The sequence below is a fragment of the Bubalus bubalis genome, chromosome 2, assembly GCF_019923935.1.
Source record: "Bubalus bubalis isolate 160015118507 breed Murrah chromosome 2, NDDB_SH_1, whole genome shotgun sequence".
Taxonomy (NCBI): domain Eukaryota; kingdom Metazoa; phylum Chordata; class Mammalia; order Artiodactyla; family Bovidae; genus Bubalus; species Bubalus bubalis.
The window spans coordinates 111,339,159-111,411,247 of NC_059158.1; the positions used below are offsets into that span (position 1 = coordinate 111,339,159).

At 38.9% G+C, this 72,089-nt stretch overlaps 1 protein-coding gene and 1 pseudogene across 1 annotated transcript; one reads left to right on the forward strand and one right to left on the reverse strand.

Annotated features, from left to right (window-relative positions):
* Positions 1-7,713: 7,713 nt before the first annotated feature.
* On the reverse strand, positions 7,714-52,907 carry HNMT (histamine N-methyltransferase). Its single transcript, XM_006047229.4, has 6 exons — positions 52,584-52,907; positions 43,110-43,162; positions 24,895-25,002; positions 23,340-23,470; positions 17,033-17,126; positions 7,714-8,956 (listed from the first exon to the last, which is right to left on the reverse strand). The coding sequence occupies exons 1-6, from the start codon at positions 52,718-52,720 to the stop codon at positions 8,601-8,603; spliced, it is 879 nt and encodes a 292-aa protein (XP_006047291.1). The 5' UTR covers positions 52,721-52,907; the 3' UTR covers positions 7,714-8,600.
* A 6,706-nt stretch (positions 52,908-59,613) lies between these two features.
* Positions 59,614-60,603, forward strand: LOC102395148 (annotated as a pseudogene).
* Positions 60,604-72,089: the final 11,486 nt, after the last annotated feature.

A 72,089-nucleotide genomic window follows, 5' to 3' on the forward strand; every position in this document is an offset into this window, starting at 1 on the left:
AGATAGTGACTTGCAGATAGTGACTGCAGCCATGAAATTGAAAGACACTTGCTTCTTGGAAGAAAAACTATGACAAACCTAGATAGTGGGTTAAAAAGCAGAGACATTACTTTGCTGACAAAGGTCCATTTAGTGAAACCTGTGGTTTTTTCAGTAGTCATGTATGGATGAGAGAGTTGCACCATAAAGAAAGCTGAGCACTGAAGAACTGATGCTTTTAAACTTTTGCTTTGGAGAAGACTTTTGAGAGTCCTTTGGACTGGAAGGAGATCAAACAAGTCAATCCTAAAGGAAATCAGTGCTGAATATCCACTGGAAGGACTGATGCTAAAGCTGAAGCTTCAATACTTTGGCAACCTGATGGGAAGAACTGACTCATTGGAAAAGACCCTGATGCTGGGAAAGATTGAAGGCAGAACGAGAAGGGGATGACAGAGGACAAAATGTTTGCATGACATCACCGACTCAAGGGACTTGAGTTTGAGCAAGCTCTTGGAGTTGGTGATGGACAGGGAAGCCTGGCATTCTGCAGTCCATCCAGTTGTAAAGAGTCGGACATGACTGAGTGACTGAACTGAAGTGAGATCTTACATGCTCTTCTAACTAGGACATTTGGTGGGCAAGAGTCAGACACCCATATGGATACCTTGGAGAAAGGGGTGCTTGTTTTCAGGCTGAACTCAGACAGGAATTGGAAATGGTAAGGAGCATGACTCAAAACAGCCAATGTGCATCTCCTGTTCAAAGGCTATGGGGTCTTCTTAACTCTGTGGGTCTGCTCTGTTTCTCCCTCTCTAACTGTGGCATCCTAGTGAGGTCCTCCCACATATGGCCACACCAGTGGCTACTCTGGACTTGAATCGATCTCATGACTTTTCAGCTCACTTATTGTAGAAACTCACCTAGCCTTCTGACTGTCTTTAAGATGTGTCAAGCTCATTTCCACATCAGGGACTCTGTACTTTACATCCTTCTTCCTGAAATGCTCATCTCTGAAGTCTGCATAGCCGCTCCTTCAATTCATTTAAATCTCTGTTCAAATCTTACCTTTAAAAACAAATAAGCCTTCCTTGACCATTCCAAGTAGTATTATCCCCACCAGTATGCTTTTCTGTTTATCTAGTTTTGTTTTCTTAATAGTGACTGTCATTATCTGACGAATATTTACATTTCAGTTCATCCTCCTGCTAGAAATCAGTTCACTGACGTTGGGAACTTTCTTTACTGCATTAACACCTTTGCCTAGAACAGAGTCTCATACAATTAGTATTGGTGGAATGTATATTTCATGAATGAGTGAAAGAAGGAATGCTTAATTTCCCTAGATTTGGAATTCTAAAGTTCTAAGAGAATTAGAAGGATCACTTTTGTGTTTTTCAAGAGAAGCTACTGCAGTCAATTTCTGGCCAGCCTGTGAAGCGCCATCCTTGGGGCAGCTGGCCACCCTTGGTCTTCTCAGGATTGAGATGGGCCCCTTTTCATAGTACAGAGCACTGGTGCTTATAGCATCAGGAGGGCAGATGCCCTCAGGTGGGGCTTGAGTGGCCCAGCTCTGGTGGCACTTGGGCTTTGTGAAGCACCAGCTCAGCTCTAACAGAGAGGCCATCTACCTTTGGCTAGAAATGTCATGGTCAGGGACTAGATTGATTCTGCCAGGTCCTTGCTCTCTCTCTGGCCTCAGTCATAATTTTCCTTATTTTTAATTTTAAAAAATTCATTCTTCATTTTATGTTGAATTTTTATGAGCTGTTAATAATAATCATAGTCAATACTTTTGAATTCCCTATAAGCCTGCCACTTTAGGAACATATTTATGCAGCTTAACTCCTGGATCCTCATGACTGCCCTCTGAGGTGGCTATTAGGATTATGATCTTCATTTTGAAGATGAAGAAATGTAAGAATACAGAGAAAATGAATTGCCTGAGATCTCTCAGTGCATAATTAACAGAGCCAGGAGTTAAACCCAGGAAATCTGGTTCTACCTTACCATCTAACAAGACTGTTTTATTCAATCCCCTGTGGGGCTTAGCAAGAAGTCCTTATTTTCTTAGAAATAACATTCTGATGGGTTAAATACATGCAAATGTGCTTTTAAAATGAAAAAAAATATTATATGTAAGCTATTTTTATTAAAGAAATATTATAAAGACATTAAATATTCACTTGGGACTGCCCTATTTCACAGATGTAAGATCGAGTGTTTTCTATGACCTTTGCATCTGTTTTTATAGATACACACCAGAAATTTAAAGGTTTTCTTTTGTCCAAATAGGCAGTTTTCTTCTTTTGTTTTGTTTTTTGGGCTTTAAAAAAATATTTTATTCAAGTATAGTTGATTTACAGTGCTATAGTTATTTCCAGTATACAGGAAAGTGATTCAATTATATATATTATTTTTCTTTTTCATAGTCATCTCCATTATGGTTATGACAGGGTATTGAATATAGTTCCCTGTGATATACAGTAGGACCTTGTTGTTTCTCTATTATGTGTGTGTGTGTGTATATATATATATAGTAATTTGTATCTGCTACTTCCAAACACCCAACCTATCTCTCCCCCACCTCTCTCTCCCTTGGCAACCACAAGTCTGTTGTTTATGTCTGTGAGTCTATTTCATAGATAAACTCATTTGTGTCATACTATGGTCCCACATGTAAGTGATGCGTGGTATTTGTCTTTCTTTTCCTGATTACTTCACTTAGTGTGATCATCTCTAAGTCCATCTGTGTTGCTGCAAATATCAAATGGCATTATTTCATTCTCTTTTATGGCTGAGCAACATTCCATTGTATATGTATCACATCTTTATCCATTCACCTGGCAATGGACATTGAGATTGTTCCCTGTATTGGCTATTGTAAATACTGCTGCTATGAACATTGGGGTTCATATATCTTTTCAAATTAGTTTTCTCCAGATATATGCTAGGAGTGGGATTGCTAGTCCACATGGTAACTCTATTTTTCATTTTTTAAGGAACCTCCATGCTGTATTCCATAGTGGCTGCACCAATTAACATTCCCACTAACAGTATAGGAGGGTTCCTTTTTCTCCACACCTTCTTCAGCACTTGATATTTGTAGAGCTTTTAATGATGACCATTTTGATTGGTGCGAGGTGATGCCTCATTGTATTTTTGATTTGCATCTCTAAAAATTAGTGATGTTGAGCATCTTTTCATGTAATTGTTGGGCATCTGTTTGTCATCTTGGGAGAAATGTCTCTTTAGGTACTGGACCAATTTTTTATTGTCTTGTTCAGTTGTATCAGTTGTATATTTTGGAAGTTAAACCTTTGTTGGTTGCAGAATTTGTAAATATTTTCTACTAGTCTGTAGGTTGTCCTCTCATTTTGTTTATGGTTTCTTTCGCTATACAAAGCTTATAAGCTGTATTAGGTAATTCAACATTCAAAAAACTAACATCATGGCGTCTGATTCCATTACTTCATGGCAAATGGAGAAATGATCAAAACAGTGACAGACTTTATTTTCTTGGGCTCCAAAATTACTGCATATGGTGACTGCAGCCATGAAATTAAAAGATGCATGCTCCTTGGTGATAAACCTAGACAGCGTATTAAAAAGCTGAGGCATTACTTTGCTGAAAAAGGTCCATCTAGTTAAAGCTATGGTTTTTCCAGTAGTCAGGCATGGATGTGAGAGTTGCACCATAAAGAAGACTGAATGCCAAAGAACTAATGCCTTTGAACTGTGATGTTGGAGAAGACTCTCGAGAGTCCCTTGGACTGAAAGGAGATCAAACCAGTCAATCCTAAAGGAAATCAATAGAATATTCATTGAAAGGACTGATGCTAAAGCTGAAGCTCCAATACTTTGGCCACCTGATGCAAAGAACTGACTCATTGGAAAATACCATGATTCTGGGAAAGATTGAAGGCAAGAGGAGAAGAGGATGACAGAGGACAAGATGGTTGAATGGCATCACTGACTAAAGGGACATGTGTTTGAGCAAGCTCTGGGAGGTGGTGAAGGACAGGGAAGCCTGGCATGTTGCAGTCCATGCGTTGCAAAGAGGTGGACATGACTGAGTGACTAAAGAACATTTGTTTTTGACTTTTTTTATATTGCCTTGGGAGACTGACATAAGAAAACTTTGGTATCTATTACTTATGTCAGAAAATGTTTTGCCTATGTTCTCTTCTAAGAGTTTTATAGTGCTGTGTTTTAAATTTAAGTCTTCAAGCCATTTTGAGTTTATTTTTGTGTAGGGTGTGAGATAATGTTCTAACTTCGATGATTTACATGTGGCTCCCCAGTTTTACCAAAATGACTTGCTGAAGAGACTATCTTTTCTCCATTGTATATTTTTGGCAGAGTTTTCAATTAGGAAATGTGCCAATTTTCATAGTAAACAAAGTCAAGGTCCTAAAACATTTTTCTCCATTTAATATCTCCTCTTTGGATTTGGCAGTACTCTCTAGCAAATACAGAAAGGTTTCAGAAATGCTATAAAAAAGTTAAGGTTTATACTGAGACAGACAACTTTGTTGGTTTTCTCAAGCTCTGGTTATAATAAAAGTATAAACATATAGGTATAAGATAAATGCTTGAAAAAGAATTCACTGAGTGTTCTTTTACTTAGCATTTTCCATATGCATGACTGTGAAAGTCCCTTAGTCGTGTCTGACTCTTTGCAACCCCATGGACTCTAGCTCACCAGGCTCCTCTGTCCGTGGGATTTTCCAGGCAAGAATACTGGAGTAGGTAGCCATTCCCTTCTTCAGGGGATCTTTCCAACCCAGGGATTGAACCTGGGTCTCCTGCATTGCAGGCAGAGTCTTTACCATCTGAGCCACGAGGTAAGTCCCCATATTAAACACTGGGAGATGTACAGTGATATATAAAACAACATTCCAAATTCATCTTGTAGGCTTCTTTTTCTGAAGCCCAACAACAGACTAGAAAATTAAATATGTGACTGTCTCGAGCCCTTTGTAATATGCAATAGAAGCAGAAGCCAAGAGTTCCATCCCTTTGCCTCTCTTGTACCCTTGTATCTTTCCATCACTGACTGGCACTGAACTCTTGAGGATTTTCTCTTTATAAAAAGACTTGGTTATTCCCATTGCATTAGATTGAAGCAGATGAGAATGTATTTTTCCTTGTATTTTATAGTAAGGACTATATGAGGAAAAAAGACTATATTTGCAAACATCCATCTATATACTGCTATTGTTTTTCATCTTGAAACAGCATATTAGTTCTATTCTTGCTTTGCACTTGTGCTTTTTAGAAAAAGCCATCATTTGCTCTGCAGTTTTGATTTCTATCTTTTTGGTGAAGTTGTTCAAGGTCGTCATGGTCTATATCCATCAATCATGCCCGCTTCACAGATTTCCTTTGTCAGTAGTACATATCAGTATGATTAATGGTTCAGGGTTCATATTCAGGAATGTGATTGGATAACTGTCGTTTCATCTGTTGGAACTGGCAATTCAAAAAACATTGATGAAGTTGTCCAAGAATAGAGCCTGTAAGTCAATTTTACTTATTATGAATAATAAAGCTTGGTACTTTGCTGGTGTAAATAGACTCTGAACTCCAGTGTACTCTCTGGGCCTGAAGGAAGGGCATTAACTCTTTTAAGTGGCTATACTGCAGCATTAAATGGTAGCTCTGTGATGTGAAAGAGTGACTATCATACCATGTTGAAGGCTTCATCACTGGAGAATTAGGGTCTATGAGCTCTTTAGTAAAACCTTACTTTTATTCTGTTTTTAACAGAGATAATTATTTCAGTTCAGTTCAGTTCAGTTCAGTCGCTCAGTTGTGTCCAACTCTTCGCAACCCCATGAATCGCAGCACACCAGGCCTCCCTGTCCATCACCAACTCCTGGAGTTCACTCAGACTCAGGTCCATCGAGTCAGTGATGCCATCCAGCCATCTCATCCTTTGTCGTCCCCTTCTCCTCCTGCCCCCAAGCCCTCCCAGCATCAGAGTCTTTTCCAATGAGTCAACTCTTCTCATGAGGTGGCCAAAGTACTGGAGTTTCAGCTTTAGCATCATTCCTTCCAAAGAAATCCCAGGGCTGATCTCCTTCAGAATGGACTGGTTGGATCTCCTTGCAGTCCAAGGGACTCTCAAGAGTCTTCTCCAACACCACAGTTCAAAGGCATCAATTCTTCGGTGCTCAGCCTTCTTCACAGTCCAACTCTCACATCCATACATGATCACAGGAAAAACCATAGCCTTGACTAGATGGACCTTTGTTGGCAAAGTAATGTCTCTGCTTTTGAATATGCTATCTAGTTTGGTCATAACTTTCCTTCCAAGGAGTAAGCATCTTTTAATTTCATGGCTGCAGTCACCATCTGCAGTGATTTTGGAGCCCCCTAAAATAAAATCTGACACTGTTTCTACTGTTTCCCCATCTATTTCCCATGAAGTGATGGGACCGGATGCCATGATCTTTGTTTTCTGAATGTTGAGCTTTAAGCCAACTTTTTCACTCTCCACTTTCACTTTCATCAAGAGGATTTTTAGTTCCTCTTCACTTTCTGCCATAAGGGTGGTGTCATCTGCATATCTGAGGTTATTGATATTTCTCCTGGCAATCTTGATTCCAGCTTGTGTTTCTTCCAGTCCAGTGTTTCTCATGATGTACTCTGCATATAAGTTAGATAAGCAGGGTGATAATATACAGCCTTGACATACTCCTTTTCCTATTTGGAACCAGTCTGTTGTTCCATGTCCAGTTCTAACTGTTGCTTCCTGACCTGCATACAGATTTCTCAAGAGGCAGGTCAGGTGGTCTGGTATTCCCATCTCTTTCAGAATTTTCCACAGTTTATTGTGATCCACACAGTCAAAGGCTTTGGCATAGTCAATAAAGCAGAAATAGATGTTTTTCTGGAACTCTCTTGCTTTTTCCATGATCCAGCGGATGTTGGCAATTTGGTCTCTGCTTCCTCTGCCTTTTCTAAAACCAGCTTGAACATCAGGAAGTTCAGGGTTCACATATTGCTGAAGCCTGGCTTGGAGAATTTTGAGCATTACTTTACTAGCATGTGAGATGAGTGCAATTGTGTGGTAGTTTGAGCATTCTTTGAAACTTACTTTAAAAATGTAAGTATTTATTAATTATAAAATTACTCAATTACTTAAGAGGTATGCTTTTTTAAAAAATAATGACAGATGTTTATTATTAAATATGTTGTTGCTGTTCAGTCACTAAGTTGTATCCAAATCTTTTGCAATCCCATGGACTATAGCCTGCCAGGCTCTTCTGTCCATGGGATTCTCCCATCAAGAATACTGATGTGGGTTGCCATTCCCTTCTCCAGGGAATCTTCCTGACCCAAGGATCAGGTGTCTCCTACATTTCAGGCAGATTCTTTACCACTGAGCCACGATATGCAATATTCAGGCTACTGCTGATCTTCAATAATATAATTAATCTTTAGACTAAATTTTCATATAAAAGTAAAGAATCTATTTTATACCATGAAACCACATCGAACTACCAAGGTTTTAATTTTCTCTGGGAGCTGGTAACATTCAGCTACTTTAGGAATCCTTTCAAAGTTAAATTCTGATAGCACTGGATTAACCAACTAAAGGTTATCAAAAACTTTTCAAAAATTCTCTGAAATCTTACTGTTAAAGATGATTCTTGCTCTTAGAGGAGATCTTTGTCATAGAAGGAACTATGGAGTATTGAAATAGACTCAAATATTTTCTAGGAATTTAGTAAATGATAAAAGATTTATTTTAAGTAAGTGGGTTATTTTTTGTCAACCGTGTTGATATAGATGGTTTTATTTTTGTGAAAAATCACTTTGTTCTCAGCTCTTTATGTAAATTTCAAACAGATCAAAGACTTTTATACAGTGAAATTATACAATCATTTTGATAAAATATGTTACTATATTAAAACCTTGGATTTAGAAGGCCTTTTAAAATGTTTCAGAAATCCAGAAATTAAAAAAAAAACAACTAAATTTGAATGAATAAAGAAAACTTCAGTATATCTAAAAACAAAATACTACAACACCATAAACAAAGTTAAAAGAGAAACCAAAATCGAAGGAAATGACAGCACATGACAGAGTTAGTTTTGTAACATCCTAAGCGCTTACTTTTAGTAATCACTAAAGATAAGGATAGAAACTATAGCAAAGAAATGTATATAGACAAATACTTCTTTACAAAAGGGGAAAGTCAATAAACATATGCTTTTTTAATGTCTAATGTATCAGTAGGCATATACTTTACTGCTGCTGCTAAGTCACTTCAGTTGAATAGCACATATTTTATTAGTATTCTAGAAAATTCTATCACAGTTAATAAATGGAGTCAATTTTATTGTCAGTAAGCCCCCTGAAACTTAGTTGTCTCATTTTTCAGATTACGTGGTATGTAGCCCATGTCATCTCTTTACTTATAGGAGAGATAAGACCAGGAGTGTCATATATGATTCTATATGGAAATCCAAGAATGTCTTAAAACTTTCTAGGTTTTACGTATAAGAGAAGATGCTTCTGTTTATGTTATGAGATATATTTATAATTTTAATACATGAATGATCAACATTGTTCAAATTATAGTTTTTTAACATTCTCATGATGTGTATTTATGCCTCAACCACTATGAAACTCAAACTGTTATTGAAAAGAACCTTTCCCTCTTTCTTTATACTGAATTCAGGCTTTTGCAGATCTTTCATAATTTCTGCTTTGAGATCAGGTGGTGCTGTTGTATTAAAGTTGCAGGTTTCTGTCAAAAAATCCCAAAGCAGGTCTCCATTTTCATTGCCATCAATAAAACAGTCAGATATGTCCATGGTGGACAGAAGGTCATAATACTCATACTTAATCCCCAACTTGTCCAGCATCTGAGTGAGGTCAGACGATGTGACATACTGGCAGAGGTCATTCCGGGGTAAGCGAGATCCATACTTTTCCCATAGCTTTTGCCAGCTGCTGGCTCCTGTGCAACGGAAAAACATTCATGCTTTCAGTTATTCTTCTTTTCACTTACCTACTCTGCAAGCAGTACATTAGATGCTTGGAATAGAGCAGTCCATTTAAAAAGTAGGAATGTTTGACTTTTGTAGCTCAGTTCAAGAGGTTGGAGAGAAAGTTAAATAAATAAGTTATTATACATCAGATGGTGCAAAGTGCTAATGAAAAACAAATCTAAGCAAGAGATAAGGGAGATCAAAGAGCTGGGTGGATTGCTGCTTTATACAGGATTGTCACAGACATTCTCTCTAATAATGTAACATTTGAGCAGGGACATGACAGCAAGGCACATAGATATGTAGTAATCTATCAGGGGGAAGGTTACTCCAGGTAGAGAGAAGAGCAACTGCAGAGGACCTGAAGCAGCAACATGCTTGGCACGTTAAGAACTAGCCAGGAAGCCCGTGAGATTGGAATTGAACCAAGGGGAGAATGGAAAGAGATGAGGTTGGGTGATGGTGAGGAGTGGATTGGGTGCTTAATCATATAGGAAAAGATAAGAAGTCATTGTAGTGCTGTCTAATAGACTGTTATGGACTCTTGGACATGTTCCAAATTGGTAGCATTGTTCAATATGGTAGCCACTAACCATCACTTCATGGGAAATAGATGGGGAAACAGTGGAAACAGTGTCAGATTTTATTTTGGGGGGCTCCAAAATCACTGCAGATGGTGACTGCAGCCATGAAATTAAAAGACACTTACTCCTTGGAAGGAAAGTTATGACCAACCTAGATAGCATATTCAAAAGCAGAGACATTACTTTGCCAACAAAGGTCCGTCTAGTCAAGGCTATGGTTTTTCAGTGGTCATGTATGGATGTGAGAGTTGGACTGTGAAGAAGGCTAAGCACCGAAGAATTGATGCCTTTGAACTGTGGTGTTGGAGAAGACTCTTGAGAGTCCCTTGGACTGCAAGGAGATCCAACCAGTCCATTCTGAAGGAGATCAGCCCTGGGATTTCTTTGGAAGGAATGATGCTAAAGCTGAAACTCCAGTATTTTGGCCACCTCATGAGAAGAGTTGACTCATTGGAAAAGACTCTGATACTGGGAGGGCTTGGGGGCAGGAGGAGAAGGGGACGACAGAGGATGAGATGGCTGGATGGCATCACCGACTCGATGGACGTGAGTTTGAGTGAACTCCAGGAGTTGCTGATGGACATGGAGGCCTAGCGTGCTGCGATTCATGGGGTCGCAAAGAGTTGGACAGGACTGAGAGACTGAACTGAACTGAACTGAACCACTTTATGGTTCTGGAACATGTGAACTATGGCTAGTCTGACTAAGGAAATGAATTTTAAGTGCTATTTCATTTTAATTCACTTCACTTTCAATAGCCAACTGTGACTTACATATCAGATGACACAGCATTAGAGTGACTTGACCTGATTTACATTTTCTTAAGGTCACTCTGGCCACACAAATGAGAACAGGGGCATAAGGACAGAAGCAGGAAGAACAGTAAAAAAGCCACTGCAAAAATTGGGGTGATAGATGATGGTAAGTTCAAACAGCAAGATTGGAAATAATGAGAAATGGTTGCTATATATATATACACACACACACACACACACACACACACACACACACACTATATATTACACTCCTAGAGCCAATGCCATTTGCTAGTGACTTGTATATTGTTAGCAATAACAATTTGGATAGTGAAAGAAAGAAAAGAATCAGTGATGACCCCAGTGATTTTGGCCCAAGCATCTGAAAAGAGAGAACTGCCATTAGAAATGGGAAGAATGAGGGAGGAACATTTTTCAATGTGTTAGCAGGCATGTTGTTTTGGAAGTATAAGAGTTGAGCTATCTCTTGGACATTCAGGTTGTGATAAGAGGAAGGCAATTGTTTACGTTCGTCTGGTTCAGAGGAGAGGGTCTGAGTAAAAACTGAAATGGAAGAAAGAGCATAGCAAATGCAGTGATAGTTGACTCAAACCAAAGATGAGATATCCTCTCAGGTCTGTACACTTACAAGATGCTGCCTTGGACTGCAACACTTCAGTTGAGTTTAAAAATTTTGTCCCCAGCTTTAGAAGGTATATTAGCAGTGTATGATGTATTTAATTGAAAACCTGGGCCAGTGTAGCAGCTAAAAGATACAGAATCTGAGGGAGAGAGAGGTTGGATTGTTCCTCTGACTCTTCATGAATGACATGAGGTTTGTTATTCAGTCTTTCAGAACCTCTGGTTTCTTATCTATAAGACAGAGATAACTATACTTGTTGCAACTGCAAATATTAAATAATATAATTGAAGTAAATCATTGCACAATGGTAAGCGCATAGCAGATGTGTAATATGTACTTAGAAAATAAATGAACATTAAATGGAATTAATTTGATATTTCCACTGGTTGTATTCTTGAGACTGTGAAAAAAACAAACTTGCTATTCAAAAATCTATAATAATAATAATTAAAACAAAAGAGAATTTTATGGACCTTCTAATATAAGCATGTAATACTGGGATGTTACATATACAGTGGATACAGGGCATTAAGAGTGGTCTGATGTTCCACTAATATTCCAGAAGAGAGTGATAACTTCAGGGTAAGCTTTAGGAGAAGGTAGAATTGGAATGAAGCAGAAAAATTAAAAAATAAGAAACCTCAGTTCAATGAAAAAAAATCAGGGTCATGAGTATGTATTAAAAAAATTTTTCATTCCAAAGACAGTGATTGTCTGCCCAAATAAGAATTTGCCTACAAATAAGACTTTATAAGAAAATAAATATTTCAGTGGTTGAGGAGAGGCTCTGTTAGCATTATCATTATTATTTTTTAAACCTGGTAGAGAGAAAAGAACCAAACACTAATTGCAGAGCATTTGTTGGTGTCAGTGTTTGGTGACTCAGTGCCATTTCTAAGCTGAGCAATTAGACACTTTCTGACTGATAAATTATCATAATGGCTCTCAGTGGGCACAACATATGGTGTTACTTTTGTATTCAACATGATATAAACCAGGTCCTTCCCCCCCACACACACTGTATTAAAAATAACACACTACGATTTGCCTCCTTCCTTAGTCAAATAAGGAGAGGTCAGGAAAGAAAACGTTACTGATCTCCCTTAACCAGATAAGTTGCATTTTAATTATTAATAACAACTCTCTCAACTAATATCTGGCTACTATATTTGCAGAAAAACGTGCCACTGACTTTATTTTAGTGTGGGATACTCATTTTAAAAGTCTACCTCTTCTTATTTCTCTTCTTTTTCATCCCTAAATCAGATCTTTAGTCTCTATAATCAGAAACTTCTGTTATAAATAAATGACTGTTTTCTCATATGGGCTAATTCTTCAATGGATTCTTTGGAACCAGAGGAAAGCTTCTATTCCCTTAAGCACCATATATTCAAATAGGCTGACCAGTAAAACACTGTCATTTAATTCTGAATATAATTTCTCTTCCTTTTCCTAATTAGTTTCACTTGCCTACTCTTCTGTGCTTTTGTATGCCTGTTTCATCATGCACTGTTTGTGTGTGAATATGTGTATCTTCTTTATTGAGCCTTTTATTCCTTTTTATTAAGTCCATCTTCAAATCTCCAGCACTCTCTATATTCCCTGATTCCATGTCTATCATAATAGTAAATTTTAGCTAAAAACATGGTCTCTCTCTCTCTCTTTTTTTTTTTGGATGGACATTCAGAATCAGTTGTAGTTAGGATATTATAAAGAAGAAATAATAAATAATTATTCATTTTGACCGCTCGGTTGAGAAGATCCCCTGGAGAAGGGAATGGCTACCCACTCCAGTATTCTTGCCTGGAAAATCCCATGGACAGAGGAGCCTGGTGGGCTACAGTCCATGGAGTCACAAATGAGTCAGACACTACTTAGCTACTAACACTTTCGTTTTTCAATTTAAATACATTTACTGGGTGTGTTCTTCTAGGTGCCAAGGGTTTTGCAAAAATCTGGGACTAGAGAGCTGAGAAGGCAATGGCACCCCACTCCAGTACTCTTGCCTGGAGAATCCCATGGACGGAGGAGCCTGGTAGGCTGCAGTCCATGGGGTCGCTAAGAGTCGGACTCGACTGAGCGACTTCACTTTCACTTTTCACTTTCATGCATTGGAGAAGGAAATGGCAACCCACTCCAGTGTTCTTGCCTGGAGAATCCCAGGGACTGGGGAGCCTGGTGGGCTTCCGCCTATGGGGTCGCACAGAGTCGGACATGACTGAAGCGACTTAGCAGCAGCAGCAGAGAGCAGAACTCCTGCTCTTCAGGAACTCTCCTTAAAAACTCCCCATTTGCCTCTGGTAGGAAATTAGCACACTGCTGAAAGTGTTTACCCCTTTCAGTCCTCCATTGGATTAGGGGTCTATCAAAGGCAGAGGAGGAGTAATAGTCATCTTTGCAACCTCAGAGCCTAGCAGTGATGAACTGTTATTGTTCAGTCATTAAGTCATGGACAACTCTTATGTGACCTCATGGACTGTAGCATGCCAGGCTCCTCTGTCCTCCACTATCTCCTGGAGTTTGCTCAAATTTATGTCTATCTAATGATGGATTAGAGGAGCTCAATAAAAGCTGAATGAACCAAATCTCCACAATAGCTATGACAGCCTGAGACCAAGACTACAAGCTATATTTTGAATATGCTGAATGCACCTATCACCTTAACCAAGCTAGGTGCCCTGCATAATTAAATCTCGAAACAGATTCCATATTTCATTATCTTACAATCGAATAAATTGCAAAAATGGGTTTCCATATGGTACTCAAATAACTGAGTAATTCAGTTTACTCAGAGAGACAACACAGTTCAGTCACAGGTCACTGTCTAACTGGGATGGACAGGCAGAAACCTTAGCTATGGAGCATGTTTAAGATGACCTTTAGAGCAACATGTTAATCCAGACATACCATTATGTGCCTTGCTGAGATACTAGCTCGCTGAGCACTCGTGGAAATTTAATTGAGTAACTAGGGCTAGGCTTCTCTGAGTCTGTTTGCAAGGAGCACGCAGTTGCTATATTGCCATGAGGCTATGGATGACAATATTGCTGAAACAAAGGAAATATGCAAACAAGCTTCTTCACTTCTAGGCTGTTGTTGTTTAGTCACTAAGCCATGTATGACTCTTTTGCCACCCCATGAACTGTAGCCCTCAGGCTCCTCTTGTCCATAGGATTTCCCTGGCAAGAATACTGGAGTGGGTTGTCATTTCCTTTTCCAAGGGATCTCCTCAACCCAGTATTGAACCTGGGTCTCCTGCATTGGCAGGCAGATTCTTTAGCACCAAGCCAGAGCCACTTCTAGGTAATAATGACCAAATTCCATTTATAAAGTGACCTCAACAACCTGAGTAAAAACAGAGCCTTGTGTGAACCATTTTGGTGTAGGCCTTCCAAGTTTTAAGGTAATAGTCAAGTTTAAGGCATGTTTTCATTGGGCAAGTATGGAGAATGGGGTTTCAAGATTTATAGTTTGGGCTGAGAAGGCAGTTTAGGATAATGGGTTTTATTAAATAGGAGTGAGATAGGAAGCTGACCAGGCACCTCAGATGACCTGGGGAGTTTCATTACACCTGTCTACTATCCACAGGTTAGCAGACTGGTCTGGCTCATAGGGATTTGTAGTGATACTGTGAAATGAAAAAGTTACTAATGACAATGTGGATCAATTCTATACATGTTAATTGACAATGATATAAGACAAATCTTGTGACCAAATTTGTTTTCACTGTTGGAAATTGACCATAATTTATTTTTCTAAAAGCTGACCCATACATACCTGTATCAGCTTTTTTAATGCAACAAGGCAATTACTGCTCTTTTTTAAAAGGGAAACTTCAGCTACTTCCTTACACCAAGGGGCTGATACAATTTTTCTCAGAGAAATACATTATTGTTAAGATAGGTTTATAGGTGAACAGGTTTATTTAGGTCAGAGAGGAAGAGCAAAGTGGAGTTAATCTGCTCTATGTAACGAGTAAGAAGGGGTGAAAGGGGAAAGTGAAGAGTTGGTATCTTAGGAAAAGCACTGAGCTAAAAGGATTATCTGTTAACAATGTTTTCCTCTCTACGACACCTGCCTCCCACACTGTGTGCAGTCATGAAGAACTGTAAACTCTATACTGAAAAAGTTAGTAAAATATTTCTACCATCAAATACAGAGTGAATAATTTTTGACTCAGAATACTTTTTTGATGAAAGCTAAATGGTCTAGTCAAGGCTATGGTTTTTCCTGTGGTCATGTATGGATGTGAGAGTTGGGCTGTGAAGAAGTCTGAGCGCCGAAGAATTACTCTTGAGAGTCCCTTGGACTGCAAGGAGATCCAACCAGTCCATTCTGAAGGAGATCAGCCCTGGGATTTCTTTGGAAGGAATGATGCTAAAGCTGAAACTCCAGTACTTTGGCCACCTCATGAGAAGAGTTGACTCATTGGAAAAGACTCTGATACTGGGAGGGATTGGGGGCAGGAGGAGAAGGGGACAACAGAAGATGAGATGGCTGGATGGCATCACTGACTCGATGGACCTGAGTCTGAGTGAACTCCGGGAGTTGGTGATGGACAGGGAGGCCTGGCGTGCTGCGATTCATGGGGTCGCAAAGAGTCGGACAGGACTGAGCAACTGAACTGAACTGAAATGGTTTTCGTTTCTAGTAACTGTATTCATGATGTAGCCAGCAAAATACTGTATCCATTAGAGCACTAAGTCAATTCTCAGTTGCTTGTAGACTACTCGTGCTACTTTGTAAACCTTAAGCTGGTTTTTTCTTATTGGTAGGTATATATTCACAAGAGAGCTGCCTTCTGACACTCAAATACATAACTTCTGAAAATATTTAAGGATAAACTAAATATAAATAAAGTGGATCTTCATTTGATGTGGAATATATTCTAAAATCAGACATATATGACTGCTGGATGAACTCTTATTTCTGTCTGCAACACTTTCTGTATTATTGATACAGATTATCAAGAATAGACTGAGTTATCAACTCAGTGTTGATAACTAAATTTACTTTTGTATTCCTAAATGTTCAAAGTGCTTTATCCAAGTGTCCTCATTTGGAGAGAGGTTAGTGGGAAAAATCCAGTTTACATAAGCCCTCCTAAATGGGAAGATAGAACTTTCTCACATAAATGAGTATTTTTAACAAACCTGAGATAAAAATAGTATATCAAATGTTCCCTTGCAGAAGAGGTTGTGTACAGGAACTTTCATTTGCCAAAATCCCACATAAATTCAAAGCTAGGATTATAGGCAACAACTGTGTTTGCGATCCTTAAAGCCATTCCTCATATTTAGGAATAAATGAATTTTATGACGTGGTTTTTGATTATAGGGTCTGATATAAATTTAGGAAGATAGAAGCTGCTGTATGTCTAGAGTCAACCTGAACAGCACTGTGTGAACAATCCATAAAGACTGCTGAATGAAGGAGTGAATTAATGAATTCAACAGTGTCAGTGTTTTATTTGCCAATCTGTTTATTTAGGTTCTCTGTGTGATAATTGTATCACTGGAAACAAAGTGTGATCAAATGCCGTCTTTGGAAAATAACACAACAACACAAAACCAAACAAGAGAATCACTAGCTATTTTTGATAGTTATTTGAGAAAACCTATAATGAACAACATGGACAGTGGCTCTAGAAATGCAAATTAATCAAATATGACAGTGTCACAAATATTTCAACCTTTATTTAAACATCACAGAAGGGAAAGAGGCATTTAAGGGACAAAAAGGAGGTAAATAGAAATATTTTCTATTTTTAGCCTCCTCAAAAGAATTCCTATCAGTTGTATTTGCTGTATGTTATATAAAAAATAATTTATATATGGACAACAAAGATATACTTTCTCAAGAGGAAGAAGAAACAGATATTTATTTCCACTGGAAATCCTAAATTGAAAGTTTGAAGGACTTTCCTAATACTGTGTTAATTAATTGACTATGACCATAATAAGCCAGGTCAAGAATTTCATAATGAAGATGAAATATACCATCAGCCTTCACACACATGAACTATTGGTTTTTTAAAATTTAGGTGGAAGGAAAATAACTTACCTGACACAATAATAATGAGAATCTTAGCATTGGTAGCTAAGAGACTATGGAAGAATTTCAGGGTAGCTGGGATGTCTTTAACATAATACAGCATCTAGAAATGAAGGAAAAGAGAAATGAGGCACTTTTCTCTTGTCAATGTCTTTGTTGCTCAGACTAGATACTCACTAGAAGATTTGATTTTCAAGTTGAGTGGGTTTTTACTCAACAAAACACATAAGAAATTTAGAAGTTAAAGATATTATATGGAGAGATAGAATTATAATGAGAGAAAATATTTGGGGATAGGGGAAACTATGGTATTTACTCAACAAGAATCAAATAGTTTGAAATTTGCTCTTTCTGGCTTCAGTAACACAAACATTTATAGCTTCAGACAGTCTCTACTCCACATGGGGGCATTGATTCTGTGCTTTCTCTATATTTTGTGAATTGTAGTTCTTCTGGGAGAAAATGGTGCTGGCACCATAAAAACATTCCATTTCATGGAACGTTGCTTCAAAATTAAGCCCTTTGCACTAGCTTTACCATATGCTCACCAATGCTTTTTTTAAATCACAGAAAATGCAACAAGCTTTGATGTTGACAGATTCTCTAGGAAACTGGACTGGATAAAGCCTAAGGTTGCAGCATCATCACAAGGGGATAGGTGTCAGTCCACTCATTTTAAATAACTCTGAACGATCTCTGGTGAATTGCAGGGAGAGGTCTTTCCACCTAACACAGATAGAGCCGGAATTAGACATGGGCAATGGAAATTTTCCCCTGAGGGCTTATAGCCCTGGAATCTACCCCACATAGACACTTACTTTTTATGTCTCATCTTCTACTCTTTTAGACAAGAATTCAATATTTTATTGTTTTTTTTTATGGGCTTCCCAGGTGGCACAGTGGTAAAGAATCCACCTGCCAGTGCAAGAGATGCAAGAGACATGGGTTCAATCCTTGGGTTGGGAAGATACCCTAGAGTAGGAAATGACAACCCTCTCCAGTATTTTTGCCTGGAAAATTCCATGGACAGAGGAGCATGGCAGGCTCTATGGGATCACAAATAGTTGAGCATGACTGAGCATGTACACACGCATGATAGAATTTATTGCATAAAGCAAAAATAACCTGAGCTATGCCTCCCTCACATGAATTAATGAAATACAAGGGACCTGCACATGGTCTGTGTGGTCTCAGAGGCCATATTTAGTATCATGTCACGCCATGCTGTTCACCACAGGGACCACATAGACAGGCACCCAGATGCAGCTAGTCCACAAGATCGCTAATAATCCTTGACATGACCTAGCTCAAAAAGAGGAGGCCGATCATAGCAGATGCTCTGAAAATTGATCTAATAGACACAGATTCTCTGCAGTTGACTATGAATATTAAGTTGAAAGATGCCATGAGAATGTTAGGACTGTAAGGAAAAATGAGGAGACAGAGACATAACAAAAATGCAGAGTAGACTGAGAGGAAGACAGTAGTAGTGCAGAGGAAGCAGAGATAAGAAAGAAAGAACAAATGTGGAGGTTTGGAGAGACACTGGAGAATGATCTCTGAAGCTGCAACATTTTATAACAAGTGAGGAATGGGATTCAGCGCATATGTGAAGGGATTGGCTTTTGATAAAGGGAGGCTTTTGTTGTTTTTTAAATTAACTTTTTTGGAGTATAGCTGCTTTACAGTGTTGTGTTAGTTTCTACTGTACAGCAAAATCAATCAGACATACATATACATATATGCCCTCCCTTTCAGATTTCCTTCCTATTCAGGTCACCACAGTGTATTAAGTAGAGTTCCCTGTGCTATACAGTAGGTTTTCATTAGTTAGTTTTTATACATAGTATCAGTAGTGTGTCTGTGTCAATCCCAGTCTCTAATTCATCCCACCCATCCCTTTTTCCCTTGGTGTCCATATATTTGTTCTCAACACCTCTGTCTCTATAGTGGTGCTATGAACCCTGGGGTGCATGTATCTTTTTGAATTATGGTTTTTCTCTGGGTATATGCTTAGTAGTGCGATTGCTGAGTCATATGGTAGTTCTGGGCTTCCCTGGTAGCTCAGTTGGTAAAGAATTCACATGCAATGCAGGAAATCCCAGTTTGATTCTTGGGTTGGGGAGATCCCCTAGAGAAGGGATAGGCTACCCATCCCAGTATTCTCAGTCTTCCCTGGTGTCTCAGATGGTAAAGAATCCATCTGTAACACGGGAGACCTGAGTTCAATCCCTGGGTTGGGAAGATCCCCTGCAGGAGGGCATGGCAACCTGCCCCAGTATTCTTGCCTGGAGAACACTGGAGTGGGTTGAGTATTCTCAACCCACATGGGGAGAATACTTGGAGTATTCTCCCCATGGACAGAGGAGCCTGGCTGGCTACAGTCTACAGGGTTGCAGAGTTGGATGTGACTGGGCAACTAAGCACAGCATGGTAGTTCTATTTTTAGTTGTTTTGATGAACCTCCATACTGTTCTCCATAGTGGCTATATCAGTTTACATTCCCACCGACAGTACAAGAGGATTCCTGGGAGGCTTTTGTAAGAAGAAAAAAAGAAATGGTGGGTACAGGTGCATCTCTATAAATGTGGTGGGTAAAAGATGATTTTCCACCTGATCATTTCTCTTTTCACTGTAGAGTAGAAAGGGAGATCATCAGTTGGAAACCAGTGGCAAAGAAGGGATTACAGGGGTTGTAAGGAGAGAGATGAAGGTATGAAATAGTTATACAGTTGAGCCTTCGACAAGGCGGGGATTAGGGTACCAACTTTCTGTGTAGTCAAAAATTCACATATAACACATGTATTTTCTCTGTTTCTGGAGTTCCACATCCAGTCATGCAGCATTTACTGCTGGAAAAATCCAGGGAATTCCCTGGAGGTCCAGTGGTTTGGACTTGGTGCTTCCATTACAGGGAGCATGGATTCAATCCCTGGTTGGGCAACTAAGCTCTCACAAGCCCTGTGATGTGGTCAAAAGAAAAAAAAAAAGATTTAAAAAGAAAAAATTAGCATACAAATGCACCCACATAATTCAAATCTGTGTTGTGCAAGGGCCAACCATATGAGAAGATAGAAAAGTAAGTCTAGTAGAGAAATGTCTTAGGTTTGCTGGGCAATGTTAAAAGCACTCCCTTATATTTAAAGGATTTTTGTCTGCTAAGAAAACAAAGATGTAGAATTGCCTAGATATGCCAACCCTGAAGTCATTTCTTCCTGTAATTTTTAGAAGTCTATTCCTTTTGGCTTAACCTCTAAAATATACAAACAATTCATACAACTCAAAAACAGAAAACACAACCCAATCAAAAACTGGACAGAATATTTTAACAGATATTTCTCCAAAGAAGACATACAGATGACCACTAGGTACATGAAAAGATGCTCAGCATCACTAATTATTCAGATCAGATCAGTCGCTCGGTCGTGTCCGACTCTTTGCGACCCCATGAATCCCAGCATGCCAGGCCTCCCTGTCCATCACCAACTCCCGGAGTTCACTCAAACTCACGTCCATCGAGTCAGTGATGCCATCCAGCCATCTAATCCTCTGTCGTTCCCTTCTCCTCTTGCCCCCAATCCCTCCCAGCATCAGAGTCTTTTCCAATGAGTCAACTCTTCGCATGAGGTGGCCAAAGTACTGGAGTTTCAGCTTTAGCATCATTCCTTCCAAAGAAATCCCAGGGCTGATCTCCTTCAGAATGGGCTGGTTGGATCTCCTTGCAGTCCAAGGACCCTCAAGAGTCTTCTCCAACACCACAGTTCAAAAGCATCAATTCTTCAGCTCTCAGCCTTCTTCATGGTCCAACCCTCAAATCCATACATGACCACAGGAAAAACCATAGCCTTGACTAGATGAACCTTTGTTGGCAAAGTAATGTCTCTGCTTTTGAATATGCTATCTAGGTTGGTCATAACTTTCCTTCCAAAGAGTAAGCGTCTCTTAATTTCATGGCTGCAGTCACCATCTGCAGTGATTTTGGAGCCCAGAAAAATAAAGTCTGACACTGTTTCCACTGTTTCCCCATCTATTTCCCATGAAGTGATGGGACCAGATGCCATGATCTTCGTTTTCTGAATGTTGAGCTTTAGAGGGCAAACACACTGAAACCATACTCACAGAAAACTAGTCAATCTAATCACACTAGGACCACAGCCTTGTCTAACTCAATGAAACTAAGCCATGCCCATGGGGCAACCCAAGATGGGCGGGTCATGGTGGAGAGATCTGACAGAATGTGGTCCACTGGAGAAGGGAATGGCAAACCACTTCAGTATTCTTGCCTTGAGAATCCCATGAACAGTATGAAAAGGCAAAATGATAGGATACTGAAAGAGAAACTCCCCAGGTCAGTAGGTGCCCAATATGCTACTGGAGATCAGTGGAGAAATAACTCCAGAAAGAATGAAGGGATGGAGCCAAAGCAAAAAGAATACCCAGCTGTGGATGTGACTGGTGATAGAAGCAAGGTCCGATGCTGTAAAGAGCAATATTGCATAGGAACGTGGAATGTCAGGTCCATGAATCAAGGCAAATTGGAAGTGGTCAAACAGCAGATGGCAAGGGTGAATGTCGACATTCTAGGAATCAGCGAACTGAAATGGACTGGAATGGGTGAATTTAACTCAGATGACCATTATATCTACTACTGCGGGCAGGAATCCCTCAGAAGAAATGGAGTAGCCATCATGGTCAACAAAAGAGTCCGAAATGCAGTATTTGGATGCAATCTCAAAAATGACAGAATGATCTCTGTTCGTTTCCAAGGCAAACCATTCAATATCACAGTAATCCAAGCCTATGCTCCAACCAGTAATGCTGAAGAAGCTGAAGTTAAACGGTTCTAAGAAGACCTACAAGACCTTTTAGAACTAACACCCAAAAAAGACGTCCTTTTCATCATAGGGGACTGGAATGCAAAAGTAGGAAGTCAAGAAACACTAATTATTAGAGAAATGCAAATCAAAACTACAATGAGTTACCACTTCACACTAGTCAAAATGACCATCATTAAAAATTCTACAAAAAGAAGTATGGAGAGGGTGTGGAGAAAAGGGATCCCCCTACACTGTTGATACAACCACTATGGAAAATATTGAGGTTCCTTAGAAAACTAAAAATAGAGTTACCATATGATCCAACAGTCCCATTCCTGGGAATATACCTGGACAAAACTATAATTCAAAAAGATACATGCACCCCTACATTCACAGTAGCACTTTTTACAACAGCAAAAACATGGAAATAACCTAAATGTCTATCAACAAACAAATGGATAAAGAAGATGTGGTACATATATACAATGGAATGCTGCTCAGCCATACAAAGGAATGAAATAATGCCATTTACTAGCAACATGGATGGACCTAGAGATTATCATACTAACTGAAGTAGGTCAGAAAGAGAAAGACAAATACCATATAACATCACTTACATGTGGAATCTAAAATATGGCACAAATAAACCTGTTTACAAAACAGAAAGAAACTCATAGACATAGACACCATACTTGTGGTTGCCAAGGGGGAGGTGGGGAGGGACAGGGATGGACTGGGAGTTTGGGGTTGGTAGATACAGGCTATTATTAATACATTTAGAACTGATAATCAACAAGGTCCAAATATATAGCACAGAGCTATATTCAATATCCTGTGATAAACCACAGTGGAAAAGAATATAAAAATAAGAATGTCTATAGGTGTATAATACAGCAGAGATTGGCACAGCACTGTAAATCAGTTATATTTCAATTTTTAAAACATCTACAAAAAAGTTTATTCCTTTGGGATGACTGTATTTGTAGACTATAGAAAGCAAAAAGTGTCTTGTTCATCACGTTTTTTCTAAAACATGTGCATCTTCTAATGGTAGCCAACACCCAAAGCCTATACACCTATATGCTATTCAGATACATCAGTGACCTCTGGAAATATGTCCCCATATCATCTACTGAAGAGGCACTCCCTTTACAAGAAATACACTATTGTATTTCTAAGAAATACACTATTAGTGCTGGACCACGGAAATAAATTCTGGCAGAAAGACTGATGTCAGTAATACTTTGTTGACCTGAGGAATCATCCAGCCTGCCCCTTTGTCACATAAACACTAGCCAGGTCATGAACAGAAGGCAAAAGCAAGTGGATTCAGAAAAACTCTGGGATGTTGGTCCATTCTCAGTTGGACAGATAATGTTCACTTATAAAATCAGAAATCAGATTTTCATTTTTCTTTTAAAAGTTAGAATATTAAGTACTCTGAAATATTTCTGAAGAATCATTTTTTCTGAGAGTATATAACAATAAATATTTCTTACCTGAATCATATGAATAAAGTCCCACCTCTGAAGTTCTTTTTTCTCCATCATTCTGTTTTGATATTCAGATGATGTCTCCTTATGCCAAGCAAACTTTATGTTCTCAAGGTTTGATGTCTTGGCTACAAGCTCTAAAATATGGAGAAAAGGTAGCTCACCATCAATTTTAATTGCAAATTTGGAACCCATTTCCATTTAGAATTTTAATGCAATCAATATTATATATACAACAGATATAAAGCACATTTTTCTTTTTTATGCAGCTCCAGAAGACCAGAGAGTTCATCCTAGTTTTTCCTCTAGCATTAAATGAAATTAGAGATAACTAAAGAGCCAATAAAAAATAATTATGAGAATACTGATCAGACACAGGCAATATTGTTGTTTAGTTGCTAAGTCACATCCGACTCTTATGCGATACCATGGACTGTAGCCCACCAGGCTCCTCTGTCCATGGGGTTTCCCAGGCAAGAATACTGGAGCAGGTTGCCATTCCCTTCTCCAGGGGATCTTCCTGACCCAGGGATTGAATCTGCTTCTCCTGCACTGCAGGAGGATACTTTACCACTGAGTCACCAGGGAAGCTGTGTATAGGCACATTATCTCAAGTGTTAATGGAAAAAAAACTGGTGGATTTTATCAATGGAGAATTTACATAAAACAGGTGATATGATTCTATAACTCAGAAATCAGTAAACTGTGGCATGGACCATATCTGTCTTACTACCTATTTTTAAATAGACTGCAAGCTAAAAATATACATTACTCTTCTTCCCGACTTCATGCTCCTATCCTTCATATTTTGTGCCATTAAATTGTTAAATGGTTGAACAAAATCAAAAGAAGAATAATACTTCATGATAGGTAAAAATGATATAAAATTCAAATTGAATGTTTACAAGTAAAATTTTATTGTGACATAGCCACACATGTTAGTTTATGGATTGTCTCTGGCTGCCTTTGGTGTTCAGTGGCAGAGCTAATTAGTTGTGACAGGGATCGTGTGGATTAGATGGTTAGATAGCATCACCAACTCAGTGGACATGAATTTGAGCAAACTCGGGGAGACAGTGGAGGACAGAGGAGCCTGGTGTGCTGCAGTCCATGGGATCACAGAGTCAGACACGACTTAGTGACTGAATAGGTGGCCTAAGTCTAAAATACTTACTATTTGGCCCTTTTCAGAGAAAAGTTTGCTGATTCTTGCTGTTACCAATTACACATAGCTTTTAGGGTAAGGTTTCTGTTTAAATACCTCTGAATGAATTAATGACTGTCTCTAAAATAAACATCAAAAATAATGGTTGATGACCAGGGGATGGATGGAGAGACAGTATTCTAGTTACTATTTATATTCTGAGGTGTTTAAGTCATGCCTGCCAAGAAAGTAATTAGGTTCTTCTCTCAATAAGCTTACAAAGAATGTATCACAGTAACCATGTTGTTAGTGACTGAAGGGATGCATGTGGGATGACAAGCCTTTCAGAATAGGATTTGATATACAGCACCATAAGCAACTGAACGCGCACACACACACATCGTGGGTTACAAGTACCTTTGTACTTGGTGATTTGTTCAGCACTTGGCTCAACAACTTCATTGATGATATGAACTCCTGGGTACTGAGCTTGCACTTTGGAGAGAATTTGAAGATCAATTTCACCTAGAAGAAAAGCATATAGAACAGTTCACCTTGGGCCAGAAAGAAAAGAATTCATTTTGATATTTGGCAAAACTAATACAGTTATGTAAAGTTTAAAAATAAAATAAAATTAAAAAAAAAAAGTGAACAGCAAAGTGAAAAAAAAAAAAAAAAGAATAGAATAGAATAGAAAAGAACAATTTCAACTACTTTACTATCTCTAGGAAAGTCCAGCATAAATAAAGAAGAATACTCAGCTGTTGCCCTGACACAGTGTCTATGATGAAGAACAACTAGGTTAAAAATGTGTTTTGAGGAGGGTTATGATTGCCTTTCATTCATTCATGTTGTTGTTGTTCAGTCACTCAGTCATGTCCAACTCTTGGTGAACCCATGGTCGGCAGCACACCAGGCTTCCCTGTCCTTCACCATCTCCTGGAGCTTGATCAAACTCATATCCATTGAGTCCGTGATGCCATCCAACCATCTCATCCTCTGTTGTCCCCTTCTCCTCCCACCGTCAATCTTTCTCAGCATCAGGGTCTTTTTAAATGAGTCAGGGCAAAGTACTGGAATTTCACCTTCAGCATCAGTCCTTCCAAAGAATATTCAGGGCTGATTTCCTTCAGTAATGGACTGGTTGGATCTCCTTGCAGTGCAAAGGACTCTCAAGAGCCTTCTCCAACACCACAGTTCAAAACCATCAATTCTTCAGCACTCAGCTTTCTTTATGGTGCAACTCTCACATCCATACATGACTACTGGAGGGGAAAAAAAAATAGCTTTAACTATATGGACATTTTCTGGCAAAGTAATGTCTCTGTTTTTAATATGCTGTCTAGGTTGGTCATAGCTTTTCTTCCAAGGAGCAAGTGTCTTTTAATTTCATGACTGCAATCACCATCTGCAGTGATTTTGGAGCCCAGAAAAATAAAGTCTGACACTGTTTCATTGTTTCTCCATCTATTTGCCATGAAGTGATGGGACCAGATGTCATGATCTTAGTCTTTTGAATGTCATGTTTTAAGCCAGCTTGTTCACTCTCCTCTTTCATTTTCATCAAGAGGCTCTTTAGTTCCTCTTTGTTTCTGCCATTAGGGTTGTGTCATCTGCATATCTGAGGTGACTGATATTTCTCTTCACAATCTTGATTCCAGCTTGTGCTTCATCCAGTCCTGCATTTTACATGATGTACTCTGCATATAAGTTAAATAAGCAGGATGACAATATACAGCCTTGATGTACTCCTTTTCCTATTTGAAACCAGTCTGTTGTTCCATGTCCAGTTCTAACTGTTGCTTCCTGACCTGCATACAGATTTCTCAAGAGGCAGATCAGGGGGTCTGGTATTCCCATATCCTTAAGACTTTTCCACAGTTTGTTGTGATCCACACAGTCAAAGGCTTTAGTGTCGTCATTGAAATGGAAGTGGTAAACTGTATTTAATACCTTTTATTGTACTACACAATTGCACTCATCTCACACACTAGTAAAGTAGTGCTCAAAATTCTCCAAGTCAGGCTTCAGCAATAGATGAACCATGAACTTCCAGATACTTAAGCTGGTTTTAGAAAAGGCAGAGGAACCAGAGATCAAATTGCCAACATCTGCTGGATCATGGAAAAAGCAAGAGAGTTCCAGAAAAACATCTATTTCTGCTTTATTGACTATGCCAAAGCCTTTGACTGTGTGGATTGCAATAAACTGTGGAAAATTCTGAAAGAGATGGGAATCCCAGACCACCTGACCTGCCTCTTGAGAAACCTATATGCAGGTCAGGAAGCAACAGTTAGAACTGGACATGGAACAACAGACTGGTTCCAAATAGGAAAAGGAGTACATCAAGGCTGTATATTGTCACCCTGCTAATTTAATTTATATGCAGAGTACATCATGAAAAACGCTGGGCTGGAGGAAGCACAAGCTGGAATCAAGATTGCCAGGAGAAATATCAATAACCTCAGATATGCAGATGATGCCACCCTTATGGCAGAAAGCAAAGAAGAACTAAAGGGCCTCTTGATGAAGGTGAAAGAGGAGAGTGAAAAAATTGGCTTAAAATTCAACATTCAGAAAACTAAGATGATGGCATCTGGTCCCATCAGTTCATTGCAAATAGATGGGGAAATAATGGAAACAGTCAGAGACTTTATTTTTTTGGGCTTCAAAATCACTGCAGATGGTGATTGCAGGCATGAAATTAAAAGACGCTTACTCCTTGGAAGGAAAGTTATGACCAACCTAGAGAGCATATTAAAATGCAGATACATTACTTTGTCAATAAATGTCCATCTAGTCAAGGCTATGGTTTTTCCAGTAGTCATGTATGGATGTGAGAGTTGGACTATAAAGAAAGCTAAGCACCAAAGAATTGATGCTTTTGAACTGTGGTGTTGGAGAAGACTCTTGAGAGTCCCTTGGACAGCAAGGAGATCCAACCAGTCCTTGCTAAAGGAGATCAGTCCTGGGTGTTCATTGGAAGGACTGATGCTGAAGCTGAAACTCCAATACTTTGGCCACCTGATGCAAAGAGCTGACTCATTTGAAAAGACGCTGATGCTGGGAAAGATTGAGGGCAGGAGGAGAAGGGATGACAGAGGATGAGATGGTTGGATGGCATCACCAAATCAATGGACATGGGTTTGGATGGACTTGGGAGCTGGTGATGGACAGGGAGGCCTGGCAAGCTGCGGTTCATGGGGTCCCAAGGAGACAGACACGATTGAGTGACTGGACTGACTGACTGTATTACAGTAAAATCTAAGATGCTATTGATTATAGGATAAAAATAACCCTTCTTTTATATCACTAAGTCATAAAGTAAAAACAACTCTGTCAATTATAATTGTAAGAGTTCACCAACTGGAAGATATATACCAATCTGTGATATTAAAATATGAAAAAATATGCTGTAGAATTGATAAATTAGGCTAGATCAGAATTATATAAAATATATCAGGTATAAAAGAAGGATAAAAAGTTGTATGAGACATGTGCCCTCAAAAACAACATGTTCTCGTAGAAGAGACAGACACGGAAAGAACCCTGGCTTGGTTTGGGCCATGGAGGGAAGAAGGAAGGAAATGGTGATGGAGAGGATAAGACAAGAGGCCAGAGAGATGGAAAGCTGTATGGCAGACCACTCTTGAGCTCTGTGTTACAGGGTAAGTAACACAGTTAGCCTGGGGACTTTTGGGGAAATGGGAATTACAGGCAGAGGACAGGAAGTGGAATTGTATATGGGGGACTTCTGGCAATTTAGTGTTTTAGAATGTGTAGGTAAGGCAGGGCCTCCAAGAAAGAGGTGATTCCAGAGAAGTAAATGGAAAGGAGGTTATGGCAAAATAGGTATTTATTTATTCATTCACTCATGTACCAGTGATTCATTGATTATTTTACTATGTGCCAGGCACTACACTAGGCAAATGATAAGAGGAGCAAATAAACACCTGCCCTGATGAAAGTTTAGCCTATAGGTGACGATGTGAGAGAGACTGTGGTAAATTGGATAGACTTGAATTCCTCCTCTGTCTGATCCACTGACTTGATATTACGACCTTCAGCCATTTACTTTCTCTCTCCAAACTGTATTTTCCTCATCGGAAAAACAGCAATAATGATAGTACATAATTTATTGGGTGTGAGGATTAAATGAGGCAATGCACATAAAGCACACTGCGAAAGAGAGTTGGCACCTAATAAATGTTAGCTGTTCATTATTTTTATTGTTATCATTGAGTCCCTCTCTTTAAAAATCTCTCTTCTTTCCCTATTACTAATGCCTCCAAATTAAGTTTTGCACTTTTATTCTCTTAGTTATGATGTTGACCTTCACTAAAATACTTATGTGCTGGCAAGACTAGCATATGAAAATGACACTGGTCTTTAACATTTTGGCATAAATGGCATTAACAGAACCTTTCCAAGGTTAGATATGGCAGGTGAAAAAAAAGCATAGGTCATAAGACTGAGCAGGCTGGAAGAAGGAGATGAGGAAGATAAATCAGGAACAAAAGATGCCTGACTAGGAAAAGAGAGTTGTCTAATGGTATAATGAATGTCCCAGGTACTGGTGATGGGAGTGGGTGGGGATGAGGGTAGGGAGGAAGTAGGGGAAGGAAACTAAAGTGGAGAATGAAGAAATCTATGTGACAATTTTCTCCAAAGCTGGCTCGATCGATCTGAAACCTTTTAATTCTTCCTTAAATTCCACTGCCAGAGGTTTCAATTATATGTCCCTCTTCAAATATAGGTATGATGTGTTTAAAATATGGCCCATATGAAAGCAAGATATAATCACAAAAAATATCTTACTGTAAAATTAAGTAAAACAAGCAAAGGCTTGATTCCAATGAGTTTGCTAAAGGGTATCAAGGACTCAAATGCTAGTTTGAGCAACCGAGCAACTTTGATCATCAATCACTGAAAAGCATGTGAAGGGTTAACAGACTATAGTACCATGAAAGTGAAAGTGAAAATCACTCAGCTGTGTCTGATTGTTTGTGACCCCATGGACTATACCGTCCATGGGATTCTCCAGGCCAGAATACTGGAGTAGGTAGCCTTTCCTTTCTCCAGGGGATCTTCCCAACTCGGGAATTGAACCCAGGTCTCCCTGATTGCAGGCAGATTTTTACCAGCTGAGCCACAAGGGAAGCCCAAGAATACTGAGTGGGTAGCCTATTCCTCCTCAAGCAGATCTTCCCAACAGGGATCAAACCGGGATCTCCTGCATTGCAGGCGGATTATTTTACCAACTGAGCTATCAGGGAAGTACCATTAGCCAGCAGTAAGAGATTCAAACAATGGGGGAAAAAAAGGAAGAAGATCATTTGTTCTTTCTCAACTGAATCCTTCTGAGTAGGGGCCATAATAATATGAATGTGTTCCAATATTAGATATTAAGCACCCTATAAATGCTTTTAAAGAGCACACAACACACTGGACTTGCCTGGTGGTCCAGTGGTTACAAATATGTCTTCCAATGCAGGGGACATGGGTTTGATCCCTGGTTCAAGAACTAAGATTCCACATGTCCTGGGGCAGCTGAGCCCTCATGCTGTAACTACAGAAACCTATATGCTCTGGAGCCCAAGTTCCGCAACAAGAGAAGCCACCATAATGAAAAGCCCATACACCACAACTAGAGGGAAACCTCCACACAATGCAGTTAGAGAAAGCCCGTGTACCACAATGAAGACCCAGTGCAGCAAAAATAAATTTTTAAAAAAGAGCACACAGCTAGAACAAATAATTTCACAATTTGTATGGAAATACAAAAAACCTCGAATAGCCAAAGCTATCTTGAGAAAGAAGAATGGAACTGGAGGAATCAACCTGCCTGACTTCAGGCTCTACTACAAAGCCACAGTCATCAAGACAGTATGGTACTGGCACAAAGACAGAAATATAGATCAATGGAACAAAATAGAAAGCCCAGAGATAAATCCACGCACATATGGACACCTTATCTTTGACAAAGGAGGCAAGAATATACAATGGATTAAAGACAATCTCTTTAACAAGTGGTGCTGGGAAAACTGGTCAACCACTTGTAAAAGAATGAAACTAGAGCACTTTCTAACACCATACACAAAAATAAACTCAAAATGGATTAAAGATCTAAATGTAAGACCAGAAACTATAAAACTCCTAGAGGAGAACATAGGCAAAACACTCTCTGACATACATCACAGCAGGATCCTCTATGACCCACCTCCCAGTACATTGGAAATAAAAGCAAAAATAAACAAATGGGACCTAATTAAACTTAAAAGCTTCTGCACATCAAAGGAAACTATTAGCAAGGTGAAAAGGCAGCCTTCAGAATGGGAGAAAATAGCAAATGAAGCAACTGACAAACAACTAATCTCGAGAATATACAAGCAACTCCTACAGCTCAACTCCAGAAAAATAAATGACCCAATCAAAAAATGGGCCAAAGAACTAAATAGACATTTCTCCAAAGAAGACATACAGATGGCTAACAAACACATGAAAAGATGCTCAACATCACTCATTATCAGAGAAATGCAAATCAAAACCACTATGAGGTACCATCTCACGCCAGTCAGAATGGCTGCAATCCAAAAGTCTACAAGCAATAAATGCTGGAGAGGGTGTGGAGAAAAGGGAACCCTCTTACACTGTTGGTGGGAATGCAAACTAGTACAGCCACTATGGAGAACAGTGTGGAGATTCCTTAAAAAACTGGAAATAGAACTGCCTGATGATCCAGCAATCCCACTGCTGGGCATACACACTGAGGAAACCAGAAGGGAAAGAGACACGTGTACCCCAATGTTCATCGCAGCACTGTTTATAATAGCCAGGACATGGAAGCAACCTAGATGTCCATCAGCAGATGAATGGATAAGAAAGCAGTGGTACATATACACAATGGAGTATTACTCAGCCATTAAAAAGAATACATTTGAATCCGTTCTAATGAGGTGGATGAAACTGGAGCCTATTATACAGAGTGAAGTAAGCCAGAAAGAAAAACACCAATACAGTATACTAACGCATATATATGGAATTTAGAAAGATGGTAACAATAACCCTGTATACAAGACAGCAAAAGAGACACTGATGTATAGATCAGTCTTTTGGATTCTGTGGGAAAGGGAGAGAGTGGGATGATTTGGGAGAATGGCATTGAAATATGTATAATATCATATATGAAACGAGTCGCCAGTCCAGGTTTGATGCACGATACTGGATGCTTGGGGCTGGTGCACTGGGATGACCCAGAGGGACGGTATGGGGAGGGAGGAGGGAAGAGGGTTCAGGATGGGGAACACATGTATACCTGTGGCAGATTCATTTTGATATATGGCAAAACCAATACAATATTGTAAAGTTAAATAAAATAAAATTTAAAATAATAATAATAAATAAATAAAACTCACACACACACAAAAAATAAATAAAAAGGGGCACACAAGCCAAATTAACATGCTGAAAGATTGGGGGAAGGTAACTAGAAGTGACTCAATCAAATAATTCAGAAATTCTCAGCAAATTCAGGGCTAAACAGAAGAAATGTAGACGCCAGCCGCCTGCGGCTTTTATTGTGTATAACAAAGCCTTCTGGGAATCTTAACTGTCAGGTCCAGAAGACCACGTTTAAGGGGGATAAAGCAATACTTTATTCATTTTATTGTTGATGAACAATAAAATAATGAACATTTAATTGTTCATTTTATGGTCAGTCTCTGTTCTAATATGATCTCTTATTGCTTAATGATGATTCTGACAATTGTAGACTACTTATTGTTGACGTCCTAAGCTTTTAGGCCAGTAGCTGTTTCAGTTAGTTAGCTAAAACCTTACTGTGTGTTTCTAGTTTTGGAACAAAACCTGCAAAGTTTCCTGTGACAAATGGAAAATTATAGTTATTAAGCAACTTTATTCCCATATTCAATCTTCCTTTGTTTTCTTTTTCTTTCTCCATCACCCTCACCTCCTTTTGTGTCTACCAAAACAAATCAATGGTTTTGGAGTCTCGGCATTTTATGATGATGTAACTGATTTTCTCAGTTTATCAATAAGTGAAGCTTGAGCAAAGTTAGGAAATCCTAACATGTGTTAGCATGAATCAAAAATTATTTTCTATTAGCCTGGTTTGTGGTTTTTGTTTCTCGTTTTTTCTCTTCTGTTCACTCCTGTGTTACTTTCTATCAAATAGAATACGCTTTTTGATTTGGAAAGTTAAATGAAAACTAAAATTTTTAAATTGTCTTTTGCAAATCTCTTTCCTTTGTATTACCCTGTCCATCAAATCAGCCACAACTTTAGAATGACTTCACATGTCTCCTTTCTGACCTACGTTGAGTGTTTCACTTAATTTTACAGTCAGATATTTTTGTGATTATACCTTGCTTTCATATGGGCTATATTTTAAACACATCATGCCTATATTTGAAGAGGGATATATACTTGAAACCTCTGATAGTGGAACTAAAAGAAAAAGTTCAAAAATACTGAGGCAGAAATTGTTAGACAGTCTAGGACTTTGAGACCTCAGTTCCCTTTCTTTAATTTCAATTTTTGTCTTCTCAAGTAAGCATCTCACTTCTTTAACCTAAAGCTAAACTCTTTTTTCCAGTTTCTGGGCATTCAGAAGAATGCTTCCCTGGTCTGGAGGGTCATAATACATTCAGACCCAGGACAAGACAATCATTAACTGCTGTTCAGTTTATCAAGGAAAAAAAACCTCCAGGTGGACCACTAACTCATAAACATACATCTGGTCCCTAAATGATGGTCTGGAGTCTTGAGAACAGGTCGAGGGATGGCAACACAATGTCTGGGGAAACTGAGAAACTGAAACCAAAAGAAAGCCATAAAAATGACAAACTAGATACTGCGACATTTAAACTGACTGGTCAGAAATTACATGCATCTGGCCCCGAACCAACCAAAAACAAACAGGTCAATTCTGCTGCTGCTGCTAAGTCACTTCAGTTGTGTCCGACTCTGTGCGACCCCATAGATGGAAGCCCACCAGGCTCCCCCGTCCCTGGGATTCTCCAGGCAAGAACACTGGAGTGGGTTGCCATTTCCTTCTCCAATGCATGAAAGTGAAAAGTGAAAGTGAAGTCGCTCAGTGGTGTCCGACTCTTAGCGACCCCATGGACTGCAGCCTACCAGGCTCCCCCATCCCTGGGATTCTCCAGGCAAGAACACTGGAGTGGGTTGCCATTTCCTTCTCCAATGCATGAAAGTGAAAAGTGAAAGTGAAGTCGCTCAGTGGTGTCTGACTCTTAGCGACCCCATGTACTGCAGCCTACCAGGCTCCCCCATCCCTGGGATTCTCCAGGCAAGAGTACTGGAGTGGGGTGCCATTGCCTTCTCCAGGGTCAATTCTAATAGGTATAAACTACTATTATCTGCACCTTTTGGGGTGCTTCACCCCTTCTCAGTGTCTGTGCTTAGAGTTTTGTATCTCTATCCTTTAAAATTAACTTTGCCTATATGTTTGCAAGTTTTTAGAATTCATTCTTCAGCTCCAGGTCCATGAACAGAACTTGGTTTCCCATTTCAATAGGGAAAGGGTGGAGTCCATATTGTCCAGACAACTTTTCTTCATTTCCTGAATTTCAAGGATATACTTAATGAGATAGCAGAGGAATGTTGCCTTTTTGCTTAAAATCCAAGGTCATTGGATTAAAAAGAAAAAAAAAAGGAAAAGTTAGAGGCTATAAAGAGACAAAATTGGACTCAAATTTAGTATTCAATGGAAATATGCAAATTTGTTAATATCTCTGCCCTTTACGTATCTCTAAATTAGGGATAATATGGTCTATGCTGCAGGGTTATTGTAAATGTTAAAGGCATTATATGGGTATAATTTACCACAGTTCATGATATATAGTAATAATTCAATTAGTTGAAGCTACCATACATTAATTCAACAAATACTTTTAAGCACCTACTAAATGCTAGGTTCTAATCACTGGAGATACAGCAATGAATAAAATAGACCAAAACATTCAACATTTACGGATGGCGGTAAGTCCTAAAACCAAGGGAAAAAAGAGCAAGGTGAAGCCATGATGGGAGGGTTCGTGATTTTCAATTGGGTGGTCATGTAAGCTTCCTGGAAAAGTTGATATTTAAGAGAAGTCTGAAGGAGGCTGGGAAAGAAGGAAATGAAGATGTGCCTTTATAAATGGGCAGCTCCATAATAAAAAGACAGTTTGAAAGAGCACTCATCATGTATTCGTGATGGCTTGTCTTTCTGACTGAGCTACATTAAATGAAACACAAAGCCCAGCTGGAGAACCCTGAGGCTATGCCCCAAATAAAAACATCCCCCAGGTCAAGAAAATGGAGGATTAAAGGCTAGTCACAGTATCTCCAGCCATTTGAGTTCCATCTGCTCTAGCTTCATTTCTCACATCAAAATATATACGAGTTCTTTAGATTATCAGCAGGAAAAAATTTATTCTATTACATGTTGCATTAAGATTACGATCTTCCTTGTTCCCTCTACCAGAATATCAGGCACACACACACACACAAAATTGTCTCTAGGGAGAAAAATTGCCCAGATAACTCTCTGCTTAGTGATGAAAAATAATTTCAGCTATGAGTTTGCAACCAGAGCAAAATCAGACTTGATTTTGAGCTGCAGTGCAAAAGATAAAAGATTATTGATGAGATCCTTTTTCTTGTCTTTTTCTTTTCCCTCTTCCTTTCTGTGTCTCTCTCTCTGGTGCACTGCCCCCCCACACAACTCTCTCCCTCCCCCATACTCTCTCTCTCTCTCTTTCCTCCACCCACCTCTACACTGGGAGCCTCAGTATGGAGGCAGTTCTGTTCATATGGAAAGATGAGAGTAGAATATTAAAATAGCTGGAGAGTCTCAGGAAGGGGATTATAAATATAAATTCTGAGCGGAAAAGGGCATTGCCATTTGCTTTCGTGTCTTCTGGCTGTTGGCCCAGGAAGAATACCACCTGAATGCTTTGCAACTGCAGAAGAAAAGCCTTATTACCAAAATATTCTCTGAGACACAAACTTAAAGAAAATGTCCCAAAGTGTTCTGAATATTGAGGTGTAGTTATATTCAACAAACACCTCAAAAAAAGACTAAGTTTTGCCTTACCTTTCAATTTACACTTTTTAAATACAAAGATATTTGCTACTTCAGAACATTACATAGAGAGGTAAACTCTATACTTAGAATATTGTGATGTTTAAAAGGTATAGAGTAAGTTACACTTAGTTGCAAACTTTTTGCTATTATGAGGCATCTGACAATGAACCATGAATTATTGTGCAAAATCTTTTTGCATATTCATACCAAGAACCAGAATTAATGGTTAAAAGGAGAACCTTGATCTTTGGTGATATTAAAACAAAACCCAAAACAACAGGTCTCAGATGCCAGCTCTTTCAAAGGATACAGGCTGAAGAACTACAGCAGATTCTCAGAAGACCCCTGGGCAGGCAAGACCAGTCCCATTGCTGGGTACCTTAGAGGTCGGGGGCTGAGATACATAGAATGGGGAGGATGTACAGACTCTACAAGGAGGGACTGAAGAGCAGCAGGGCCTTGCTGGGACCGCAGGGATTGGCTGTTTACGAAGTATGAGAACTGTTCTACTGTTCTTGATACATAATGCCCTGCTACTTTCAGGAAAATTTCATTTCCTACTCTTAGCTTTTGTACATGAAAGCTTTCATGCCACTGTAACCTCATTATGGCATATTTGCTTTTTAAATCTTGTCAACTTGTTCTCAGTAAAAATTTTCTTCAAAATAGGTTTCTTATATTTTGTATGTTAGTAGCTTACTCATCCAATATTTTTCCCCATTTCTATCAGTTTGCTATTGTTAATAGAGACAAAGCCTCAGAAGACCCTGGGGTTTTGACCCCCAGTCTCTAGGACTGCTCTGCACCACCCCCTCCTTGTGGCATATATGATTAGGATGGAAATGAGGGTGGAAATAACCACCTATACCAGGGTTATATGACTGTGTGTATTAAATCACAAAATTTTATTCAATAGTGCATGTCAGGTAGAAGCACATTCACCCACTAAGAGAATGGGTCCTAAACTGGCGTAAGAACTGGGAAGATACAAATCTGTCCCTCAGCAAAATTACAGATAGCCACATGCCATGAACTTTCTAAGTACATTGTAAATAGCCAACCTGTAAATGAAAAACATTAAAATGCTGGCAGAAAGAAATGCGGATCTGCCATATTGCTTTCTTCCTATTTTACCTGTATCAGGCCATTACTACATTCTTATTGTGCATTCTTATTAATTGTAAGGCTGCACAACTGAGTTTATTTGCTTTTCCAAGTATACAGTCATTTAATCTGCAGATAATGATACTTTTATCTTCACTCTGCTCATTAATCCCTGTTTTCCTGCTTTAGGCCTTATTGAATTAGCCAAACAATCTTGTTTGCTTTGGTTTTAATGACAGTGGTACCAATACTATAGTATTATGCTCAGGCCTCTCAATTCTGCAGTATACCTGTCTTTAACAATACTTCACTCAAAGTTTTAAATACAATACAATGAGGTAGACCTTTTTGGTAAATTTACATATGGAGAATAGTTTATTTTAAAATAGCACAGTTATGAATACCTTTAAGAATACTTTACATCTGAGGCCCCAAATTATCTGAAGTAGATAGCCCTAAATCCTGCATGTTAATGATTAACTCGAGCCCAGGTCCATATCCTTCTGTTTGTGAAGGAAGTGCTGTACATAAGTGAACCAGTTTTACTCAGGTCAAGTTATAAAGCAGTTCAAATCCAGACTAAAAATAATCTGCATGTCTAGAAGTTCTATTTGAATTTCACTTCTTTAGAAGGCAATGGCACCCCACTCAAGTACTCTTGCCTGGAAAATCCCATGGATGGAGGAGCCTGGTAGGCTGCAGTCCATGGGGTCACGAAGAGTCGGACATCACTGAACAACTTCACTTTCACTTTTCACTTTCATGCATTGGAGAAGGAAATGGCAACCCACTCCAGTGTTCTTGCCTGAAGAAACCCAGGGACAGTGGTGCCACACCACTCTTTCTAGAAGGTTACTCATAAGATCATGGGTTTACTGGACTGAAAGCCCAAATACCCAAGATGTCAGTGCCTGAGTCCCTTGAATAGCATATGTGAAAAGTATTTTTCCAGTCTAAACTAATACTCCTAACATGACAGGTAGCTCTTTATGTCCAAAGATACATGCTTTCAGAAGTGAAAGCACATATCTTGATCATTTATAAACTCTAATACTGAACAACAACAAAAGACTTTCTCTTTCAACCCCTGGCTGTTTAGGGCCAAATATTCTGTGGTTTGCTTAATAGGAAATATCTGAAGATGGCAATAAGCATATTCAAATTCTTTTTTTTTTTTCAGGCAAAAAAAATCCTCCATTTCCTTGTATTTCCTCAGTCATTCCTTAGTTGCTGATGTAGACTGGCGGCTTACCTGAGGACACTGGAAACATTAACCTTTGCTTCCTACCAGCTTCTGCTTCTAAACTGGATAGACCGACTTTCCCAGTTCTTGCCTTAATTACATTCATTTCTACTTCTATTCACCTCACTTAGAAAATTAAACTTCAGGGTCACCTTAACATGTCATTTATGAAAGAAAACAAGATAAAAAATCTGATAACATTAGATTTCCAAAAGGCTGGTCCTTACTAAATACCCAGTCTCCCTTTTGCCAAGTCAATAATTAACTTTTATATCTGTTTAGTACAGTTTGTTGGACTGTTTTTTTAGTTAAGAGACCTAGGTTTTATTCTTTCTTGATTGTTCTCAGGTTTTTAGTTTGTAGAATGAGGGTGTTGATGATCTCTAAATTCTCCTCTATATTTTAATCTCTGTCTTAATGTTGATGTTTATATGTCATAGAAGAAAACCATCTAACCCCTCTCAACATGTCAGCATAATTATTATCGGAAAAATTATATAAGAGGGTCCATACCAGCTATATTTCATATGTGAGTTGCTTCAGTGGATTGAACAATTTTGTATAAATATAAACACTATTATATAAGGTATGACAGCTGATTTGGTACATAATAGGTTAATAAAAAGAAGTAGAAAGCTGGATACAATGAGATTATTTAAGTTATAGTCCTGTTTAAACCTAATAAAATTTTCTGGCATTTGAACATAAGAATGGAACAATGAAACAGATAAAATGATTCTCCTTTTAGCAGAGCCCAGAGCAAGGAGAACACATTGCCCATTACTGCTTTCTGGAACATTTTTCCAGGCATAAGTGTGTGTACTGCAAATTAATAGCACTCTCCCTTACCACAAAGAATACGGGTTTCTTTTTCTCTATGTACCATCAAACGTAAAGACAATACTCATTAAAAGTTGAATAGTAGAGAAGCTCCATCGGGTAGTTTGATTTTAGGAAGCATCAATGTTGACAATGGACCAAAAAGCATATTCTGTAAGGTTTAGAATACAATGTGGTTGCTCTCAATATCTAAAAACAGTTGCTGAAATCAGCATGATATAAATGCTCTGATACCTCAAATAAAGCATTCCCATTGCTCACTTTATTTCATTAAAGCACACAAATTCATGCACATATACAACTTTACACTTCCTTATTTTGCCTCTGGGCTTCCCTCATAGCTCAATTAGTAAGAATATGCCTGCAATGCGGGAGACCCAGGTTCTATTCCTGGGTTGGGAAGATCCCCTTGAACAGAAAATGGCAACCGACTCCAGTATTCTTGCCTGGAGAATCCCATGGACAGAGGAGCCTGGCAGGCTACAGTCCATGGGATCACCAGAGTCAGGCACGACTTAGTGACTAAACCACCACCCCCACCATTTGACCTCTGTAAAAACTACATGGTCTGTATTTCTGTACATGATTTTTTTCTCCTGATTTCCTCTCTTTCTTTCTTTGAATACCCATTTATTTATTTCAAACATTCTCCTAACAGTAAACATGTAATCTATGAATAATAATCTTGCTTATTAATTGTATTTTATTGATGTGGTAGATCAGTTAAGGGCACCATCGGAATATTTTCCATCAATTTCCTTTCTTTTGAACTGCACAAAGCCTTAATAGTTGGTTGGTTTCTGAACTGAATTGCCAAATACCATTTTCAAAATTCTTACATTCTCCCTCAGATTATGAAATCCCTCTCCACCCAAATACCAATCGAGTTAGTGGTAAAGAATTTGCTTGCCAATGCAGAAGATGTAAGAGACGTGAGTTTAATCCCTGAGTCAGGAAGATACCCTGCAGAAGGGCATGGCAACCCAATCCAGTATTCTTGCCTGGAGAATCCTATGGACAGAGGAGCCTGGTGGGCTACAGTCCATAGGGTCACAAAGAATCAGACACAACTGAAGCAACTCAGCAACAACAAATAGAAGAGACAGAAGACAGAAAGGGTGCATAGCAGCCCTACTCATGGTTCTGAGAAGAAAATCAAATAGGTCCCCAAAGAGCATGAACATTAAGCAATATAAATGCCGAATCTGATTTAGGGAAGTTTTTAGTTTGTTTCTTTTGGTAGATTTTTTTTCATTGTGATGGTAAGAAGTGGTAGCACCATTATGAATGCAGAGAGAATATTTGCATTAAATATATGCAGAATATGACCTAGAGGTGCCTAGGCATCCAAGAAGAAAACATCTAGGAAGTGAAAACAGAGAGGCTCATAAGCTAAGACTGGAGCAGAACCCTGTAAGATGCATTATGGAAGCAGAACACAAGGTATAAGACAGGGCCAATGACCTTATCTACTGGGGATTATAGTTCAGCAGTGGATTTTTAAGGATACATAAGCCACAGGATAATGCAAAATCTCAGGAACACTGTAGATCGTGAAACATGCAGGGAGACCATTTCTCTAAGGCAAGGATAGCGTGTTCTTCACTATATAATAAAGTGTGTTTCTTCTGCGCACCCAGTACTTGCATTTAGTCAATGACAAACTATTAGGTAAGTATCTCCCAGTTGGTATATAAACACTCAAACTAACTGAGTGGGATGTCCTTTCCCTTCAAACACCTTTCTGCTCTTTCATGCCAAGGGCTTTTAGACCTAGGAATTTTAAGTGTATTCCTTTTGATTTCATATCTAACTTGAGCAGTGAGGGCTAAGTATTTACAGCTTGAATTTCTCTTGCAGTTCTTATGTTTTTGATCAGTGTCTTATGAAGAGTGACCTTAAAGGGCACCCATATTCCCCTCAGGAAGAGCTTGTTATTAATACAATGTTAAGGTTCAATCAGAAGAACACCAAGCATTACTCCCTCTGTTCTGAAAAATTCTCTATATTAGCCCCTATTTGCACCTTTATGTAAGGAATCAGTGTTTAGGGCAAATGTTCCTTTCTCTAGATAGCTTATAAGCATCTGGATAAATTTACATTAGAAATTCAATTAACTTTATATTAAAAGGTCAATTAACTTGGCCATGGTAGAGACTGTTTTTAATTACTTTTCTTTGTAGGGCTTCTCTTCTTGTCCAAGCACAAGTGACACTATCAAATGATAAGTCTCATTGCCTGTGGTTGCCTTAAATTCATATGCAAAACACACTGGAAATGACTGTTTTGGTTAAATGAATTAATAGGACACTCTTTGAGCAATTCATCAATCTTATAATCCTTAGGACATAAAATATCACAAGCAATAATAGAGTATTTTAGTTTAAACACAATGTATTAGATCATTCATGACAGTATCTTTCATTACCTGTCCTTGTTGGTTTCTGTTTTCTTGCTGAAAGATGATAATAAAGTAAAACTACTTTAACAGTCAGTCCTTATTACATTATATCACAGTGGTATTTTATGAAAAATGAGCACTAGATGACATAAAAAACTATCCTATTCCATTAGAGGGCTCTTGGTTATCTTTGTGTTAAGATGTGTTGTGTTGCCACAACTGAACTCATTCATGTAGGATTAGAACAATTACACTTAAGAGACTCAAGAAATCACTATTTAACACTGTGTGACAAGTGGTAATGTAGTGATCACTTGTTACCAAGTGGTAACCTTTACTAACCATCACTTCATGGTTGTTTTAAAAGAAAACAATAATAAGGATATCCACACATAAATAATATATATGACTCTATATTATTATATATTAATACATTATATAACATATGACTATATATTATTATATATACGATATATATTATCATTATATTAACTCAGACTTTCAGACAACTAACAACTTTAAATCAAACACTACTCAGGAGTTTGATATGTGGCAAAGTCTGGAGATAAATTTTCTTATTTTATTTTGTGGAAAGGACCTACCTGCACCTTATAAAAGCAGTTTATAAACTTATCTGTATAAATCTCACTACAACCTATGAGACATAATTCATTGCCCCCATTTTACTGATGAGCAAACTGAAGCTTATGTTTTAGCCAGGTTCACACAGTTCATTAGTGGCAGAGTTAGAAACTACACCCTCATTAATCTGCCTATCCAGACTTCACATTTCCCCTTGGGTAAAAGTACTGGTTCTAAGTAGTGAAACAATGAACTGCTTATGAAAGGGAGTTGGGGAGTGTGCTGAATGCTTAGAGGGCAGCTGTGAACCTGAGTCAGAGGAAAGGAATGGCTTAGGCCACGGCAACTCAAAGAGTAGGGCCACGAGAGGGTAAATTCACTATGTCATTAAGCATACTTGTCTGCATAGTGATGCTTTCTCAATGAAAGAAGCTGTGCATTGATTTACATTCCAGGGCATGCTTATCTCCTCATGCACCAGCAATAGTTCGCAAACCACCAACCAGTCTATGGATAACGTTTAAGTGGCACAAGCTTAAGGAATGTCTTTTGAAATTTTCCTTTACTTCGAACAGTTAAATCATCTGGTTCAATGTCATCTTCAAAATTATTCTATGTTTTCCCATGCTTTTTATATGTTTAAAAAAATAAAATCATACTTATCCCTATTACAGATAATAATGAAATCTGATGTCCTAGACCCCATAAATATATGGGGACATTAATCTTAGTTGAAGTGATATGGCTCTTACTAGTTTTAATAGACAATGGCACCCCACTCCAGTACTCTTGCATGGAAAACCCCATGGACGGAGGAGCCTGGTAGGCTGTAGTCCATGGGGTCGCTAAGAGTCGGACTCGACTGGGTGACTTCACTTTCGCTTTTCAGTTCCATGCATTGGAGATGGAAATGGCAACCCACTCCAGTGTTCTTGCCTGGAGAATCCCAGGGATGGGGGAACCTGGTGGGCGGCCGTCTATGGGGTCACACAGAGTCGGACACGACTGAAGTGACTTAGCAGCAGCAGCAGCAATTTTAATAAACTAATCTCTTCCAAAAGTGAAGGAAAATGGCTTTTCTAAAGAACGGACAAAATTGCCATCAAGCAGCATGAAGTCTGGTGGTTTAGTCGCTAAGTCATGTCCGAGTCTTGTGAATCCATGGACTGTAACCTGCTACCCAGGCAAGAATACTGGAGTGGATTGCCATTTACTTCTCCAGGGGATCTTCCCAACCTGGGAATCGAACTCAGGTCTCCTGCATTTGTAGGCAGATTCTTTACCAACTAAGCTATGAGGGAAGCTCATGATGTCTGGAGTGAAATACAAATTTTAAAATGCATTGTTCATACCTGCACCACCGCCAATGCTTAGAATCTTAATTTCAGATTTTATGTCTCCAATCCTGAAAAAAAAATTATGTAGTTTAAGAAAAATGTGCCAGGCAGTTTATAAAATCTGATTATCAAGTCTAGTTAAAGAGAACAGATGAAAATTACAGTGAACAAAAATTAGGCCAATATGAAAGGTGTTGATCATTTCAGTGGTTATATTGGTGTCTTTACAAATCTTTGGAAGTAAAGATTCTACTCATTAACAGTCTTAAACTGGGATACTTTTAGAAATAGCACTATAAATATCTCAGAGGTAGGAAATGGCATTTGTTTAAAGACTGTTTGGAGAATAAAAGCAGAAAAAGTAACTTTTGAGTCTGGTCATTATAATAAGCCATTCATTGTAAATGGGCTTCCCTGGTGGCTCCGATGATAAAGACTCCGCCTGCAATGCAAGAGGCCTGGGTTCAATCCCTGGGTTGGGAAGATCTTCTGGAGAAGGGATTGGCTACCCACTCCAATATTCTTGCCTGAAGAACTCCATGGACAGAGGAGCCTGGTGGTTTACAATCCATGGGGTCACAAAGAGTTAGACATGACTGAGTGACACACACTTCTTTCATTGTAGATGGGAGAAAAGCTAAGGTGATTCATACTATCTCTATGATAGTTGCCTTCTTTCCTTCCTCTTGCTAACTTCCTTTCAATAAACAGATGTTAATTAAACATTTATTATGTGCCTGTCCTAGGCACTGATATATAAAGATGAGTAAGAGACTACTTTTCTCTCAAGTTGAATTGTGAGATAAGAAAAGCCAAGTTTATGACTCTGTATAGGAATAGAGTGGACTTGATGGACTGGGATGTGAGAGTAGGACTTTCTTTAGACTGATGTAAAATATTTATTTAAAAAAAAAAAATAATGGGTCAGAAAAAAGTAGGAGATGCATAGTGACTGCCACATGTTTCCAGTTTGGATGACCAGGTGAAGTATGGTATCGAAAAAGAAGCTGGGGGATGTAATTTTATGACAAGTTTATGTTTTGTCAGTTTTTTGTTTGTTTTGTGTTTTTAGGGTTTTGATAAATCTGAATTCAGCAGATATTTGAATATGCAATATTGAAGCTGGGTAGAAGAGAGATTGGGATCAACGATGTATTCTGGAGAATTATCATAGAGTAAAAACTAAGAGAATAGATTCTATCACCCAAGAATATTGCAAAGAGAAGAGTAGTGGGATCATGACACAGTGCCAGGTTTTAAAAGTAATGGGATAATGGGGGAACACACAAAGAAGACACAGAGGGAAACAGCAAAGCTCAGAGAGGTGATTGGAGAATTAGAGAAGGAAAAAAGCCAATGATAGTGTCAGAGGCATAAGAGTGTACAACTAAATAATAAAAAGACAACTCTTCATTGAATTTGACAATATGAATATCTGATAACAGCAGCTTTAAAGGAGGTTGAGAGCTGGAGTCAGATGGCAGTGGGATTAAAAGTGAAATTGATAAAGAGAAAGAAGATACAGAGATTTTTGAAAAAGGATGAAAGTGAAAAGGAAAAAGAGACTGGAGGGGAAACATGAACTGAAAGAATGGTTCTTGTTTGTGTTTTAGGATGCTAAACAAGCTTGGTTTTTGGCTAAAGTGAGGAGCCTGCCCAGAGAGATAAGAAGAACACAGATTCAACCAGGGTTCTTAAAAATACTAGAAAGCATAGAGTCAAGGATATCTGTGAATGAGTTGCCTTCCTCTAATTATCTTCCAGCTCATGATCATGAGTCTTAATATATCCATCGCTGTCTGTGCACTTGATTAATTCTTGAAGATGCTTCTATCTGTGGATAGAATAGTGAGGTTACAGAGCAGAGCACCTAGGCACATAGGTTGGAATCGTAGCTTACGATTATGTTACCATGAATGAATTATTCTCTGTACCTTTATTACTAAGAAGTAGGATAATAATACCTCCTACCATATAGGGCTATAATTATAGTATCTGCTTTTTGAAAGAGTTCTGAGGATTAAGTGACATAATTTATGTGAATCCTTTAGAAATGTGTCTGCGCATGACAAGTACCCAACTTATTATTGTTCTAAGCACAGCTAAGTAATTTATATGAATCATTCTTCTGAATCATTTATATGAATCATTTTCATATATGAAAATTTTTTATTATTGAAATACAGTTGATTTACAGTGTTGTGTTAATTACCATTATAGAGCAAAGTGATTCAATTATATGTTGATATATACATTCTTTTTTATATTCTTTTCCATTATTGTTTATCACAGGATATCAAATATAGTTCTCTGTGCTATATGACCTTGTTGTTTATGAATTCTATTTATAAAAGCTTACATCTGCTAACCTCAACCTTCTGCTCCATCCCTCCCCAAATCTCTTCCCCCTTGGCATCCAGCAGTCTGTTCTCTATGGCCACGATTCGGTTTCTGTTTCATAGATAGATTCATTTGTGCCATTTTTAAAATTCCACATATAAGAAATCTCATATGGTATTTGTCTTTCTCTTCTGATTCACTTCACTTAATTTAATCTCTAGTTGTACCCATGTTACTACAAATGGCATTATTTTGTTCATTTTTATGACTGAGTAGTATTCCATTGTGTATATACATCGCATCTTCTTTAGCCATTCATCTGTTGATGGACATTTAGGTTGTTTCAATGTCTTAACTATTGTGACTAGTGCTTCTCTGAACATAGAAGTGCACACATCATTTAGAATTACAGTTTCGTCTGGATATATGCCCAGGGGTGGGATTGCTGGAATCATATGATAATTCTGTTTCTAGCTTTCTGAGGAACCTCCATTCTATTTTCTATAGTGGGGGCACAAGCTTACATTCCTACCAACAGTGTAGCAGGATTCTCTTTTCTCCACATCTTATCCAGCAATTGTTATTTGTTGACTTTTTAGTGATAGTCATTCTGATCAGTGTGAGGTGGTACGTTATTTTAGTTTTGATTTGTATTTCTCTAAGAATTAGTAATGTTGGGCATCTTAACATGTGCCTATTGGCCATCTCTTGTGGGGTCACTGCTTCTTTCTCCTGGGTCCTAGCGCACACAAGGTTCTGTTTGTGCCCTTGCAGAGTCTGTTTCCCCAGTCCTGTGTAAGTTCTGGTGGCTCTATGATGGGTTAATGGTGACCTCCTCCAAGAAGGCTTATGCCATAACCAGGTCTACTGCACCCAAAGCCCCTGCCCCCACAGCAGTCCTCTGCTGACCCATACCTGCTCAGAAGACACCCAAACAAGGTTCTGCCTCAGCCTTTGTGGGGAAATATGTATGCAGGTCAAGAAGCAAGTTAGAAGTGAATATGGAACAACAGACTGGCTCCAAATTGGGAAAGGAGAATGTCAAGGCTGTATATTCTCACCCTGCTTATTTAACTTATATGCAGAGTACATCATGAGAATGCTGGACTGCATGAAGCACAAGCTGGAATCAAGATTGCTGGGGAAAATATCAATAACAGATATGCAGATGACACCACCCTTATGGCAGAGAGCAAAGAACCAAAGAGCCTCTTGATGGAAGTAAAAGAGGAGAGTGAAAAAGTTGGCTTAAAATTCAGCATTCAGAAAACTAAACTCATGGCATCTGGTCCTATCACTTCATGGCAAATACATGGGGAAGCAATGGAAACAGTGACAGACTTTATATTTTGGGGCTCCAAAATCACTGCAGATGGTGACTGCAGCCATGAAATTAAAAGACACTTGCTCCTTGGAAGAAAAGCTATGACAAACCTGGACAGCTTATTAAAAAGCAGAGACATTACTTTGCCAACAGAGGTCCATCTAGTCAAAGTTATGGTTTTCCCAGCAGTTATATATGGATGTGAGAGTTGGACTATAAAGAAAGCTGAGCATGGAAGAATTTATGCTTTTGAACTGTGGTGTTGGAGAAGACTCTTGAGAGTCCCTTGGACTGCAAGGAGATCCAACCAGTCTATCCTAAAGGAAATCAATCCTGGATATTCATTGGAAGGATTGATGCTGAAGCTGAAACTCCAACACTTTGGCCACCTGATGTGAAGAACTGAGTTATTTGAAAAGACACTGATGCTGGGAAAGATTGAAGGTGGGAGGAGAAGGGAATGACAGAGGATGAGCTGGTTGGATGGCATCACTGACTCAATGGACATGAGTTTGAGTAGGCTCTGGGAGTTAGTGATGGACAGAGAGGCCTGGCATTCATGCTGCAGTCTATGGGGTTGCAAAGAGTCAGACATGACTGAGCAACTGAACTGAACTGAACTGATTGGCCATCTCTAGTAACTCAGAAGGTTAAGAATCTGCCTGCAGTGTGGGAGACCAGGTTCGATCCCTGGGTTGGAGGATCCTCTGGAAAAGGAAATGGCAATACACCTCAGTTTTCTTGCCTGGAGAATCCCATAGACAGAGGAGCCTGGTGGGCTACAGTCCATGGGGGTGCAAAGAGTCAGACAAGACTGAGCAACTAACACTGTCACACTTTTCATCGGCCATCTAAAATGAATTAACCCTTTGAATTCTTACAACACCTCTGTGAGTTAGATACTATTATTATTCCATTTCATATAGTATGATGATACCTAAGAATTATTTAAAAGTTGCTATTTTCCAGGCAAGGATCTAAATGCATTACATGTGACAACAATCAGTTCAGTTCAGTTCAGTCGCTCAGTCGTGTCCAACTTTTTGCGACCCCATGAATCGCAGCGCGCCAGGCCTCCCTGTCTATCACCAACTCCCGGAGTTCACGCAAACTCACGTCCATCGAGTCAGTGATGCCATCCAGCCATCTCATCCTCTGTCGTCCCCTTCTCCTCCTGCCCCCAATCCCTCCCAGCATCAGAGTTTTTTTCCAATGAGTCAACTCTTCGCATGAGGTGGCCAAAGTACTGGAGTTTCAGCTTTAGCATCATTCCTTCCAAAGAAATCCCAGGGCTGATCTCCTTCAGAATGGACTGGTTGGATCTCCTTGCAGTCCAAGGGACTCTCAAGAGTCTTCTCCAACACCACAATTCCAAAGCATCAATTCTTCGGTGCTCAGCTTTCTTCACAGTCCAACTCTCACATCCATACATGACCACAGGAAAAACCATAGCCTTGACTAGACGAACCTTTGTTGGCAAAGTAATGTCTCTGCTTTTGAATATGCTATCTAGGTTGGTCATAACTTTCCTTCCAAGGAGTAAGCGTCTTTTAATTTCATGGCTGCAGTCACCATCTGCAGTGATTTTGGAGCCCAGAAAAATAAAGTCTGACACTGTTTCCACTGTTTCCCCATCTATTTCCCATGAAGTGATGGGACCAGATGCCATGATCTTTGCTTTCTGAATGTTGAGCTTTAAGCCAACTTTTTCACTCTCCTCTTTCACTTTCATCAAGAGGCTTCTTAGCTCCTCATCACTTTCTACCATAAGGGTGGTGTCATCTGCATATCTGAGGTTTTTGATATTTCTCCCGGCAATCTTGATTCCAGCATGTGCTTCTTCCAGCCCAGCGTTTCTCATGATGTGCTCATGACGACAACAACAATAAGCACTATTTATAGCTATATACTATGGCCCTCCCCAATCTGCTCTACCTCCAGACAGGTGATTGAATAATTCCTCCCCGAGGAAATAACCCATCTCACTGATAAACTTATCTATATTGGTACCTGAGAATCCTCCATCAAGAGCTAAGTCCACATCTAATTACTACGAGTCAGCTGCTCAACAGACTATTTCAGTATGTACACAAAGAGGTTCTGAACCAATTTTTAGTGCCTCATATTTAACTGGATGGACAACCAAGGCTTATCAGGTAGTTGGGGAGCTCCCCTAATTAGTCATTAAGTCATGTCTAACTCATTACAACCCCATGGACTGTAGTCCACCAGACTCCTCTGTCCATGGCGTTTCCCAACCAAGAATACTGGAGTGAGTTGCCATTTCCTTCTCCATAGGATCTTCCCAACAGAGGAATTGAACCAGCGTCTCCTGCTTTGCAGGCGGTCTCAAGCATTGCAGACTGATCCTTTACTGACTGAGCTACCAGGAAAGCAATGACAGAGAGACCAAAAGAAGCAGAAAAGGCAAATTCAGAAGAAACATTCAGAAAGCCGAGGAAAATTTTATAATAGATAAAGGAAGGTAGACTATCTATGAAAGATGAACAGGATGCTATAAAAAAGGAATATTCTTGGAAATTAAAAACACAATACTGAACAACAGAGGGCTGAAAGATAAAATTGGGAGAAACTGGAAACATAAGGAAATTACAGAATTGATTTAGGAGGTCCTCTGTTTGATGAATAAAAGTCCCAGAAAGACAAAAAAAGAGGGGAGGAATGATTAAATAATACCAAAGCTTCCCTGAACTGAAGGATCTGAATCTTAATTGAAATGGCCCAGGGACTACCCACAAAAATGGGTGAAAAACACCCACACCATAAATTATTATCTTAAAATTTCTGAATACTAGATATGAGAAGATACTAGAAAGGAACCAAAAACAAAACACAGTAGCAAAAGGTCACAAGCTAAAGATGAAGAATTTGAATGGCATTAGGTTTCTCAGTAGTAACCCTAGTGGCTATGGTGGTGGTTTAGTTGCTAAGTTGTGTCTGATTCTTGCAATCCCATGGACTGTAGCCTGCCAGGCTCCTTTGTCCATGGGATTTTCCAGGCTAGAATACTGAAGTGGATTGCCATTTCTTTCTCCAGAGGATCTTCCCAACCCAGGAATTGAACCTGGGTCTCCTGCATTGCAGGCAGATTCTTTACCGACTAAGCTATGAGAGAAGCCCTCTAGTGGTTATAGGACCATGGAAAAATATCTTTAAATTTCTGGTATAAAATCATTTTCAGTGCAGAGTTTTATACCCTAACTAACTCTAACAAAGATGAGCAGAGAGAAGGCATTACTTCCCATGCACTCTTTCTTAGAAAGCCCTTAAAGGATTAGCAGGGGGGAAAAAGATTAAAGAAACCAAGAAAAACACAGCATGGAATTCAGAATCAGAGAATTTAGTACTAGAGAGAGAAGAGAATTTCTATAAGGTGAAATAAATTCCCTTATCAGGCCAAAACCAAATCAAGCCAAACTGGAAAAAAAAGAACAGAGAAGTCCAGAAACAGTGTTCCCATGAAAAAAAATTTACAGATTACTTGATCTGTTGGAATATATTGAGAGATTAATATTTCTGTTTGGGGTATAAATAGTGATAGGTACATAGAAAACTAAGAATATAAACTAAAATCAATAGGTAACTCTAGGAAAAACAAAAAGTTATACTTGAAATGAAATGTAATGATAGTATAAATGCATTGTTCAGTTATGAATAATATGTACAGACAAAATGATATGATATAAACTAATAAAAATTTAGACATATGTAAGGTATATATGCATGTATAAACATACACATATATATATACATGCTATATATGTACATATATATATTGTATTGACATGGTGGGGAGAGAGATGTGCATGTTTATTTAGCACTTTTAATACATTAAAATTAAGGAAGAGAATAACATGTTATTTAGAATTAGGAAAGAAAATTCCATAAGAAATAACTAAATGATTTCAAAATGTTGAAAGTAATTGTCTCTATAGAGAGCATGAATCAGGAATGAGAGTGGTGAAGGCAGGAAACCACTATTTTTGTTGTTGTTACTGTAAACTTTTCAGAATCATTTGACTTTTAAAAATATGAGCACATCTTGCTTTAATAAAAATGAAAAATTAAGCAGACATGTTGCCTATTGATAACTGATAAACAACTTTAAGTAGCAGTTTTGAAAGTCCTTTAGCTAACTCTCATTTCACATCACCTTCAGAAAAAAATTGCTTAAAAAAATATGATTCAGATGAGTTCTAATTGGATATTACCACTATAAGGCAAACTTAGTTACGCCTTTGAAAATTCTTCAGTAGTTCACAGATTTCACATTCGGTATTTCCAGTTAGATTGTATACGCTTGAAGACAGGACAGGGGGTCATCATTCATTATGTTCTATGCATCCATCATATGTCTTCAAACCAAACTGATGGCTGAAGTAAACTAAGGATTTGCATAACCACAGACTAGAACACAGATGCTTAGTACTGCAAAAGAACTCAGAAATCAACTCATTACCTTTAATTTTGGAAATGAGCAAAAAGACCCAAAGAAACTATAATTTGTTTTTGGATAGAAAATTGTTTGTTTGCTGTCTGCTTTGATTTTTGCTTTATTTTCCTATTGTATGTGTGCTCAGTCACTCAATCATGTCCAACATTTTACAATTCTGTGGACTGTAGCCTACCAGGCTCCTCTGTCCATGGAATTTTTCCAGAATACTGGAGTCGGTAGCCATTGCCTCTTCTAGGGGATCTTCCCCACACAGGGATCAAACCTGTGTCTTCTGCATCTCCTGAATTGGCAGGTGGATTTTTTTACCACTGCGCCACCTGGGAAGTCCTATTATCCTATTATTTATAAATATATAACACTCAGTTAAAAAAAAATTGAAAACCGAACCATGACAAATAAAAGATAGAAAAGGAAACAAAATTCCATAAATTATACATCCCACAATGCCTTCTCTAGTCAGGCAGATTTAACTGCCCTGGTTAAAGAATTTCAGGCCTATAACAGAAAAATCCAACAGAAAGACTAAAATATCAGTTGTTTTTGTTTTTGTTTTTGCTATTGCAAATTGGATCCACAGTCATTTTTCCCAGTTTTCCATCATTATTTCCTGAAGCAGAGTCAGGTTACAGCAATCCGCCCCCAGATAGATAATTTGATTATCTTTACCATGTGGAATCTGTTACTCTCATAATGCTTATCAGCTCTGGCACAAATTGAACACATTAATCACCAAACAAAAAACAAAAGCAGTCTGCCAGAAGGATAAGAACTAGTGAGTTTCATTGATAATGGAAAAATGCTTAGGTAGGGCCACATTGTTAATATTAACTTGAAAGCAAAAAGACAATTTTTCTTTTGGAGAGTGGTAACTATGATAATGGACATGGAAAATGAATTTAAATGGGTGTTAGAAGAATTGAGAGGCATCCACTCAATCCCCAGGGGTAAACAGTATTTCGTAATTATTTGATTCTAATTCAAAGAACACTAGACTCTGGGATTTTTTGAAACATAAAATTTGGAGGAGAGCCGAAAAAATCTCATCTCAAAGATTTGGATCTTATCTTTTCCCATAAGAACGTGAATTTGTGCCTTCAAAGGGTTAACGCTTATCTCGGAGCAGCTTGAAATCCGCACAAATCAGAGCTTTTGAATGTTTCTAGTGATCGGCTCACTGAAACGCGGCAGCAGGGGCGCAGGGCCGCTCGGGGACAAGCCGAGCTGCTATCAGTTCCCCTTATGCCGCAGCCCAGCCTGCCGGCCGGGCATGACCCATCTATCACTGCACAGAGCGCGCCCAGGCTTGTCCCTTGCACAAAAGACGGCCTGTGTTTTCTGCTGCTGTTACCTTGCTATTATGCCCGGCAGCTTCTTGTCCATGAATTCCTGCATACACTGGTGCTCCGTGGAATTGCTGAGAAACCTCCGGAAAGACTCAACGTATCTGCTGTGGTCAGTAAACAGGCTCCTCATGGAAGATGCCATTTTTGGTTTTCTGAGAGACAGGGAGGGAAGGGACGTTTAACTTCCTTCCTTTCCCTTCCTAGTTCCTTCTTTCTCTCCTCACCCCCCTACCGGGTTCTATCCAAACAAAACAAAACAAAACAAAACAAAACAAACCAAACCCCACAACAGGCCTGCTTTGAATTGAAAGCGCTGCCAAGGCTGGGTGTGCAAAAGCTGATACTAAATCAGTATTTGCACAGGACTTAGCCCCTGAGACTTCACCCGGCCACATTTATCTTTTTTTTTTTTTTAATTTTTTAAAATATAAATTTATTTATTTTAGGCCACAGTTATCTTAGAAGAAAAGGAGGTGGTGACACAGAGCAGTAAATCCACTGCTGAAACTTGCTTTAAAACTCAAATTCAGAATGTTGTAAAAGCAGACAACATTCAAATCACTTCCTGCTCTGGCAGCAGTTCCCAGTGGGAAAGTGGCCACCAAAGCGGTAACAACAGTGACAGAAGAAACAGGCCAGTTCAAGGCTTTCCTTCTTTTCTAGAGACAGCTGGGGAATCTTTGACAAAAGATTGTCATCTGCCTCCAGGCTTTCTGTAGGAGAGTTTCCTGCCTTCACAGCCCAGCACATTTAAACTTTAAACTCTGCCCCATTTCTTCAGGTGCTGCTTAGTTTGCTATGATTCAGGAACAGAGCTTTTGGGTTGGCCATAAAGGTCATTTGGGTTTTTCCATGAAATGTTATACCAAAACCCTAAGTGAATGTTTCAGCCAACCTCAAATTAACTGAAAGTTCTGAGAAGCCTGTTTGGGGGATGAGGGTGGAGTTGGGAATGAGGAGTATGAGAGCCCAGTCGCAGGGGAAGAATGCAGGACACTGGAACACTTCAATCCATTGGAAGCCTTCCCTAAGTACTTCTAAACAAGGGATTCTAGGCTTTCAGGATTGGATGAGTCTTTGGAGGCCATGTGGTGTCCCCTGTCAAAAGACTCAAAGTGTTTGAGCCTTTTATCTAGGAAATGATCTTTAAGAAGGCCACCCCTATACCAGCATGGGATATTAATTATAATAGAATCCAAATCACGGAGCAGTTATGAGAATTAAATGAATTCATACACCAGTCTTAGAAATGTGTCTGCCTAAACCATTCTCCTCTTCTGATTCTCTTCCAAAGCTGCCCTGTAAGCATTCAGCACGCTCCTCAACCCTCTTTTATAAGCACCTCATGGTCTCAATACTTAGAGACATGGCTTTTATCCAAGGGGATTGGGAAGTCTGGAATGAACTGTGGGAACTTTACTGAAATACAAGCTTCAGTTTGCTCATCAGTAAAATGGGAATGAGTTATGTTTCATAGGTTGTAGTGAGATTTATATAGATAATATTTATAAAGTCCTTTTAGCATGTTAGTACTGCTTAAGGGGCAGGCTGGTCCTTTCTGCAATAATAAAACAACCAAAAAGCAGTTATTTACGGACACTGAAAATTGAGTTTAATATTTATTTTCCCTTGTCACCAAATATTACTTTTCTTCAGATGTTTTTCTGATCAGTTAACAATGCAAAAGTTATTCTTAGCTCGTGGGCTGCACAAAATCAGGTGCTGGCCTGGATTTGATCCTTGGGCTCTGGTTGTCCTTGTGTGCTTGTGCTCAGTCATGTCTGACTCTTTATGACACCGTGAACTGTACCCTCCAGGCTGCTCTGCCCATGGAATTTTCCAGGCAAAAATACAGGAGTATTAGACAACCCAGGAGTGGGTTGTCATTACCTCCTCCAGGGGCTCTTCCCCACCCAGGGAATGAACCCCTGTCTCCTGCATCTCCTGCATTGGTAAGCAGACCCTTAATCTAGCTCCTAGGCCTCCCTCCATACACGTAACTGCTTAATTCCCATCTCTGTGCAGCCAGCCTCACCCTCTTCATATTGACTCCCACAAGCTTTAATTCATCTATTACCATTTTCCACTCTTCTATTTAGACCTCAATCTAGATCATTCAGTAATTTATCTACTGAACAAATATTTAATAAGGGTTTACTGTGTGCTATTCTGCTGAGAAAAATTAACCTTAATCTTGATCTTCCTACTGAAAACTACCTTTAACTAAAACTTCACTTGAGGCCATCACTGTCTAACTTACTGTCACATCTTCCCCAACAACCTGCTTTACAGATGTGACTCATTAAGGATTTCCTCTCCATTCTCATTGCTTCCATGATGTTTGAGATTTCCCCCCTACCCTTTTCTTTAACCTGTTGTGCTATTTTTCTTACTGGCTTTCCTGCACTAGGAGTCACACAGATCCTAGCCAAGTTTATTGTCACTGCCAGATTCAGTTTTTGAAAGCACAGTTTTGATAAAGTCACTCCTCTCCCCCCAGATATCTACTGTCTGTCTCCTCACTGATCTCCAAGTCCAAGACTCATTCTGTGACCCACCCCCACCTCCAAATAATTTAGATTTATGTTTCAGTTTTCTTGAGACTTGCATTGGATCTCTGCAAACTCTGCTGCTTATCTGACTATGTCCCTGTGTTTGCCTGCCTGGACCTCTCTTCATAATAGATCCTCCCTGTATATAAAGTGCTGCTGCTTCTGTTGCCCCACCCACGAAAATTTTTCCCATTCTCCTGAAGCTACCACTTTCATGAAGCCTTCCATATTTCCCTCCAAAGGATTAGCACTCATGTACTTAATTTCTGAGCCTCTTGTAACTTTGATAGCATTTGTCTTTGTGTCATGGTTTATTAATGTATTTGCCTCGTTTCCCTGGCTGCTCCCCATGTGATTGCTAGTTCAGAGAGGTAGAAACTGTGTCACAACTACTCTGTCTGACACGTGCTGCTCACAGTAGGCTTTCAGTTATTTTAAATGATTAAAAATGTGCTTGATCATTTTCACTCTGAAGATGCTTTCCATAATCAGAGGTTCCTCAACCTTTTTTTTGTTGGACAACACTAACTGTTATTAACACAATCAGAGTTCCATTTATTGACTGCTAATGTGCCTAAACTTTAATTCAGTATAAGATTTTTACTTTGTAGTCCTTCTGTGAATGTTCCTACATGGCAGATAAGAAAACAGATTCTGAGGGGCTGGGCCCTTTACTCGGTGTATCTAGGGTGTTGTAGGCTAGGCTTGTAACTCCAGTCTGTCAAATCCCAAGACCAATGCTCTTAAAAGTCTTTATATTCAGCCAAAATCTGCACACATTGCCTCCATATAATTTCTACATAACACTCTTATCTCTGGTTATTTAAACAGAATGATTCTAATTCCTTGTCCGTATAACTAACCCATTAAAAAATTTGAAATTGACTTATGGAATAAGTCTCTTCCATAGTAATTCTTAGTCCATTTGGACTGCTCTAACAAAAATACTACAGAATGAGTGACTTAAACAACAGCATTTATTTCTCATAATTCATTTTTAAAATATTTATTTTTGGCTATGTTGAGTCTTAGTTGGCTCCTGGGATCTTTCGTTGTAGCTCATAGTCTTCTCTCTGTTGTAGCTCTTGGGCTCAGTGGTTGTGGTTCGAAGGCTTAGTTGCCCCACAGCACATGGAATCTTAGTCCCCCAACCAGGGATCAAACCTTTGCAAGGCAGATTCATAACCACTAGACTGCCAAGGAAGCCCCTGTTTCTCGTGAAATAGGGACTGGAAAGTCCAAGATCAAGACCTAGCAGATACATGTAAGGTGAGGACTCATTTCCTAGTTCTTAGACAGCCATCTTCTTGTTACATCTTTACCCATAAGAAGGAATAAGCAAGCTGTCTGAAATTTCTCTAAGAGTATGAATCCCATTTGTGAGGGTTCTACCCTCATGACCTAACACCTTTCAAAGAACCCCCCACATCCAAGTACAATCATTTAAAGAATCAAGATTTCAGTGTATGGTTTGGGTGGGGAAGGTACACAAATATTGAGTCCATCAGTTCAGTTCAGTCTCTCAGTCGTGTCCAACTCTTTGTGACCCCATGAATCGCAGCACGCCAGGCCTCCCTGTCTATCACCAACTCCCGGAGTTCACTCAAACTCACGTCCATGGAGTTGGTGATGCTATCCAGCCATCTCATCCTCTGTCGTCCCCTTCTTCTCCTGCCCCCAATCCCTCCCAGCATCAGAGTCTTTTCCAATAAGTCAACTCTTCACATGAGGTGGCCAAAGTACTGGAGTTTCAGCTTTAGCATCATTCCTTCCAAAGAAATCCCAGGGCTGATCTCCTTCAGAATGGACTGGTTGGATCTCCTTACAGTCCAAGGGACTCTCAAGAGTCTTCTCCAACACCACAATTCAAAAAGCATCAATTCTTTGGCCCTCAGCCTTCTTCACAGTCCAACTCTCACATCCATACATGACCATAGGAAAAACCATAGCCTTGACTAGACAGACCTTTGTTGGCAAAGTAATGTCTCTGCTTTTGAATATGCTATCTAGGTTGGTCATAACTTTCCTTCCAAGGAGTAAGCGTCTTTTAATTTCATGGCTGCAATCACCATCTGCAGTGATTTTGGAGCCCCCCCAAATAAAGTCTGACACTGTTTCCACTGTTTCCCCATCTATTTGCCATGAAGTGATGGGATCAGATGCCATGATCTTAGTTTTCTGAATGTTGAGCTTTAATAAGTGTTATTGAGTCCATAACACATCCTAATTATTTTCTTTATAATATATTGCATTTTTAAAAGTATATAGCTTTATATAATGCATTATGCTGGTCTCCTCTTTGGACATATTCTAGTTTATCAGAGTTTCTTTTAAAAATGATGTTTGGAGATAAACAGTATCTCAAAGACTACCTGACCAGTGCAAGTATTACTGTCCAGGCTTAGATAGACTAGACTTGTGTTTCTCTACAATGTTATGCCTAACCTAATTTCTTTCAGCTGCTCTACAGATTGGGGGAGGGGGGGGAAGTGGGGAAAGGCACTATGACAAATAATCTAGAAAGTACTGTATTTTAATAGCTCCCTCTGGATATTAATAAGTGCATATTAAAGGTTTCTGAAATCTTTCTTACATACCCTGTTGAAATGCAGATACATTGTGGCATTTCTCTGATTAGGCATTTAGCCCCTCCAAGAAAAAAAGAGGAAAACTTGTTGCTTTCAACATGACTTGCCCTTGACTAAATGCTGGTTTTAGCAATCACAACTTCCTTTTAAAACTGCATTTAGAATATCCATTTCATAATCTGTAACTCATTTGGAATGTCGTGGAGAATAAAACATCTAGTTGCTGGTTAGAATTACTAAGTTTTGAGAACCCTCTTTTCCCCTCTTTTTTGAAAATTTGGGCAAGCAGTTTAGTAATCTGTCATTTGCCATGACATCTCAAAGATTGGTGGCAATAGCATCATTATTGCTGTTAGAAATTATTTTAGTACATTGGGATCTGATTCTTCAAGGCCTTGAAAGATTGTTAAATTTAGAATTCTTAGATATTTTTTAACCTACTTTGGGCTTCTGTCCCCTATTACCTACCACTCCTTGGACTGTTACTGTGTCAAAGTGCCTTCCATGCATTATCTTACTTAATACTCCGAACCCTCTGGGGATGGAACTATTGATATCATCAAGCAAAACTCAGAGCAAATAAGTTGTATGAGATCATATAATTCATGAAAGAAGAGTCTTGATCCAAATTTATGTTGTTGAACTCCATGTATCATTTTTTAAAAATTACGCCATATTACTTCTCACTGTTTTTGTACCTTTCCAACATGAAGATTATGTTCCATGGTAGAGACAGTTAGAACAAAGAAAAAGTGGAGTAATTCTGTATTGTTCCAGTTATCTCTTAATATAATACTCTCTGTGCTAGGTCAAAAAGCAAAGGGTTTCCCTTGTTTATTCTTATCAGTCTGTATTTTCTATACCAAAAAAAACAGAAAAAGGAACAAAAGGGAAGAATAAACATTAGCAAAATTCTAATTTTGATCCATTTTTATTGTACATAGAATTCTTTGGTTCTCCATTCACCCTGATATATAGTCTTCTGAACACTATTATTATTGGACTGGCTTCTTATCCTATCCTTAGTAATATGCTGCACAGCCTAGCATATATGTATATGACAATGGTAATATTGTTAAATTATCATAATCAAACAGTTAGAAGAGTTCCATTTTGTTTTCTCTTGGCAAGAAAGGAGGAGGAAGGTGTTTTATACAGATTGATTGGCTCACTTGATGTGTTTGTTTCTTTGAAGTTCAGCAAGTAAGTTGCCAACAGTGGCCTTGAATGGAGGTTTGAAATCAGGAAATCATAGTACATAAAAATTTAGAGTTCAAATAGATTGGCATTTTCAGGCAAAAATAATGGGTATCAGGAATCTTAGTTTCAGCAGGACAGTTGGCTAAATTTCTCATGAGTATAGAAACAAGCCAAAAAGCAAGAGACTCAGTGCTATACAAGCTTAACCCCTTACTAACTAAACAACACTGGATAAATGATGTAAGCTTCCTCCCCTACTTTCTGTGTTATATGTAAATGTGGAGAAAGAAGGTGAACTAGATGAACTTTAATATTCCTTGAAGTCCTGATTAGTCTTCATCTTAAAAAAAAAAAATATTGTGGGCTCGTGAAATTAAAAGTAGATTCATAGCTAGTACAGCCACTGTATCAAAAGACTGTCAATAATTGATAACCTAAAGATAGTCTCTGGATAGGCAGCCCTTGACTTTATATAAGATGTCATTGTGAAACAGGTAAGCACAAAATCGGACTCCCTGTTAGATCTGTTTCTTTTACTTTAACCTTTGCTTTCCATTACCTGTTGCTCAGCTGGTTAAGAATCTACCTGCAATATGGGAGACCTGGGTTCAATCCCTGGGTTGGGAAGATCTCCAGGAGAAGGAACTGGTACCCACTCCAGTATTCTGGCCTGGAGAATTCCGTGGACTGCATAGTCCATGGGGTCGCAAAGAGTCGGACACTGAGGACTTTCACTTTTTGTTACTTTTGTTGCTATAATCAGTAAAAAGATGCTGTCTAGGGTGCGGGCAATTCGAACAGCACCCAGCCAGGGCATGCGGCCGGGAAGCCCCGGCCCTCCCAGCCTCTGCCCCAGTACCCAGAAGATCTAGAAGGAGCTGCGGGGCCGCAGCCGTGCGCGCCCACCATGGGCCTGCGCCGCCGGAGACGAAAGCCCAAAACACCAAGGAGGCACCCCGCGAGCCCGGCTCCCGCCGCCCGCCGGCCCCCTGTCCTTAGGCCCGTCCTCCCGTCCACTTGCTCGCCAGAGACAGAGATCCGAACTCTTCAGAAGACCACACACCTGCTATTAAGAAAGACCCCCTTCTCCCGCCTGGCAGGAGAAATATGTGTTCAATTCACTCGTTGTGTGGACTTCAGTTGGCAAGCCCAGGCCCTGTTGGCCCTACAAGAGGCGGCAGAAGCGTTTCTAGTTCATCTCTTCGAGGATGCCTATCTCCTCTCCTTACAGGCCGGCCGCGTCATGCTCTTCCCGAAGGATGTGCAGCTGGACCGGAGGATCCGAGGCATTCAGGAAGGGCTTGGCTGAGCTCTGGCCACCCGCCGGAGTCTCTGGTTGATACCAGAGCTTCTGCCTGTAGCCAGGACCAGATCCGCGGAATACAAGGTGTTGCCTGGACTTGCTCTCTCGAAGCAGAGCGTGCGAGTTGCTTTCGTAGTTAGTTGTTTTTTAGAAGAAGACTGCATGGCTTTCCTCCGTAACAGAGGTAATATATGAAAGAATCAACACATTCCAGAAATCCTGAGAATAATTTTCAGATGAAGAGACTCTAAGGTTGACTTCACTTTGCAAATTATTCATGTGACTGATGATTTGGAAGACATCAGATTTTCTAGGTTATGGGAAAAAAGGATATTTACTGATTATTTTAAATCTTCTTGTACCATTTAAATTTTTTTACCATATATATATATGTAATATATATATGTAATATATATGTAATATATATATGTAATATGTTATATATATGTAATATGTAATATATATATATATATATATATATATTTACTTTTATTTAAAACATGATGGAAAAAAAATAAGAGAAAACCAGTCAGTTGCATGGAAGGGCCTGGTGCATCCAGCGTACAAATCTCTGTTCTTCAGATTGACTTCATCATTACCGGCAGAAGCAAGTTTGTATGTGGACTGTACCTGTCAACAGATTATACAGCTTTTCAAAAACTCAGTTGGGATGAAAATAGAAAATTGTTAAGGTTTGATATTCTGGCTCCTTCTGGTAAATTCCTGCCAAAATCATTCAGAAATTCCAACTTGTAGAATTTATTTTATTCTTTATTTGCAAATCATAGACAATGCATCATAATTTATACTTCAGAATTTTTCATTCCAGGATTTTAAAGAGCCTTTTCAATGGTTTTACAGGTATTTTTATAACTTTCTTGTGGAGAGATAATAAAAATAATTCTTAATGAAAAAAATTTGAAGCAAAGTTACTGTTATACATAGATTATACTGTGTTCTTTGTGTGTTAGCATTAAACTCTTCATTTGGACACTTTGCCAACAACCACAATTTAAACAAGAGAATTGAGGGATGTATCTTTGCCTCTAGTGAGTAGAGTATGAGCTGATAAAATCCTTGCCCTTCTCTTGTAACTGAAAGCAGTTTAAGAGACTTCCAGGGAAATAGGAAGTGCCACCCGAAGACGTTTAGATACTGTGTGTGATGAGAATGATTAGTGAGGGCGGATACTAAAAACGATGCGTCAGCCAACTGAATTCAGACTAAAGGGAAGGACCAAGTTCTGTTGTTTGATAAATTTTAACCCTTTGTAAAAACCTTTTCCTGTTCGACATCAACTCATTTTTATGTAAGCATTGGAATAAAGCTTATCTATGAATACAAAAAAAAAAAAAAAAGATGCTGTCTATAGCTATAAGCCTACATGATGACCTTGGGGAACCCTGCTCCTCTACCTGAATGTTAAAGTCCCTTTGTTCAGCTCACAGGGAGACTTTCTGACCTTGCCTGTCTGTGAAAGGCTACAGGAAAGAAGAAATTAACACGTCCCCTCCCCCAGGCTTTTACTTTACTTCCTCACCTCCTCTTTGCTCTATAAAAGAAACTAGCACCCAGACTCTGATAAGATGACACTCTAGGACCCTACGCTGCCATCTTCTCAGATGCTTGACTTTCTGAAAAAAGCAACTTATTCCTTGCCTAAACACCTCCCAGTTATTGACCGAACTTGGACTAGGTAACAATTGGCCATATTTTATGAATGTAAATTGCTGAAGCTCACAGAAGCGATGATATGTCATATGTCTTATTTTTAATGGCACAGTTGTTTCAATCACACTTTGTTAACATGGTTTTGTTTTAATTAAATTATAACAGGAAAAAAAAAAAAAAGGTCCACAATACCTAGAGATGAAACAAACCAAACAAAATAATGCAGAAGAAATATTTGGGGAATTATTACTTAATAGCAAGAGGGTTTTTTTGTGCAGACAAATAATGTTAAAATCTGTGGATGAGTAAAGAGTGATGTTCTAGAGACATAAAGCTTGTACAAAATGTTTAAGGGTGATAATCAGATAAGACAAAGAAGAAATAGTCTAATAACTTAGTTCCTATTTAATAAACCAACAATTTTAAAAGTCACCTGTAAAAGTCTAGATCTCCTTGCAAAGACAGAGGTTGGTAAGTATTTAGAACCTGGTAAATTATGAAGAACTGGATAATTGACCAAAAAAGAAAGAAATAAAAACATAAAATAATACAACTCATCCAACATGCTTTCCCTGAGTCTGTAATACAGATCATTTCAGTTACTGACTCAGTGACCCTAAGCTTTAGGTCTCATGTTGAATTAGGGATCTAGTGAAGGTTAAGGTTCATCTAAGAGATATTTTTATAAAGAGAGCAGTCGTGGTAAGCAAACTTCTCTGGCATTTGAGGCAGGGACACGTGCTCAAGAATATTCTGAGCTAAAACATCCCTCCACCTGGGACCTTGGCTGTGAATGATTCGAAGACTAAAAGGATGCACTTGCCCAAGGGGTCCCAAAATTACTTTTATTAAAAAATCAAAGTTATCATTTACATGCAATGAAATACTTAAATCTCAAGTGTACAGGTTGAAGAAATCTTATGGATGTATACATCCTAGAAGATTGAAAGTGAAAGTTGCTCAGTCATGTCCGACTCTTTGCAAGCCCATGGACTGTATAGTCCATGGAATTCTCCAGGCCAGAATACTGAAATGGGTAGCCTTTCCATTCTCCAGGGGATCTTCCCAACCCAGGGATCAAACCCAGGTCTCTAACTACTGCCTATAATCAATAATACTGCCTATCCCCCTACTCTAGATAACCACCATTCTGACTTTTATCCCCATAGATTAGTTTTTTCTGTTCTTGAACTTCATTTGAAAGCTCCACACAGAATGTATTCTTTTATGTCTGGCATCTTTGGCCCATCATCATATTTTTAAAATTCACCCATATTTTTGTGGGGGTGGGGCTTCAGCTGTTCATTCTTTTTTTAATGCTAGACATTATAGTGTATAACTATTTCATAATTTTTAAACCTTTTTTCTCTTAATAGATATATAGGCTATTCTGGCTTGGGCTATTATGAATAAAGCTGATAGAAACATTCTTGTACATGTCTTTGATGGAGATAGGCATGTTTTTTTGTTACCATGACTAAAATGTCATAGGGTAAGCACGTCTTTAGTTGTAGGAGGCATTGCAACAAGGTTTTGCAAATGTCCACAATCACTGCCAAAATATGAGGATATTAGTTTCTCCACATCCTCATCCTGGTATTCTCATCTCCACATCCTGGTATTACCCGTCACTATTGCTTTGACCCTCTGGGAATATATCATAGCAATATTGCATAGTGGTTTAATTGGCATTTCCCTCAGAGTAATGATTCTGAGTGTTTTCAAATACTTGTGAACCATAAGAGTTGGATATAGTCTTTAATGAAGAGCCTGTTAAAGTCTTTTGTTCATTTTTTAAAACTGTGTTATTTTCCCCTTTTCTTATTGATTTATGCAATATTTGTTTTTATATTCTAGGCATCTTATCATATGTTTATAAATGTATGTGTATACATGAACTATCTTCTCCCAGTCTGTGGTGTGCTGTTCATTTTTTGATGATGTCTTTTGAAGAATAGAAATTCATCAATTTATCCTTTTAGTTCCTGACTTAATCTGAAAATACATGTGCTTAATAGAACGAAGTCAACAAAAACTAGCCATATACCTTTTATTCCTTTAGCCATTGGAGTGGTGGAGTTTATTGTTGGAGTTTCAGGAATCTCAAGAGCTGATTGATATCACATTTGTTACTTAAAATCAGCCGTATTAGGAATATTTACACTATGAAAACTGGCAAACAAAAGGAATCAATACTTTTTATCCTGGAGGGTGGATTGTGAAACAATTAGCAGCACATAGCTGCTTTTAGACCTGTGATATGGACAGCCTTTTGGTAAACTGGCTGATTTGGCTAATGCAGCAAAGACCTCCCTTTCCAGCCTGCAGCATGAACTTACTGAAGAGTTTGATCAATCAGACTCTGGAAAAAGTAGTACCATCTTCAGGCGTATCTTAATTAATTGGCTGTATGCTCACCATGATCTAGAGGCTGATCTTAGTATGTTATCAAATATAAGTCCATGTGCCCGATGCACAGTGAGGTCAAATAAACTGAAACATCAGAGTTTGGAGCAAAGCCAGGTGAGGAAACTGGTGCCTCAGGCTCCCCAAACCCCAGATTCCTTGAAGTGTTTCTGCAAAGCCTTTTCAAAGGCCAGGTGTCGGTGGGAGGGGGGGTCCCCAGGGTACATGACCAGCTTGTGCACAGTTCTCTGATTGGTTGATGAGGTAACAAGGTGGTGTCATAGGGTTAGCATTATCAGTCTCTAGGTGAGTGCCAGTAGATCTGGGAGCTATATGTTTATGATCATCAAGTAGTTGATTTCTTCCTTTCGGTTTTTAGCATCTGAAAAACTCAGTAACTATGCATGAGATACTATTATCTGGGTATTTCAGAGAGGAGCTAAGACAGAGGATATGGGGGAGGGGTCTGCCCTGGGCAGACCTTGTAGGATCCTGCTCTGTTACAAGCATAGCTTCAGGTCTGCTTATAAATAGTAAGATGTTAGTTAGATTATTTATATTCTCTGAGCCTTATTTTCTTGTCTGTAAAATAGAAATAATATCTACCTCACTGTATTTTGTGAAAATGAGATATACTGTGTAAAAGTGCTTGGCACAGTGTCTAACACATGGTACAATCTCTGGTGTGAGACAGGCTTCTCCATCCTTCATGGCCTTCATTTATAGGATGAAGACAATCATGAGATTGAAGTCCAAATAACAGAATCCATGTCAAGAGGTCCAGTGAAGTGAAGTGAAAGTCGCAACTTTTTTGCGACCCCATTGACTGTAGCCCACCAGGCTCCTCTGTCCATGGGATTCTCTAGGCAAGAACACTGGAGTGGGTTGCCATTACTTTCTCCAGGGGATCTTCCCAACCCTGGGATCAACCCCCCATCTCCTGCATTGCAGGCAGATTCATTACCATCTGAGCCACAAGGAAAGAGGAAATTTTCAATATTGGGAGCTAATTGTAAAGGTACTAAGAGAGCTGAAATGGTCAACTGAGATGCTGAGATACCCCACCATGAGCTCCTACCACCTGTAGGGTTGGAGGGATGAAGGGAGAACGCATGTTACCAAAGCCCTGGAGCCCAGCCTATGTAGTAAAAGCCAGAACAATGGAGGGGACACAGGTGCTCTTAAAGATGCTGCCTGAAGCTGAAACAAATGGGCAGAAATGCCCAGCATCTCTCCTCTTTCTACTTTCTCATCTTTATCACTTTCCTTCTTTACTAAAACTAACTGAAAACCAGTTGGTAGGAAAGCTTAGGTGATGTAACTTGTAGGACTCAGCCCCTTTCAGTATTGCACAGAGCAGGGGAAAAACCAGAAGTAAATCTGACAGCAAACAGGCAATAATAATTAGCACAAGTGTCTACTGGATCAATTTATTGTGAGAGTTAAAATTTTTTTAAATGGTATAAAACCTAGAACATGTTAAATGTTCAATTAAAATCAAGGATACTTCAAGAAAATATTTTTTAAAATGCTCAATGAATGCCAGATAATCACAGTAAAATCTTGAAAATTGCTGCTGGGCAGCTCGCTGCAGGAGCTTTTGCTGCTCCTCTTTGGCATCGGCCGAAAATAAAACCTATTTTCATTGTATTATGTAGTATTGTAACTGTTATGGTATTATTACATATGTTATATATCATATGAAACTATTATAGTTCTTATAGCTTACAGGGTCAAAAGAAGACTGGTAATTATAAAATTTTAAAACTAAGGAGCTGAGATGTGATTATTAATTCCCTCCAGTCATAAGGAAGATTGTCGTTGTTTTAGGAGGGGGATATTTGGTTGGTATTTCTTGGAAATCTGTCAGGGTTCAGTAAGTTCATCAGAAAGAGCCGTCAGTGGGCTGGGACCCCTGGTACTGCTCTGTTCTCTGAACTTTTCAGAGCCAGCCAGGTTCCAGAGAAGAAAGAAAAGAAGTCCCTTTCTTCTCTGGCACCCAGAGTTAGTAAGTAGAGCAGCATGTGACTTCTGGTTCTACTTCTTGCAACTCTGCTTACTAACTGCATGTGTGACTTTGTGCAAGTACTTAAATCATTTGGGCTTGACCCATCTTCCACTTCTGGTTATAAAATTCTTAAGATCACTTGGGTTTTAAACCTGTCATTCAGAGATGTGGCTAAGATTTCAGGTTGTGGCTAAGATTTCAGGTGGGAAAGCAGAGTGCCACTTCTCAGAAATTTAGCCCTCTGTATGCCTCCTTCTCTGACTCTTTGGTGCTCCTCTTTCACTAAATTCAAGCTATTTTCCATTTTTAAGCATAAATGATACCATCATAATGCACTAATTATTTGGAAAACATAAGGAGATTATAGTAATTACCCATATGCTCTCAGGCAGTAGAAAATAATTAAGATCTGTTTATCAAGATGGCTGCTTAAAACCAAAAAGCATCAAAGTCTATTTTTATTATTTCTTATATAGGCCTCTAAGAGTTGTCATTACCTACAGGACCTGAGGAACTAGCTCTTTTCCCAGGAAGTTTTGTAATCAGACTTTATACACAGAGTTTCAGCCAGTTTCAGTAGCTAGAAGACAGCCTCCCATAAACACAACTGCTGTTACATTTCCGAGTTACCAGTTCTGAATGCATTTTGTGCAGTGAAGTGAAATTTGCAATCAGTAAACACATGATTTACGGAGGAGGCATCGTGTATACAAAGTACATAAGAAATCTCTCTGTTCTGTTAGTCCAAAGAAATACTTCGAATTGGGACAGTTCTAGCAGCAGCAAAATGTAGACTGGATCAAAGATGGTTAAAGTATATGGTATTAATTTAGTTCCTTTGGAAATTCGCTTTGGAGAATTCTGAATACATGTGTGGGCTATATTGCCTCTGAAACATCATACCACTCCCCCCCACCCCACGCCCCTAAAAAATGATCACAGAGTGATATTTACCTTCCACAAATGCCTGCTCCGTTTCATAGTCTGCCCTTAATTTTTTGGATGCCAAAGGAAACACTGGTTGGAATTCCAAAGTTGATTAAAACTTTTCACAGTATTTAGCCTTTCTCTAGTCAGATAAACACTGAAAAGTTCATCGGTTTTTCATAATATTACTGCTAGAATCATTCTCTTAAGTCTCATGTTATCAGCTTTTTATCTCCAGTCAGGAAAAGAAATGAATGCATGTTGAAATTTCATTTGTGTAGGGAATTCATTTTGTTTAATTTGGTTTTAAAATACTAACTGTAATCCAGTATTGAGAAGAGAGAGCTCACACTCCTTAATAGCCTTATCCAGAATGATTTTCATAGAGAAAATGGAGGGAGAAGGAGAGATAAATATTGATGATAGTCAAGCAAATAATTTTAGAAAACCCATGGAATGAACCAAAATTATGTATAAAAACTCAAATTGGAATTAGAATTCAAAGCAAGGTCTCAGTGAAAACGGGGCTCTCTCACTGCAGTTAGATGGCAGACAGAGGGAAGAATAAATGAGCTCCAGCTTTTGAGAAACTTAATTAAAAGTTATATCAAACCTAGGGTTCTCCTGAAAGAATTTGTTAACAAAGGCTGTTTCTCATTGAGAAGCAATTCTAATTTTATACCAGGTTTGCAATTCTGTGCTGAAAATGGCCTTTCTATGAGATCATGTTCATTTTTGCCAAAAACAATGTATCACCACCCCTAGGACCTTCCTCTGGCACCCAGACAGAAGAGCATTTGCCAAAACAATGATAGGGATGCTTTAGAAGGCAATCCTTCTTCTTTGAACTTTATTACTTTGAGCTAGAGTACAACCTAAAATCCAGACCAAAGGTAATGCAATGTGGAGAAAAGAAGGAAACCACATTTACCATCCAGGTAGGAAATTTTCATTTCTGCATTTAAAAATCCGGTAGAGTCAGAGAACACATCAGTGGTATTCAGCTCAGTTCAGTCATTCAGTCAATTTTGCTCAGTATGCCTTTTGCTTAAAAAAAAAATGTAATAATAATTAAAACAGATGTACTTTGTATGTTTGATAGGCTAAAAACAGGCTGTTTTCTTAGCATAAAATTCAAGTTCAGTTCAGTCACTCAGTTGTGTCTGACTCTTTGCGACCCCATGAATTGCAGCACACCAGGCCTCCCTGTCCATCACCAACTCCCGGAGTTTACCCAAACTCATGTCCATCAAGTCGGTGATGCCATCCAGCATCTCATCCTCTGTCGTCCCCTTCTCCTCCTGCCCTCAATCCCTCCCAGCATCAGGGTATTTTCCAATGAGTCAGCTCTTTGCATGAGTTGGCCAAAGTATTGGAGTTTCAGTCTCAGCATCAGTCCTTCCAATGAACACCCAGGCCTGGTCTCCTTTAGGATGGACTGGTTGGATCTCCTTGCAGTCCAAGGGACTCTCAAGAGTCTTCTCCAACACCACAGTTCAAAAGCAGCATCAATTCTTTGGCACTCAGCTTTGTTCACAGTCCAACTCTCACATCCACACATGACCACTGGAAAAACAATAGCCTTGACTAGACGGACCTTTGTTGGCAAAGAAATGTCTCTGCTTTTTAATATGCTATCTAGGTTTGTCAGAACTTTTCTTCCAAGAAGCAAGCATCTTTTAATTTCATGGCTGCAGTCACCATCTGCAGTGATTTTGGAGCCCCCCCCCCAAAATCAGTGGTGGCCAGGGGTTAAAAGTTGAGGGGAGGGTTAGACTATAAATGAGCAACAAGAGGGAGTATTTTGAGGGTAATGAGACTGAAACCGTGCACCTCAGATTGGGACTTGAATCCCTGGGCTGGGACTCCAACTCAGTCAGGAGCCAGACTGGGACTTGAACCCACAGTCTGTTAATTGATATCACATACCTGGTCTCAGGACTTAATGAAGCTCAAGTTCTTGTCTTTTTGGAGAAAGGATTCTGTGAGACAAAGTGATAAGAAAGAAGTAGACTTATTTAGAGAGAAATATACTCCACAGACAATAGTTTGTCCTTCTCAGAAGGTTAGAGACCCCAAAATATGCCATGGTTCATTTTTATAGGCTGGGTGATTTCATAGACTAATGAGGGGGAGGATTATTCAAACTATTTCAAGGAAAAGGTGGACATTTCCAGGAGTTGGGTCACCACCCACGTTTTGGCCTTTTATGGTTAGCCTCAGAACTCTCATGGCATTGGTAGGTGTGTTATTTAGCTTGCTGATGTGTTACAGTGTGTGTTTAATGAGCCTCAAGGTCTAGTGGAAGTCAACTCATCTGCCATCTTGGACCTAGCTGGTTCTACTCAGTTTTTGTCATGTCCTATGACTATGTCATTCTTTTAAAGGTAGTGCTCTTTTTTTTATTTCTTCTGTGATTTGTTGGTTATTCAGCAGCGTGTTGTTCAGCCTCCATATGTTGGAGTTTTTAATAGTTTTTCTCTTGTAATTGAGATCTAATCTTACTGCATTGTAGTCAGAAAAGATGCTTGGAATGATTTCTATTTTTTTGAATTTACCAAGGCTAGCTTTATGGCCCAGGATGTGATCTATCCTGGAGAAGGTTCCATGTGCGCTTGAGAAAAAGGTGAAATTCATTGTTTGGGGATGAAATGTCCTATAGATATCAATTAGGTCTAACTGGTCTATTGTATCGTTTAAAGTTTGTGTTTCCTTGTTAATTTTCTGTTTAGTTGATCTATCCATAGGTGTGAGTGGGGTATTAAAGTCTCCCACTATTATTGTGTTATTGTTAATTTCTCCTTTCATACTTGTTAGCATTTGTCTTACATACTGTGGTGCTCCCATGTTGGGTGCATATATATTTATAATTGTTATATCTTCTTCTTGGATTGATGCTTTGATCATTATGTAGTAACCATCTTTGTCTCTTTTCACAGCCTTTGTTTTAAAGTCTATTTTATCTGATATGAGTATTGCTACTCCTGCTTTCTTTTGGTCCCTATTTGCATGGAAAATCTTTTTCCAGCCCTTCACTTTCAGTCTGTATGTGTCCCCTGTTTTGAGGTGGGTCTCTTGTAGACAACATATGTAGGGGTCTTGTTTTTGTATCCATTCAGCCAGTCTTTGTCTTTTGGTTGGGGCATTCAACCCATTTACGTTTAAGGTAATTACTGATAAGTATGATCCCGTTGCCATTTACTTTATTGTTTTGGGTTCGAATTTATACACCGTTTTTGTGTTTCCTGTCTAGGGAATATCCTTTAGTATTTGTTGGAGAGCTGGTTTGGTGGTGCAGAATTCTCTCAGCTTTTGCTTGTCTGAAAAGCTTTTGATTTCTCCTTCATACTTGAATGAGATCCTTGCTGGGTACAATAATCTGGGCTGTAGGTTATTTTCTTTCATCACTTTAAGTATGTCTTGCCATTCCCTCCTGGCTTGAAGAGTTTCTATTGAAAGATCAGCTGTTATCCTTATGGGTATTCCCTTGTGTGTTATTTGTTTTTTTTCCCTTGCTGCTTTTAATATTTGCCCTTTGTGTTTGATCTTTGTTAATTTGATTAATATGTGTCTTGGGGTGTTTCGCCTTGGGTTTATCCTGTTTGGGACTCTCTGGGTTTCTTGGACTTGGGTGATTATTTCCTTCCCCATTTTAGGGAAGTTTTCAACTATTATCTCCTCAAGCATTTTCTCATGGTCTTTCTTTTTGTCTTCTTCTTCTGGGACCCCTATGATTCGAATGTTGTAGCATTTAATATTGTCCTGGAGGTCTCTGAGATTGTTCTCATTTCTTTTAATTCGTTTTTCTTTTATCCTCGCTGATTCATTTATTTCTACCATTCTATCTTCTAATTCACTAATCCTATCTTCTGCCTCTGTTATTCTACTATTTGTTGCCTCCAGAGTGTTTTTTATTTCACTTATTGCATTATTCATTATATATTGACTCTTTTTTATTTCTTCTAAGTCCTTGTTAAACCTTTCTTGCATCTTCTCAATCCTTGCCTCCAGGCTATTTATCTGTGATTCCATTTTAATTTCAAGATTTTGGATCAATTTCACTATCATTATTCGGAATTCTTTATCAGGTAGATTCCCTATCTCTTCCTCTTTTGTTTGGTTTGGTGGGCATTTATCCTGTTCCTTTATCTGCTGGGTATTCCTCTATCTCTTCATCTTGTTTAAATTGCTGAGTTTGGGGTGTCCTTTCTGTATTCTGGCAGTTTGTGGAGTTCGCTTTATTGTGGCATTTCCTCGCTGTGTGTGGTTTGTACAGAAAATAATGAAAATGAAAACACAACAACCCAAAACCTGTGGGACACGGTAAAAGCAGTCCTAAGGGGAAAGTTCATAGCAATACAGGCACACCTCAAGAAACAAGAAAAAAGTCAAATAAATAACCTAACTCTACACCTAAAGCAACTAGAAAAGGAAGAAATGAAGAACCCCAGGGTTAGTAGAAGGAAATAAATCTTAAAACTTAGAGAAGAAATAAATGCAAAAGAAGCAAAAGAGATCATAGCAAAAATCAACAAAACCAAAAGCTGGTTTTTTGAAAGGATAAATAAAATTGACAAACCATTAGCCAGACTCATCAAGAAACAAAGGGAGAAAAATCAAATCAATAAAATTAGAAATGAAAATTGAGAGATCACAACAGACAACACAGAAATACAAAGGATCATAAGAGAGTACTATCAACAATTATATGCCAATAAAATGGACAACGTGGAAGAAATGGACAAATTCTTAGAAAAGTACAACTTTCCAAAACTCAACCAGGAAGAAATAGAAAATCTTAACAGACCCATCACAAACAAACATGGAAATTGAAACTGTAATCAAAAATCTTCCAG

What these genes read in the sequence shown, in the direction of transcription:
- HNMT (XM_006047229.4), bottom strand. Translation starts at nt 52,720, where the DNA reads ATGGCATCTTCCATGAGGAGCCTGTTTACTGACCACAGCAGATACGTT. An exon ending in ACAAATCACCAAGTACAAAG is followed by an intron (nt 23,471 to 24,894) that starts GTACTTGTAACC and finishes TCCATATTTTAG; the next exon opens with AGCTTGTAGCCAAGACATCA. An exon ending in ACTTTATTCATATGATTCAG is followed by an intron (nt 17,127 to 23,339) that starts GTAAGAAATATT and finishes CTTCATTTCTAG; the next exon opens with ATGCTGTATTATGTTAAAGA.